The following is a 60,948-nucleotide window of genomic DNA, read 5'->3' on the forward strand; positions in this document are numbered from 1 at the left end:
TCTCTCATTCTGAGCTCTCTCTAGAGCTTTTGCACGATTAATCACCTCTTGTAACGAGGACAAATTCAATACTATCAGCATCTATTTCAATCTAGGGCGTAAGCCCTCCATAAACCATTCACAAGCATCTTTTTTTGTACGTACAAGCTCGGCTGCGAACCGACTCAGCTTGTTGAACTCGCACTCATACTCATATATAAAGCGGTTCATCTGTTTCAAATTCAAAAACTCATGCTTTATCTGTCGAATGAACTGATCTCCAATGTACTTGTTTTTAAATTCATCTAAGAACAAAGACCAATTCAACTGGTCATTGGACATCCTCATGGTGATGTTCGTTCACCATATCCTCGCCTGACCCCTTAGAAAGAGACAGCTCCATCTAACTTCTCCACTTCAGAACAGTGGAGACAGTCCAATATGATTTTCAAATCATTTAGCCAAAAATCCGCCGCAACCGGACCTTCCTCGGCTTCTCCCTTAAATTCGGGAGCTCCTAAACCTCTCAACTCTTTTGCTACATTCATTCTTTGAGTTGGTGGAGATGGAGGTTGAAGATGCGTCAGAATAGCGTCCAACGTCCTGAAGAAAGTATCTTGGTCTTATACAGGCACTCCCTGAGATGCATGTCCTTCACCTTACCTGGCCAGGGCAGGTGAATTACTGCTTTCAGTAGGCCTATCTTCTCCCGATTCACTTCGGGAGCTATTATGTCCGGACATCTAATAAGAATAAACACATCATTCTATTAGCAAAACAACATACTCATACTATACCAGATCAGAAGTTCTCACTATATGTTGGCATGTATTCTATTTAAAGACTCTATAGACTCTGGTTTAGGCCTAGAATCGGCTAAACCATAGCTCTGATACCATTAAATGTAACACCCCCAACCCGTACCCGACCCGTGTACGAGTCTGAGATGTCACATTACCTTTTTAAAGCATTATTCTTAACAAAATAACAAAACATTTGAATTATATTAAGAAAATACGATAATCTACACACACACACACACACACACACACACACACACATATATATATATATATATATATATATATAAGTTTATACAAGGTTCACAAAATACTCAGAGCATACGTAACTTAACCTTCTATTACATGCCAACACTGATTTACATAACAAAATAACATACTATTAAGTTGCTTCTAATCTAATAGTTGCAGGAGTAATGTTGTCCAGCTACTTAACCTCGATCGTCAACTTTATCGAATCCTACGTGTGCAATACTCACACGCTAAGTCACCGACTTAGTGAGGTAATATAGTAATAATAACCATAAAATATAAAGAAATTACCTAAATGAGATGAGTTGTAATGATAATATGAATATAATCAATACAATAACCATAACCATATTCTTACACATAGACTTATCCAATTTCACATTCATAAGTTGACATTATTAAGTTCATTAGCCCATGATACCATACTGAGAACCTAAGGTATGTGAGTATTGTGAGGTTGTGCACTATGTTGTCACCACAGCTCGTATAATTGCACCGAAGTGCCACGTAGAATTGCACCGGAGTGCCACGTAGAATTGCACCAGAGTGCCGCGTAGAATTGCACCGTAGTGCCATATAATAATATCCATAAGGACCACATATCATTCCTTAAGAATCATATACATATACTAGGGATCAAGTATGTGTCACACAAGACTTCACACATGTTCCAAAGAATATATATATATATCCCGAAGGACCACGTAGACCCTCTACCCTTGGCATGCCAACTATACCTATAGTTCTCATCTACATAACATGGGCTTTCACAATTCACATAATTTGTATCACGTAGACATAGTATTGTCATACCTTTATCACATAGACATATCATTTCCTGCATATTCATGTCACATAATGCATATGGTATAAACTCATATCATGTTTCATAATATGGAATGTAATCATATATCATAATATTGAATCTAGACTTATCATAAGTCTAGAACTGATTATAATACTATATTCATGCTATGCATATGCACTCACCTAGATTTCTTTGTCTTTCCCTCGATCGATCCTACTTGTCGATTGTTCCAGAACTCGATTAGGCTCAATATCTACATAAGCAACATTTTCAAGATGATTTATCAGATGCCTAAGTCTTGAAATTAATCTCTAATAGCCTAACAATTTAAGGAATTGATAGTTTAGTTTCTCTCTCTTTTTTATGGGGGAATCGATTCCCCCCTGGGGGTATCGATTCCCCTTTAGCATTCTGGAAATTCATATTCGTTTGAGGGGGGATCGATTCCCCTAGCCCATAAATCCCATTTTGAGCTCGAGAATCACCTTATTTCAGCTCAAACCTTCCTATTTTACTCCCTTTAATATTCCTAACTTTAATACACATACTTAAACTCATTTATACTCCATAATCACTTCTTTAAACTCCAAATCTAGACATTCCTATATAATTGCAAAAATTATACTAGTTTTTCAACATATTCAAATTCCTATTCTAACACTTCCTATCCCTTAATTAACTTGATGACAAGTCAAATCTCACTTCCAATTCTTATTATGAACTCTAATCCAAGATTTTCACTTTTCTACTTCATTTCTTTAATTCTTCATATATTTCTCATCTTGAGGTTTTAAAACAAATGAAACTTCCTTTAAGCTTAATTATTGCCTAATGGTCATAAATCAACCATAAATTCATCAAGAAATTCACTAACAAGAGATCTTACCTTAGCTTGGGTCTCATATATAAAGAAAAAGAAAGAAGAAGAGGACTCTGGAAGCTTGTTTTGATTTTCTATACTTCCACGTGGTTAATATAATACTAACCCCAAATAATTATCTTTATATGAAAATACCATTTTGTCCTTCTAATTCTCCTTCTTTTTAATTTAATCCTACACAAAATAACTCAGATAAGTCATTAAACTTTTCCATCATTCTACTTTAATCCCCAAATTCTGAAACTTTACAATTTAATCACTAACCCGGTATTGAGGATGTTACAGTGGCCTCGGCGGCCGCCTGAGTTGTAGGGAACTTAAGGGTTGAGAGAGGAAAAAAAATAGGAGATGGGGAGAGAAGAGAGAAAAACGGTTGAACGAATTTGTGGTTGGCTAATAAAATGAATTAGGGTTAAATTATCACCCGTCTTAACATATTTATGTGGACATCAAAAATGATGTCGCTTTGAAACGTGACAAAACAATAACACTTTGAGGGCTGGGGGGTAACCTGTGTTTTAGGAAAGTGGGGTAATAACCCTTTTGGTCCATATTATCTTTGTAAGGTTCTGATTTTGTCATCAATGGAACATTTGCTTCTTTATATTTGGTTCGTTAATTTATTTAAGTTTATGTTTTACTCATTGTTTATTCTAATTATTGGTTTATTGTTTGATTTTACCCATGTGTAAATTATTGGTTTATTTGCATATAAGTCATTATTATTTTTGTTAACTACAATCTAAGCCTTGTTTAAATGATTAAATTTCTTTGTAAGTCATTAAACATTTCTAATTAAACTAGTTAGTCCTTAGACCTTTAAGATTAGGATTTTTAGGAAAAAAATACATAGAGATCTCTCAATTTAGGTTATTATTGCGCCCTGGTCATTTTTCTTTAGGGTTATTTTCTTTTTATGTCTTTTGATTTAACCATCACTTTTTTAAAACCATCGATTTTTAGTCTATTTTTTATTTTTATTTTTAAATGTAGGTTTTAAGTATTAATTTAATTTAATTTAATTTTTCTTATTAGATTTAATTATTTTTAATGAGTTTCAAGTTAGTCCCTAATAAGTTTTTTAAAATTAGGTATATTTCTATGTTGTGCATATTAATGAATTCATGTATGCAAGTATGAAAATGATTTATATATATAAGTCGCATGGCATATTTTTTATATGAATTGTATGTTAACCTCATATGCATAACTTGACTTATAAATACATAATTGGATTAAGGGCAATACCCTTTTAATTTAAAATTGTTTTATGATGCTTGTCTTAACTTATTAGAGAGTTGCTTTTGACGATTTTAAATTGAAAGTGTATCCCAACAGTGAAACCTAAAAATGATTTGTCACTTAAAATTTGGGAATGAAAGAAAAAAAATGTAACATCATCAATATCGGGGTTAGTGACCAAATGGTAAGATTTAAAAAATTCAGTGACCAAATTAGATAAATTGAAAAGTTCAATGATTTAATTGAAATATTTTGTGTAGGATAATTTAGCATATGAAGGAGGAATAAAGGGTAAAATGGGTCATTGAAAAAGGGAAAGAATTAAATATTATTTGAGGTTATCTTATAACCCACGTGGAACACAATTGTGGGAAACAAAGGTTTCCAAACTTCTCTTCTTCAACTTTATTCTTCTCCAAACGTGAAGCAATATAAGCCAAGTTAAGTTGGATTTCTTTTGGTAAAACCTTAAGATTCAGGTATGGTTTTGGTTAGTGAAGCCTTAGGAAAGATAATGGAGATAAAAAGGGTCATAGAAACTCAAAGAGTTGTAAGTTATGGAGAAATAAAGGCAAGAAGTGAATAAGTAAAATTTTGAATAAGGATGTATAAATGAATTTAGAAGTTGAATTTGACTTGTCATAGGTGTGAATAAGAAGTTATAAGTGTTAGAACAAAGTTTGAATTACATGGAAAATTTAGTGAGATTCTTAGTTTTAAGAATTTGGATGATATATGAAAGATAATAAGGTGTTGGAATGATAAAAGTTAGTTAAAGTGTTGATAGTTGAGTTTGGTGGTATGAAAGAAGCTTTATATATGAAAATTTAGTGAATTGTTGATGATTTTCTGGGTGAAACAACCTGTTATGGGCAAGGGGTACCGATACCTTATGAATGGGTACTGATACACTATGAATGGGTATCGATACCCTAAGACCAATTTTTGAAGTACATCTTCATGAGGTATCGATACCTAAAGGAGGGGTATCAATACCATAGGTACCAATACCATCAGTCAGGCATCGATACCTGTAAAAATTGAATTTAAATTGTGTACTGATACCCCAGTAGTGTATCGATACCCTTCTAAAGGGAAGTATTGGTACCATACATAGGGGTACCGATACCACTTAAAGAAAAGAATGGAAATATTGTTCATTAAATAGTTAAGAATCGAGTTATAATGTTTAGGCTTCTGATAATTGTCTTGGGAATTATATTTATGTAGATACTGAGCCTAAACAAGTTTCGGACCAATCACCGAGTTAAGATTTGATCAAAAGAAAGGAAATCGTTGAAGTGGATTTGGAAATTTAGTGAGGCCAATGTGAGTGCAACATATTGGTATAATTCAATGGAAATACGACTTGTGATAAGTCTATATCCTAGGTTAATTTCATAGTCTAATAGTTATAAGCATGCATACATTATGGTATTTATAAAAACATGCAAAAGTTATATATGTGTTTACATATGATTGGATACATGTTATGTGACTCTTGTTAACGTACTCAAATACTTATGTTACATGATATGAGATTGATGGTTACATGCACATGTGAAATATGATAGAAGAAAGATATTTGTGATTACAAGGAAAATTACATAAGTATATGCTTATATGAAGTATAACACTAATGCCCATGTTATGTGATATGAGAGCTCTAGGTATAGTTGACATGCCAAGAGTCGAGGGTATTCATAGATCCTTAGGGACATATTCATAGGTCATTGGACAAATTTCATATGCCACTCAATGGGACTTATATGAGTTGTGGTGACACCAGATGTGAATAACCTCTATGTACTCGAATACCTTAAGTTCTCAGTATATACATGGGCCTATAAAGAATATGAAAAGGGTGTGTATTGCATTATATGTTATCATATTAGTATTGGTTATAATGAATCATATGAAATGGAATGGAATCATGAATGATAGTAATTATTTTATCTGAATATTATGTTACATGATCATATTCATAAGAAAAACATTTATAATTTTATGCCTCACTAATTCTATGACTTAGCGTGTAAGTGTTTTACACGTAGGTATTGAGAAGCAGGAGGATCAAAATTAGGTTCGGCAGAGCAACCTATCTTCACTTGCAGATCATATCAGAAGTGAATTCACCATATGTATTTTATTGTCTAATAGATGTTGGCATATAGGGAAGTGTAAATCATATATGCTCTGATCAATGTTTGTACTATTTTGACAATACTTATGTAAATTATTAACTTTATTTTAATGAAAGTTGAATTTTCATAATTGTTATAAGTTTTAAATGTTTTGAATAGTAAATGTGACATCTCAAATTCGTATCCGGATCGAGTACGGGTTGGGATGTTACATTTAATGGTATCAGAGCTATGGTTGAGTTGATTCTAGACATAAACAGAAGTCTAGAGTGTCTTTATAGGTGTACATGCCAACATAAATATGGAAATTTCTGATCTGATAAGGGTAATATGTATGTTGTTTTGCTAATAGAACTATTTAGTTATACTTTATTAGATGTCCAGACAAGATAACTCCCAAAGTGAAGCGGGAGATGAGAGATTAGCTGAGAGTAGTAATTCACTTGCCCTGGCCAGGCAAGGTGAAGGACAGACGCATTCTGGAGTGCCTTTGCAAGACCAATATATCTTTTTCAGGACGTTGGATGCAATCTTAACGTGTTTCCAACCTCCTGCTTCCTCAATGCATAGGATGAATATTGCAAAGGGGCTGAAGAGATTAGGAGCTCTTGAGTTCAAAGGTGAAGCTGAGGAGGGTCCTGCTGCTGCAGACCTTTGGCTCAAGGTCGTGAAGATCATGCCATAGGGACTCTACTGTTCTGATGTGGAGAAGCTAGAAGGGGTAGTCTCATTGATTCGTGGGCAAGCGAGAATCTGATGGAAAAATATTACTTTGAGGATGAAGAATGATCAAGTAACATGATCTTTGTTTCTTGAAAAGTTTAGGCACAAGTACATAGGAGATCAATTCATAAAACAAATGAAGCAAGAATTTTTAAACCTGAAGCAAATAAACCACACATTGTATAAGTATGAGTTCAACAAATTAAGTCATTTTGTGGTTGAATTGGTACCTACAGAGAATGTCGCGTGCAAATGGTTCATGGAGGGCTTACGCCCGAGGTTGAAGGAAATGTTGATCGTACTAAACCTGTCCTCATTCCAAGAAGTAGTAAACCATACCAAAGCTCTAGAGAGAGCTTAGAATGAATGGTTTGGGGAGCAGAGAGCCCAACCATCCAAAAGAACTGGAGCTTCATCAAGTTCTGCACCACCTAAGAGAGGTAGAGATTCTGGTTTCCGGCTTTAGACGAGGTCAGAGTCAGTGGCATCCTCTACAAGAGAATCCAATCAGATGAGAGCGAGACAGACTCAATCTGTAGGGTCTGGTGATGGTCGAGCACAACAGAGTCAAGTGAGGCAGTGTCAAATTTGTAGAAGAAACCATAGCGGTATATGTATAGTCAAAATAGGAGCTTGTTTCCAATGTGGGGGAAATAGGACATTTCATGAGAGACTATCCCTTGAGGGCCGGAGACCCTGTTCCACCGGAGAGATCTGTTTCAATGTCCCAGAGGGGACGAGGTAGAGAAAGAGACAAAAGTCAACCCAAATCCTCTACTCAGCAGGAAGTTCGCTCCACTGCTTGAGTATATAACCTCAAATCAATAAAGACCGGGATGATCAAAAGATAATAGTAAGTACTTTTCTATTGTTTGATAAACGTGTTATGGTATTAACTGATCCGGGGTCTACATAATCATACATTAGTAATAAGTTAGTGAGAAAATTAAACATCCAATTATAAGCTACTAGCAATGAGGTGATAGTGATGAATCCATTAGGGTATAGTGTTTGTGTGAATTTGGTATGTCGGGGGTGTCCCATACAGGTTCAGGAAATTGAATTCCTTACTAATCTGATGGAATTACTCTTTGAAGAATTCGAAGTGATATTGGGAATTGACTGGTTATACCACTATCATGCGAATGTTGATTGTAGATTGAAGAGGGTAACACTAATCAGTTTAGATGGATTGGAAGTGATAGTGTTAAGTGAAAGATGGAATCCATTGGCAAACGTCATCTTGGTGATGTCAGCAAAGAAGCTATTATTGTAGGGATGCCAGGGTTTCATGGCTAATGTATTGGACACTAAAACTAAGAAAACGGGGTTAGAAGAAATCCCTATAGTTAAAGAGTTTCCTGATATTTTTCCAGCAGAATTATCGGGGTTACCTCCAGATAGAGAAGTAGAAGTTTCAAACAATTTATCTGAAGTTCGAAGTTTTCTGGGGCTTGCTGGTTAATACAGAAGGTTCGTTAAGAATTTTTCAATGATAGCCTTAACTTTAACAAAGTTGATGAGAAAATGTGTAACATTTTCTTGGACTCTTGAGTTTCATGAAAGCTTTGAAATGTTTAAGAAGATTTTGATAGAAGCTCCGGTATTGGTTCAACCTGAGTCCGGTAAGAACTATGTGGTGTATAGTGACGCGTCCCATAATGGCTTGGGATGTGTATTGATGCAAGAAGGTAAGGAGGTGGCTTATACATCGAGGCAATTGAAACCGAACGAGAAGAACTATCCAACGCACGATATCGAGTTGGTTGCAGTAGTGTTCGCTCTTAAATCTGGCGTTACTACTTGTATGGTGAATGATGCTACTTGTATACGGACCATAAGAGTTTGAAGTATCTGATGACTCAGAAGGAGTTGAATTTAAGGCAAAGAAGATGGGTGGAATTTCTGAAAGATTATGATGTGGTAATCGATTTCCATCATGGGAAAACAAATGTGGTGGCAGATGCTTTAAGCCGAAAGACGTTTGCAGCCTTACGAGCTTTGGATGCTAATTTTTCATTGCATGATGATTGTGCATTATGTGCGGAATTAACCCTTCGACCATCATGGATAGACAAAGTCAAGGAATTGCAAGCCAGAGATGAAAAGTGTTCAAAGAAATTACAGCAAGTAAAAATCAGAGAGCTTACTGATTATGAGATTAAAGTTGATGGGAATCTATACTATCGAGGGAGATTAGTAATTCCAGATAATTATGAGTTAAAGAATGACTTGTTAACGGAAGCTCAGTGTAGTCCATTGCCGATGTATCCTGGAGGAAACAAAATGTATATGGACCTCAAAAGCCGATATTGGTAGCCTATAATGAAGAGGAATATTACAAAATTCGTATCCAAGTGTTTGACTTGCCAGCAAGTCAAAGCTGAGTATCAGGTTCTGTCAAGACTGTTGTAACCAATGTATATTCCTCAGTGGAAATGGGAAAAATATAACAATGGATTTTGTGATGGGATTACCCTTGACCCCAAACAAAAGAGATTTAAGATGGGTAATTGTGGATAGATTGGCTAAGTCAGCCCATTTTATTCCGGTGCGAACCGATTTCTCCATGGATAAGTATGTCGAATTGTATGTTAGGGAAATTATCTGATTGCATGGTGTGCCGATTTCCATTGTTTCTGATAGATACCCTAGATTTACATCAAGGTTTTGAAAGTCCTTGCATAGAGCACTGGGAACTCGATTGAATTTTAACAAAGCGTTTCATCCTCAGACCAATCTAAACGAACTATACAAATCCTGGAGGATATGTTGAGATCCTGTGTGATAGAGTTCAAAGAATCATGGGAAAAATATTTGCCATTTGCCGAGTTTGCCTATAATAATAGTTATTAGTCAAGCATCAAAATGGATCCCCTACGAGGCTTTATATGGGAGGAAGTGGCATACACCTTTGAACTGGTACGAGCTCAATGATCAAGAAGTTCTTGGTCTTAAATTGATTCAGGAAGTAGAAGAGAAAGTTCATGTGATCCAGAAAAATCTAAAAGATGCAACAGATAGACAGAAATCATATGTGTATTTAAAGAGAAAAAAATAAATTTCAAGTTGGAGATAATGTGTTTTTAAAGGTGTCTCCATGGAAGAAGGTGTTGAGGTTTAGTCGGAAAGGGAAGCTGAGTCCTCGATTTATTGGACCCTATGAGATTGTAAAAAGAGTGGGACTAGTGTCATACCAGCTAGCTTTGCCACTTGAAATGGAGAAGATTCACAATGTATTCCACTTTTCGATGCTTCAGAGATATAGATATGATCCCTCCCATATCGTCACCCCATAAGAGATAGAGGTTCAGCCTGACCTGGCTTATGAGGAAGAACCGGTCCAAATATTAGCTTATGAGGTGAAACAACTAAGGAATAAGACTATTCCATTAGTTAAAGTATTGTGGAGAAATCACAAAGTAGAGGAAGCCACATGGGAACGTGAAGAGGATATGCAACATCAGTACCCTCATCTGTTCGTGCAATGAAAAGTCGAGGATGAATTTTCTTAAGGGGAGATTTGTAACATCCTCAATATCGGGTTAGTGACCAAATGATGAGATTTTAAAATTCAATGACCAAATTAGATAAATTGAAAGTTCAAGGATTTAATTAAAATATTTTGTGTAGGATAATTTAGCAAATGAAGGAGGAATAAAGGGGCAAATGGGTCATTGAATAAGGGAAAGAATTAAATATTATTTGAGGTTATCTTATAACCCACGTGGAACACAATTGTGGGAAACAAAGGTTTCCAAACTTCTCTTCTTCAACTTTCTTCTTCTCCAAACGTGAAGCATCATAAGCCAAGGTAAGTTGGATTTCTTTTAGTTAAACCTTAAGATTCAAGTATGGTTTTGGTTAATGAAGCCTTAGGAAAGATAATGGAGATAAAAAGCGTCATAGAAACTCAAAGAGTTGTAAGCTATAGAGAATTAAAGGCAAGAAGTGAATAAGTGAAATTTTGAATAAGGGTGTATAAATGAATTTAGAAGTTGAATTTCACTTGTCATAGGTGTGAATAAGAAGTTATAAGTGTTAGAACAAAGTTTGAATTACATGGAAAATTTAGTGAGATTCTTAGTTTTAAGAATTTGGATGATATATGGAAGATAATAAGGTGTTGGAATGATAAAAGTTAGTTAAAGTGTTGATAGTTGAGTTTGGTGGTATGAAAGAAGCTTTATATATGAAAATTTAGTGAAGTGTTGATGATTTTTCGGGTGAAACAGCCTATTTTGGGCAAGGGGTACCGATACCCTAGGACCAATTTTGAAGAACATCTTCATGAGGTATCGATACCTAAAGGAGGGGTTTCGATACCATAGATACCGATACCATCAGTCAGGTATTGATACCTGTAAACATCGAATTTAAATTGTGTACCGATACCCAGTAGTGTATCGATACCCTTCTAAAGGGAAGTATCGATACCATACATAGGGGTACCGATACCACTTAAAGAAAAGAATGAAAATATTGTTCATTAAATAGTTAAGAATCTAGTTAGAATGTTTAGGCTTCTGATAATTGTCTTGGGAATTATATTTGGGTCTGTTTGTTTGACTGTAATTGGTTTTCCGGAAAATGAATTACTAGAATTTGAATTACTGGAAAATGAATTACTGGAATTTGAATTCTGGAAAATGAATTACATTTCTGGAAAACGTTTTCCGGAAATATTTTCCGTAAAATGAATTACATTTTTCTGAAAAACATCTGGAAAATGTTTTAGGATGTTTGAAAGATGTTATTTAAACTTTTTTCCACTAGTTGAAGAGTTTTTTTTAAAATTATTTATTACAAATATTAAATACAATAAATAAAATTATTTATCATAAAACTTATTTATTACTAAAAATAATTTATTTATTATTATATAGTATTTTTATAATTTTATTAATAAAAATATTAATTTTTGTATATTTTAGTTAAATAAAAATATTATAAATTATATTAATTATTTATTAAAGTAATAGTATTATATTATATTTTAAAAATATTAATTAGTATATTTTAAATATCTTTATTAAAATATTATTTAAATATATAAATAATATTTTTCATTATTAAATATATAATTTTTTTATTATATATTATTAAAATAAAAATATAATATCTTATATTATTATAATATAATTCATTATTTTATATAATATTATAAATATTATATTATATTATTATAAATATTAATAAATAAATAAATAATATTTTGATGAAAATGATATTAAAATATTTTATTAATATTAAATTCATAAAATAAAATTATTTTGAGTATTTATTCTTTGAAGTGAAAAGTTCGGAAAATGATTTACGGAAAATGAATTCGTAAGTCATTTTCCAGAAAACACAAAGGAAATTTTGTTACTAGGAAAATGAATTACGTTCCGGAAAACCAATTACGTGAAACAAACACTGGAAAACATTTTTCGGAAAACGAATTACGTGAAACAAACACGGGAAAACATTTTCCGGAAAACGAATTACGTGAAACAAACACGGGAATTCGGGGAAAACCAATTCAGTAATTCCAATTACGGCAAAAAAACAGACCCTTTATGTAATTACCGAGCCTAAACAAGTTTCAGAACAATCACCGAGTTAAGATTTGATCGAAAGAAAGGAAATCGTTGAAGTGGATTTGAAAATTTAGTGAGGCCAAGGTGAGTTCATAATATTGGTATAATTAAATGGAAATAAGACTTGTGATAAGTCTATTTCCTAGTATAATTTCATAGTCTAATAGTTATAAACATGCATACATTATGGTGTTTATAAAAACATGCATAAGTTATATATATGTTTACATATGATTGGATACATGTTATGTGACTCCTGTTAATGTACTCAAATACTTATGTTACATGATATGAGATTGATGGTTACATGCACATATGAAATGTGATAGAAGAAAGATATATGTGATTACAAGGGAAATGACATAAGTATATGCTTATATGAAGTATAACACTAATGCCCATGTTATGTGATATGAGAGCTCTAGGTATTGTTGGCATGCCAAGAGTCGAGGGTATTCATAGGTCCTTCGGGACATATTCATAGGTCCTTAGGGACAAATTTCATATGCCACTCAGTGGGACTTATATGAGTTGTGGTGATAGCATATGTGCACAACCTTCATGTACTCGAATACCTTAAGTTCTCAGTATATACATGGGCCTATAAAGAATATGAATAGGGTGTGTATTGCATTATATGTTATCGTATTAATATTGGTTATAATGAATCAAATGAAATGGAATCATGAATGATAGTAATCATTTTGTTTGAATATTATGTTACATGCTCATATTCATAAGAAATGCATTATTAGAAGTTTATGCCTCACTAAGTCTATGACTTAGAGTGTAAGTGTTTTACACGTAGGTATTGAAAAGCAGGAGGATCAGACTTAGGTTCGACAGAGCAACATATCTTCACTTGCAGATCAGATCAAAAGTGAATTCACCGTATGTATTTTGTTGTATAATAGAAGATGACATATAGTGAAGTGTAATTCACATATGCTCTGATCAATGTTTGTACTATTTTGACAATACTTGTGTAAATTATTAACTTTATTTTAATGAAAGTTGAATTTTCATAATTGTTATAAGTTTTAAACGGTTTGAATAATAAATGTGACATCTCGAATTCGTATTCGGGTCGGGTACGAGTTGGGGGTGTTACAAAAAATATTTGATTATTTAAATTGTTCGAGAAAAGATTGTTAGAACTTGTCTAAGATTTGATCTCGATGATTTTAAATAATCGAATATTCTTCATCTTTCTAAAAAGGCTTGATAATTTTAATTTAATCTATTTTGGTGCATTTGAATATTATAATGGTATTATAATATTTCTTTATTTCGATTAGAGTAAGAATTGATTGCTTCAAGTTACGAGGGATTTGTTTCTTCTCGTTAGGAAATAATTTAATATTATTATATTTCACTGTAAAATTCATATTTTGTTGTGTTGATGGGATCATAAATCAACTTAAACTCGAATTTGTAAATTTCATTGCAAAAACATTAATTAATCGACTAGGTACCGAATTAGGGCGATGTGGGGGTGCTAATACTTCCCTACGCATAAACGACTCTCGAACTCGAATTTTGGTAATGCATACCTCAATTTGTTGTTTTAATTAAAATTATTTTTATTTAAATTGACAAAACGTTTTTGGGTACCAAATCACACCCTAATCAAAGATTGGTGGTAACTCCTTGAATCATATGTTTTTCTATTTTAAAGGGAATCCCAAATTTTTCGAAATGAGAAATTTTTTTAAATTGCATTTATTTTTTTTAATTAATTAAAAGAATTAAATTAAAAATGACGTGATTTTTAAAATGGTATTTAATTTTAAGATATTGAAATTCAATTTTCAACTTAAAATACTATTCCAATAAGTAATTGTATCAATTTCATGATTAGTTTGGATATGGTGTGATTTCTCGTTTTAAGCATGTACAATTTAATAAATATTTTAAAACACCTCAAATCTAAAGCAGACATTTAACATCAAAGTGGGAATTGATGCAAAGATCTAATTAAAATATTAGTTTAGTTTCAAAATCCAATTTTTTTCTTTTAAAAAATAGAAATCAATTTAAAATTTAATATGATGTAATTTTTTATTAAACTAAAGGTGATTGTAAAGTAATATCTGTTATAATTACTCTCATCTATTTGATAATAAACGCTCAGTCACCCTTGTAGTTATTAGTACTCGAACCCGTAACATCTTGGAATATCAACGATTCCTTTAACTACTGAAGTAAATTGATTCGTGCTAATATGATACAATTATATCATTAATTTATAAGATTAGTTTATGTTAGATTTAAAATCTTAGTCCATATTTTAACCATATAGTTTCATGTTTATGAAATGTTCCGTTTTAGCTTTATATATAGGAACTCATTAAGTGGTCTCATAAATTAAGTGGAGTGTTGTTCTTCTTATATGTCTTGGGTTTGAACAGATGCATCTACAGAATGTATGTATTCTCAATGATTAAATTTTTTTTTGAATAGATATTACATTATAATCATCCCATACTAATAAAAAAAAACTTTGTATGCATACTATAGAAGCTTATACCCAAAATTTTACACCCTTAAATTTCTAAAATTTATAATATGATTTTTTAAGTCTGCACTTTTAATATAAATTGTTGTGTGTCTGTATATAATTTGTGTAGGCTAGCTCATTCAGCAAAACATCAACTTCAACCCTTGAAAATACTTTGAAAAAATTATGGCAAGGGATATGAAGAAAAAACCACTTTACTTTTATTATGTTATTAATTTAAAATTCTAAAGGGTAAAGTACACGATGGTCCTTAGACTAAATGATATTGTTTTATTGAGTCACTTAACTATTAAAAGTTACAAAATAATCTTCCTACTATATGGAGTTGCTTTGTTGATTCTCTCGACTATTAAAAGCTACAAATAGTCATTTGACTATTCATCATGTTCTAAATTCATCATTTTTGTTAAAAATTTACGACCATCTAAGTTGGACGTTAACATATTAATTGAGATATAATAGCCGTTTGAGATTATGATATCATATTTTATCATATCTCAACCAACATGTTAGCATTCAGTTCAAACTGTCGTTAAACTTTTAACAGAAAATGACTAATTTGAAAAATAATGAATAGTCAGATGACCATTTTATAACTTTTAATAGTCGAGAAACTCAACAAAGAAACTTCCTATAATCTAGAGACCATTTTGTAATTTTTAATAGTCGGAGAACTCAACAAAATAGTATCATATAGTCAGAAAACTTAACAAAATAATATCTTATAGTCGGGAATCATTTGTGCACTTTATACAATTTTAAAATAGACATCTTTTCACTCCTATATATCACAATAAGTTACTGCATATCAAATAAATTAACACTGTAAATTCACCTTCGTATCAAATAAATTATATTATTTATCACTAAACTATCTTCGCACTCATATTTTGGTCATTAAAATTGAAAAATGCTCAATTTAATCATTAAACTTTCAAATTACTCTTATTTTAATCATTGATCGATGACATGAATCATTTTATTATTATTTTCAGTATAACATGACAAATTTATTATTAAATAAAAAATAAAAATCTATAATTTTAACCACTAAATTCTAACCCCCAACCCTCAATCCTTTGTAGTAAATAAATTAAAGAGAAAATAACCTCAGTGACCAAAAATCTCATATAATATACGATTTTAACCAATTTTTTCCGCATTTTCCAAAATGACCAACAAAATCGCAATGCGATCGCTAATTCGCAACGCGATCTCCATTATCGCAAATTCGCGTTGCATTTCGCGTTGCGATAGTTGGAAATCGTGTTTCGATGGTATACAATGTCGTTGCGATTTTCCCAATTCGCAATGCGAATAAGTAAATCGCAACGCGAATTGGGAAAATCGCAATGCGATACTGACTATCGCAATGCGATACTTACTATCGCAATGCGATAATACAAAATCGCAACGAGATACTGACTTTTGCAACGCGATTCTGACTTTCGCAACGCGATTTACATAGCGCCATTCGTATTAACGCGTATTTTTTTTTTCAAATTCCAAACACGAATTTTTTCTTAATAAATCGGAAACTGAACCGTCCACAATAATCGCAACTCATAACCTCAAACCCAAAAACACAACACTCAGTCCCATCTCCATCTCTCACTCTCTACGGCGAAATCCGTCCCCATCTCCGAAGATTTCCGTCCCCATCGCCGGCGAAATCCCTCACAACCATTCACAGTCAAAAATCCCTCACAATCATTCAGAAATAGAAAATCAACCTCTGAGGGTTAGTTTTTTTATTTTTATTTTGAAAATTTTGCATTATTTTAGGCTTTTCATATTGAGATTGATGATAGGTTTACTGGTAATTTCAATAATAGATTAACCATTTCACTTAGATTTCTTATTAAATTCATTCGATTGCTGCCAATACTGCTAAACTGTTTAGCCTGTGAAGTTAGTATTTGTCTTTGCTTTGTCTTTTGGTTGAAGTAATGCAGAAGAAGAATAGTTTCGAGAATGAAAATCGCAACGCGGAAATAACTATCGCAACGAGATAATCGCAACGCGAAACCAAAATCGCATTGCGATTTTCATTTCGCGTTGCGATTTTCATTTCGCGTTGCGATTTTTATTTCGCGGTTGCGATTTTCATTTCGCGTTGCGATTGTCTGGTCGCGATAGTCATTTCGCGTTGCGATTCTCTCGTTGCGATAGTCATTTTCGCGTTGCGATTCTCATTATCTCGTTGCGATTTTCATTTCAACCAAAAGACAAAAACAGTGTTGCAAATTTTAGTTTCAAGAATAAACTACTATTATGTTTATTGTTTGTTTTGGTATATCTTGACAGTGTAATTTTTGGTATATCTAACTTGGTATGTTTATTGTTTTTTTGTAGAAATTTTTTTCGGCTTCATTGACATTAAGGAATAAAGTTAGCCTAGCCACTACAATTGCTTCGAAGCTTTCACCTGCACAAAGAAAATTGTTTGAAGAAACCTGCTTCGGGCCATGGCTGAGAGTACAGCATCCGGGTGGAGATGCTAGTTTGACCCATTTGTGGCTTCAGACCATGACTAGCGATCTACCCGACAGTATACAACGTGGTGAGGAAGAGATATGGTTTCATTTTCCACCGGCGTATACTTGTTTTGGGCGGAAGGAGTTCTGCTTAATCACTGGTCTACGATTCGGACACGATGATGTAGGCCGGTACACTCGTCATATCACCCGCCCATCATGGTTATCCAGTGTTTTTCCTGATGAGTCAATAGAGAAGCCGAACTTACACGTCGACGACATAAAGAAATTGTTTAATAAGAAAGATGGTTTTACTCGGATGAATGACGTCGATGTTGTCCGAGTATGCCTTCTACTACTTTTGTATGCCAGCTTTTTAAGCAGAGAGGCCAGACAACCTATTCCTCAGGAGCTAATATTATTGGTAGAGGACCTAAATGCATGGAATCTGTTTCCGTGGGGTTCGTATATATGGAAAGCTACCTGGACTAAGTTGTCATCTGCCTTTGATGACCGCAAAAGTTTGCGGGGCGATGGGTCGAAATACACTTTGTCAGGCTTTGTTTGGGCCTTTAAGGTAAGAATTTCTATATAATGTTTTTAAAATTATAATTAATTATTTAACAATTACTAATGTTTGTTATTATATTGTTTGTAGATTTGGATATTCGAGGCTTTCCCCAGCATGCGGACATATGCATTAAAATCCTCAGATGATATTCCTAGGGCTATTTCCTGGAAGAGGAAACGTATGTTGGATTGGGAAGACTTAATACCATATGCGACAATAAATAATGTAAGTTAACACAAATACTATCATATATAAACAAGTTATTAATAGTAGACGTTTAACTTTGTTTTAGTTTTTATATTTTTAGGAGGCCAACACTCCATTAATGAGACTGACACCCACGGAGGCTGAGCTTGCCACTGATTGGTGGCAAGCTAGTCAGCGTTTTTTTGATGGCACGAATGATGAGCAGCCTCCACTTCCTCCACTTTGAGAGCCATCACCTGATCGACCCGACTATACACCTCTACAATGAGAGCCATCACCTATCCCGTCACATCATCGAGTCTCTTCTCCACCATCACCTCATGATAGGCGACCGAAAAAGATGCCACGACTTCTATCTCCCTGTTCTCCACCTCCACGGGATGAGTCAAGGGAGTTACGTGATGAGGTCAATGCCTTGCGTGAGGAGATCGGTACTCTACGCGATAACGATGGTGCATGGCGTGTGGAGGTGTCTACTTTACGTGGTAAGGTTGCTGCTCTACGTGAGATGGTAGTATCGTTGCAGAATGAGGTTCATACTCTACGCAACGAGGTAAGTTTAAGATTTTCCATATTTAACTTGATGATAAATTTACTCGTAATTTCACTTAAATTAACCATTTCACTTAGATTGCTTAGTAAATTTATTCGGTTGCTGCCAAAACTGCTAAACTTTTTACTTTAACACTGTGAAGTTAGTATTTGTCTTTGTTTTGTCTTTTGGTTGAAAGTTTGAAATATATTTATCTTGTTTTCACTGTTTAAATATCATGTCTGTTTATTTACTGATATTTGTATTTTTATTTAGCGGACCGATAAGGTGGATGCTTTACGTCGGGTTTTTCTTGCATGACAGAGTTCACGCATTAGACGGCGTGCACGTGCTATTAAGTCTCCGTATACCCCAATAGTGCGAAGACACCGCAAGAAGAAGCCCGACTCGCCTATCATCCCTCAAGAGTCCACTCCTATCGTTGAAGAGGCCCCTATCATTCCTCGAGAGTCCCCTCCCACCGTTCAAGAGGCCACTGTCATCGTTGAAGAGGTCCCTCCCACCATTCAAGAGCCCGATTCACATGGCGTCATATGTAGGATTCTTGAGAAACCCTCTGACGTGCCAAACATGATGGATTCAAGTTGGCTCTCGTATGAGTTACCGGCCAGTACCATACCGGTATCTGAAGAGGAGAGGAAACAACTACCGGACACAATTTTGGATAACACCCTTTGGGCTAAGACCGCAGTTGATTTTTATCTACATGAGCGAAGCCAGGGGTGTTTCACTGACATATGCAAGCTCAATGATGATATCTATTTGTTGCTTGATCGGTCTTGGTGGGGCGTATTATTAGGGGTCGAAGACAATGGCTATTTCGATGGAGGGGTAAGTCTTATATTTTTCTTATATTTTCATTTGATTATTTTTTTTGTAAATTTATGTAAGTTACTAATATATGTCTTTTTTTAAAACAGCATATCGATGCGTGGGTGTCACGTCTTCTAATAATTAGGAAACTTAAGGAAAATAAAAGAAATACACGGTATACAATTATGCCGACGTCTTTTAACGCCGTTCACTTGAAGAATCAACGAGATGAATCATTTGCGTTGGGCAATGGACAAGCTAAACTTTATCCTGCATGGTGGGAGGTCGATAAGGTTAGTGTTTATTTTAGATTGAGTTTAAAGGTATTCATAAATAAGTGCGCAAATGAATGAATTATTACTTATGATTGTATGTGTTTATCCCTGTTTTGGAACGTAACCATTGGCTTCTCGTCGAGCTTCAGATCCCATCCCTTAAGGCAATAGTATATGACAGCATGATAAATTACATATCATTGGCTGATTTAAGAGATATTATTAAGGGATGGAGCTCTTATTTGGCTAAATACTTGGATGCGATAAATTATTGGACTCGTTCTGGAAACAAGAAGCCAAAGAAGCTCAATATTACAGTTAGCAGAGACGAGACCGCACCACAACAAACGAAAGGACCCAGAGGGGATTGTGGTCCTCTCGTATGCTTGGCGTTGGACCGTTTGATCACAGGAAGTATAAAGTATCTACCTCCCACCGATATAGATAGAGCTGCAGTAGGCTTGTGGTTTCGACATTATATGGCTAGATCGATATATACGAGACGCTGCCTACCTGCATCCGCGTTATAAAAATGTCCATAAACAATTGGTATGTTTATAGGCTTGTGGTTTGAAAATGTTTGGTTAAGTACCTAGAATTCAATAATTTGCTGTTTGTAGGTTTTAGATGTGTAGAAAGTGTTGTTTGATCAAATGTTTGGTTTATGCAGGTTAATCTCAGAAGTGAGCTGCGTGAAAATGATGTATGGCTTCAAAAGTTGATTCAATAGTAGAAGTGTTATTTTCTCTAATAATTATTGCTTATTTTTTGATTGTTTAATTGATTTGTAAAAGGTGATTTGTAAAAGTTGATTTGTTTAATTGATGTTAGCATAATTCTTATTTGTGCTTGTTTAATTGATTGAAATGTAATGGTTGATTTTGTTGATTTCAATCTGCATTATGTTGAAGGCAAAAAGTACTATCGCAATGCGAAATGAAAATCGCAACGAGAGAATCGCAACGCGAAAATGAAAATCGCAACGCGAAATTAAATTTGCGTTGCGATTTTCATTTCGCATTGCGATTCCCTCGTTGCGATTTTCATTTCGCATTGCGAAATTAGCGTTGCGATTTTCATTTCGCATTGCGATTCTCTCGTTGCGATTTTCATTTCGCATTGCGATAGTAATTTCCGCGTTGCGATGGACATTAAGATGATTGCCTATTAAGTGATAACAACTGGAACAGATCATAGCAATTTTCAAACTCAAGTTACTAATACATGCCTAACTGAAAATGTTAAAAGTTCACACATAAAATCTACATAATACAACGTTTGCATTTAAAAATCACCTAAGTTAACAGTCCCAAAGGTGAAGCCAGTTGTGATTGGGATTTTAAAGATGATTGCGATTTTGATTGCCTTTTTCTTGACACCATATGAGCTTTGGATTTTGATGATGATCCATATTTTGGTAGAGGAAAAGATGATTGTGATGGCACTGGTGATCCACATGTCAACCTTGTATGACCACTTTCCTTGCACTGACTACATGTCGATCTCTTCTTCTCTTCACCCTTAGACGGTATACGATCGTGACTTTTTGGTCGGCCAGGTAGCCTTCTGTCCATGGCTGGTGGCAAAACTGTTTGTAAGTCATCTGGTATGTCCCACTCAGAAGGATGTGAAATAGGGTAGACAATCTCGGCATAAGTCTGTCGATATACTTCTGTAGTGTAGCAATCCATAGCGTATGTGCTTGAATCATCTTGGTTTAGATGAAGAGCAACTTTTATAACATGGCCACATGGATAACCAGATGTTTGCCATTTCATACAACTACACGTCCTTGCATTTAGATCGACAAGCCCATTTAAGTTATTATCCAGTACTTCAAACAAAGTGTTTGAACATGGTTCAACTCTCCATGACGTTGACTTCACAACACGTTTCGTTATCTTTTTTTCAGTCCATGGTGTAACACGATGTTCCAATGTTCCTGTAAATTTAAATAAATAATACTTAGTAAAATATATGATAAGTTACGAATTCAAAGAAATAATACATGCATGGTTTCTTTTCTTGTAGTACCACTGTTGAATAGAGGCTCTAAAAAACTCCATTAACATAGTAATGGGTAATTTTCGGGAATGACGACTTAGAGCGTTAATTGATTCTGCACTATTAGACGTCATAAAACCATATCTTGCTCCAAGTTGATGTACTCTTGACCATCTTTCAAACCCGACATCTTCTAGTGTTTGAGCACACTGAGGCAAAACACGTCTTAAACAGTTTATATGCTTATTAAAATCCACTTCCCGATAAGCCTTTACAGCCTTCCAGTATGTCCATTTGTGCTTTTTTATACCAGCAGACCTTGATTTTAGATTTCTATACAAATGAACACCACAAAGTCCATGAAAAGCATCTGGGAAACACCTTCTAACAGCGTTGTCAATTGAGTTTGCCCTATCGGATATGATTGTCAGATTGCTAATAGGACCTATGCAATCCCTAAGATGCCCCATAAACCATGTCCATGAATCAGAGGTTTCAGATTTGCCAACCCCGTAAGCTATTGGCAATATCCCATTGTTAGCATCCATGGCTACTGCTAATAAGTTTACTCCAAGGTATCGACCTTTCAAATGTGCTCCGTCAACTATAATAACTGGGCGCATGCAAGTAATAAACGAACGAATCTACAAAATAATATACACAAGAAATATAATCATTTAAATGTGAAATGCATGTAACTAACAGAAATGAGTCAATAGAATTATATTGATTTACTAACCGCAGCACCAATGGCGATAAACAGCAACTCAAAGCGTCCATCTCTATCTGTTTTGATATGAGTTACCGACCCAGGATTTTTCAGCTTTAAATTGTGACAATAAGCCGACAGTTGGGCAAACGATGCTTCTGGCGACCCCCTCAACAATTCCAAGGCATAACATTTGGCTCTCCAAGCTTGAGAATATGATATACTAATCTTGAACCGAGCATTCATGTCAGTCATAATTTCATGTCCCCGATATACCCTGCCATTCAAAAACATTAACTCAGCCAGAAAACCACCCAACACCTTTTTGTTTGCCTGTCTATGGTGAGGAAAGACTTGGGTTCTTGAACATGTATGTTTATCAATAAAAGTGCTAACTTGAAACATTGCGCAATCTTTTATCCTCTTTGCAATCATACGCCACGTACAGTTTTTGTCAATCGTACACCTTGTTTCGAAACGATCTTTGCTTGATTTGTTAACTTTTAGTTGATAGCCATCTTCCACACATTTCGTATACAAAGCTATCTTCAAGTCTTCCTTTGTATCAAAACAAACATCTTTCTTGATACGAATAACTTTTGTGTAACAATCAACTGCTTTCTTTGCCAACTCTTCTTCCGGTAACTGAAGTAATTCTGGCATATTCCAGTTATACTCCCGTGACATTTTCTTTTCTTCGGGGACTTTTTCTTCTTCTTTTTCTTCTTCAGGATTATATGAATTACAGAATGGATGTTCAACATGTTCATTCACAGTCGTAACTTCCTCCTCATTATCATCAACAACATCTTCCTCGGCAACGGGTGTTTCATCATCAAAATTCGGGTATTGACCAATATCAAAATCATTACACGCAGGGTCTGTTTCTTCTTCTGAAACATCATCAAAATCCGTGTATTGACCAATATCAAAGTCCGGGTATTGACCAAGATCAAATTTCGAATATTGACTAGTACTCACAATTTTTTCTCTTGGCTCATCGTCTAATTGGTCAATACGAAACCGGAATTTGGTGCTGAAAGTTGATTTGGATTTGGATTAGAGAAAGGCTGTGGGTTTTGAGACCCACTTAGTTGATTACTACCCGCTACTGACCCAACAATACTACTTCTAGGTTCAACATACAATGTAACATCATCACTTGAAACATTAATGTAAGCAATGAATCGTTCAACATCTTCATTGCCGGTTAACAAATAAACTTTACCATTTCTCTGATAAGATAGCCTAAATCCACTTAGGGGCTCTAAATTCAATTTCTTTGAAACACGTAACATTAGGGTTTCATAAGTTAACTTCTTTAATGACAGTTTTAGTTGAAGATTCATGGGTAAAGGCATATATTGTAAAACACCATGAACATTCTCCCATGACCCTCCAAAACACAAATCTATCCAAACATGATCAACATTAGATGATTTCATGGTTGTAACTAAACAAACGAGATGCGAAACTAAGACCTGTTGCCGGATGGGGAAGGATGTCGTTGGATATTGGAACGGATGTCGCCGGAGAGAGTGATAGATGGAGATGGAATGAGTTGCGATTTAGGGATTTAGGTTATGAGTTGTTGCTGCTGCGTATATATATACACAAAAAATTTGGCTTGCGAAACTAAAACCTGTTGCGAACTTTGAAACTCGCATTGCGATTCTGTATTATCTCGTTGCGAAAGTCAGAATCACGTTGCGAAAGGCAATCATTTGACCATCGCAATGCGAAATGCAAATCGCAACGATAGAATCGCAATGCGAAATGAAAAAGGCAACGAGGATTAACATGCATAAACTTTTAACAATTATTATTGAATTCTAGGTACTTAACCAAACATTTTCAAACCAAAAGGAGTATATATGTTAACAAAACTTGCATTATGTGTATTTTATGTGTGCACTTTTAACATTTTCAGTTAGGCATGTATTAGTAACTTGAGTTTGAACATTGCTATGATCTGTTCAGTTGTCATCACTTATTAGACATTCATTTGACTATCGCAACGCGAAAATGGCTATCGCAATGCGAAAATGGTTATCGCAACGAGAAAATCGCAATGCGAAATGAAAATCGCATTGCGATTTTCTCGTTGCGATTTTCATTTCGCATTGCGATTTTCTCGTTGCGATAGCCATTTCGTGTTGCGATAGTCTGTTTTGCCTTCAATATAAAGAAGATTGAAAATCAACAAATCAACTATTACATTTCAACACAAATTATGTACACATCAATTAAACAAATCAACATTTACAAATCATCTTTTACAAATCAATTAAACAATCAAAAAATAATAATAATTCTTATTTCTTCATCAATTATTGAATCAATGAATCAACAACTTTGTGACCCAGTACATCCATTTCACGCAGCTCACTTAAGGATTAACCTGCAGAAACCAAACATTTGCTCAAACAAGACTTCCTATACATCTAAAACCTACAAACAGCAAATTATTGAATTCTAGGTACTTAACCAAACATTTTCAAACCAAAAGGAGTATATATGTTAACAAAACTTGCATTTGACTTACCAATTAACAATGGACACTTTCATAACGCGGATGCAGGTAGGCAGCGTCTCGAATATATTGCTCTAGCCATATAATGCCGAAACCACAAGCCTACTGCAGCTCTATCTCTATCAGTGGGAGGTAAAAACTCTGTGCTTCCCGTCGTCAAACGCGCCAAGCAAAGGCATACGAGAGGACCACAATCCCCTCTGGCTCCCGGCGATTGCTGTGGCGCAGTCTCGTCTCTGACATCTGTGACATTGAACTTCTTTGGCTTCTTGTGTCCAGAATGACTCCAATACTTAATCCCATCCAAGAATTTAGCCAAATGAGAGCTCCATCCCTTGAAAATATCTCTCAAATCAGACAGTGATATGTAATTGATCATGCTGTCATACACTATTATCTTCAGGGATGGGAACTGAAGTTGGACGAGAAGCCAGTGACGATGTTCCAAAACATGGATAAACACCTGCGATAATAAGTAATAATTCATTTATTTGTGCACTTATTTATGAACACCTTTAAAAAATTTAAAAAATAAACACTAACCTTATCGACCTCCCACCATACAGGATAAAGTTTAGCTTGTCCATTGCCCAACAAAAATGATTCATCTCGTTGATTCTTCAAGTGAACTGCGTGAAAAGCCGTCGGCATTATTGTATATAGCGAATTTTTTTTTTTTCCTAAGCTTCCTTATTATTAGTAGACGTGACACCCACGCATCGATATGCTGTTTACAAAAAAATACATATATTAGTGAATTACATTAATTTTTAAACAAATTAATCAAAATCATATATAAGACAAATATAAGACTTACTTCCCCATCCAAATAGCCACTGTCTTCAACCCCTAATAGCACACCCCACCAAGACCTATCAAGCAACAAAAACATTTCATCGTTGAGTTTGCTGATGTCAGTGTAACACCCTTGGCTCCGCTCATGTAGATAAAAATCAACTACGGTCTTAGCCCAAAGGGTATTATCCACAATTGTTTCCGGTAGTTGTCTCCTCTCCACTTCAGATACCGGAAGGGTACTAGCCGATAACTCATACGAGAGCCAACTCTCATCCATCATGTCCGGAACCGGTGGGGGTTTCTCAATACTTCGATATATTACCCCATGTGAATCGGGCTCTGGAATGGTGGGAGGGACCTCTTCAACGATGACAGTGGCCTCTTGAACGGTTGGGGGGGAATCTTGAGGGAGAATAGGGGCCTCTTGAACGATTGGAGGGGACTCTTGAGGGATGATCGGTGAGTCGGGCTTCTTCTTGCGGAGTCTTCGCACCATTGGGGTGAACGGAGACGTAATAGCACGTCCACGCCGTCTGATGCGTGAACTCCGTCGTGAAAGGAAAACCCGACGTAAAGCATCCACCTTATCGGGCCGCTAAAAAAAATTAATACATAAATCAGTAAATAAACAGACATGATATTAAACAAAGACAAATATGTTTCAAACTAGCATTGTATTCACCCAAATCATTATTCTATCATAGTTCACAAAATGCTCAGATAACATTCCAGAAGTAAGCACTTATATAAACATTTAAAAAGACAACATATATAAACATTCCAGAAGAATAATAGTTTACTTTCGCAACACGAAACTTAAAATCGCAACGCGAAATGACTATCGCAACACGGAAATGGCTATCGCAATGCGAAATGAAAATCGCAACGACAAAATCGCAACGCGAAATGAAATCGCAACGAAAAAATCGCAACGCGAAACACAAATCGCATTGCGATTTTCATTTCGCGTTGCGATTTCATTTCGCATTGCGATTTTGTCGTTGCGATTTTCATTTCGCATTGCGATAGCCATTTCCGCGTTGCGATAGTCATTTTCGTGTTGTGAAAGTAAACTATTCTTCTTCTGCAAATTGAAACTTGAATGGATTGCATTACTTCAACCAAAAGACAAAAACAAAACCAAAAACAAATACTAACAAAAATAGTTTAGCAGTATTGGCAGCAACCGAATGAATTACGAGTATGAAAAATCTTAAACTTACCTCGTTGCGTAGAGTATGAACCTCATTCTGCAACGATGCTACCATCTCACGTAGAGCGGCTACCTCACCGCGTAATGTAGACACCACAACACGCCATGCACCATCGTCTTTGCGTAAAGTACCGACCTCCTCACGCAAGGCATTGACCTCATCACGTAACTCCCCTAACTCATCCCGTTGAGGTGGAGGTGGAGAACATGGAGATAAACGTCGTGGCATCTTTGCCGGTCGCCTATCTTGCGGTGATGATGGAGAAGAGGCTCGATGATGTGACAGAATAGGTGATGGCTGTCGTTGTGGAGGTGTATAGCCGGGTCGATCAGATGATGGCTCTGGGTGAGGTGATAGCTCTGGGCGAGGTGATGGCTCCCGAAGTGGAGGCTGCTCATCAACCGTTCCATCAAAAAAACGCTTACTAGCTTGCCACCAATCAGTGGCAAGCTCAGCTTCCGTGGGTGTCAGCCTCTATAGAGGAGTGTTGGCCTCCTAACAATATAAAAGCTCAAACAAAGTTAAACGTGTACTAGTAATAACTTGTTTATAAACATATGGTAGTATTTATGTTAACTTACATTATTTATTGTCGTATACCGTAGTAAATCTTCCCATTGCAAGGTCCGTTTCCTCTTCCAGGAAATAGCCCTGGGAATATCATTTGAAGTTTTTATTGCATATGTCTTCATGGCGGGAAAGGCCTCAATATCCAAATCTACAAACAATATAATAACAAACATTAGTAATTGTTAAATAATTACTTATAATTTTGGAAACATCATATAAAAATTCTTACCTTAAAGGCCCAAATAAAGCCTGTCAAAGTGTATTTGGAACCATCGCCATGCAAACTTTTTCGATCATCCAAGGCAGACGATAACTTATTCCATGTAGCTTTCCATAAATACGAGCCCCACGGAAACAGGTTTCACGCATTTAGGTCTTCTACCAATTTGATTAGATCATTTGGAATAGGTTGTCTGGCCTCTCTGCCTAAAAAGCCGGCATGCAAAAGAATTAGAAGGCATACTCGGACAACGTCGACGTCATCCATCCGAGTAAAACCATCTTTATTATTCAAAAATCTTGTCAGGTCTTCTACGTGTAGACTCGGCCTCTCCAGCTCAGGAAAACCCGGGATAGCCATGATGGGCGGGTAATGTGTCTAGTGTACCGACCTACATCATCGTGTCCGAAGCGTAGACCGGTGATTAAGCAAAACTCCTCCCGCCCAAAACACGTATACGCCGGTGGAAAATCAAACCATATCTCTTCATCACGACGTTGTATAGTCTCTGGTAGATCGCTAGTCATGGTTTGAAGAAACAGGTGTGTCAACATCGCATCTCCAACGGGATGTTGTACTTTCAGCCATGGCCCGAAGCATGTATCCTCAAACATTTTTCTTTGTGCAGGTGAAAGCTTCGACGCAATTGTTTTGGCCAGGCTGACTTTATTTCTCAAGGTCAATTGAGCCGAATAAAAGTTCTACAAAAACAATAAACATACTAAATTAGATATACCAAAAACTACACTGTGAAGATATACCAAAAACAATAATAAACATAAATAGTAGTAGTTTATTCTTCAAACTTAAATATGCAACACTGTGAATTTCGTATTTGTCTTTGTTTTTTGGTTGAAGTAATGCAATTCATTCAAGTTTCAATTTGCAGAAGAAGAATAGTTTCTGAAAATGAAAATCGCAACACGAAAATGACTATCGCAACGAGAGAATCGCAACGCGAAACTAAAATCGCGTTGCGATTTGCATTTCGCGTTGCGATTCTTGGTTGATTTAATAAGCAATCTAAGTGAAATGGTTAATCTATTATTGAAATTACCAGTAAACTTATCATCAATTTCAATATGAAAAACTTAATAATAATGCAAAAATTTCAAAAAGAAAATAATTAAAAAAACTAACCCTCGTTGGTTGATTTGGTTGATTTTCCATTTCTGATTGTGAGGGTGGCTCTGAGAGATGGAGATAGACGGATTTCGCCGGAGATGGGGACGGATTTCGTCGAAGATGGGTGAGAGAGTGAGAGATGGAGATGGGACTGAGTTGTGATTTTAGGTTTTAGGTTATGAGTTGCGATTTCGGGATATACTGTGGACAGTTCAGTATTCCAATATATTAATATTCATGTTTGGAATTTAAAAATAAAATACTTGGCCAGGATACTAATGGCGCTTTGAAAATCGCATTGCGATTATGTATTATCGCGTTGCAAAAGTCAGTATCGCGTTGCGAAAGTAAGTATCTCGTTGCGATTTTTTATTATCGCATTGCGATAGTCAGTATCGCATTGCGATTTTCCCAATTCGCGTTGCGATTTACTTATTCGCATTGCGATTTTCCCAATTCGCGTTGCGATTTACTTATTCGCATTGCGAATTGGGAAAATCGCAACGATACTGTAGACCATCGCAACGCGATTTTCAACTATCGTATTGCGAAAATACATCGCGAATTTGCGATAATGGAGATCACGTTGCGAATTAGCGATCGTATTGCGATTTTGTTGGTCATTTTGATAAATCCAGAAAAAATTGATTAAAATCGTATATTATATGGGATTTTTGATCACTGACTGTAAATTAAATGGGTAATGAAAACTAAAAGCTTTTTGTATTTTGCAATTAAAGCGTGAAAAATAAAGGCAGTAACAAGCTGACAGATACAAAGATGGACAGTCTTAGCAGTTACAATTTACCATGCTTTCCTTTCAACCCAAGCCATGATCTATTAAAGTGATGAAATTTTGCCGTTTCTTTCTACTTTCTTCTTCTTCTTCCTTGAATCCACACCGATTTCTCTTCAATGGGCAACAAAAACAAAGAAGTCATCCGATTAGAGCGTGAATCCGTCATTCCCATTCTCAAGCCCAGGCTCATCATGACTTTGGCCAACCTAATTGGTAACCCATTTCTCCACTTCCTCTTTTTTGGGGGTTTCTGTCCTTTTTTACTCGTCTTACTGTTTTTATGTGTTACAGAGCATAGTTCTGATCGGGCGGAGTTCTTGAAGTTCTGCAAGCGAGTGGAGTACACAATACGAGCTTGGTATCTTCTCCAGTTTGAGGATTTAATGGTATATTGCAAACATAATCCTTCAACTTTTCTGTTCCTATTTTCCTTCCTTTTGTTCTAATTTTAGTTGAATTTATGTTTACAGCAATTGTACTCCCTCTTTGACCCTGTACATGGGGCTGAGAAATTGCAGCAACAGAATTTATCTTCTGAAGAAGTAGACGTACTTGAACAGAATTTCTTGACATATTTATTTCAGGTATTCTTCTTTATAAAAAGCATCCACAATGTTTAAGCAACTGTTATTGATATGACTGGAATTTCATGTCTGATAAGTCTGTCTCTTATGTTTTGCCCTAAATAGACTAAAATGGAATCCAACAACACAATATATTGGAATTTGAGATTCCCTTTGGTGTACAGGTGATGGAGAAGAGTAATTTTAAGATTACAACAGATGAGGAGATTGATGTTGCACTTGCAGGGCAATATCTTCTTAATCTTCCCATAGTAGTTGATGAATCTAAGGTCATCTTCAACTTCTTATGTTTTTTATATTATCTTGTCCCATTATTAAATCTTTATTTGAATATGTTGTGAGGATTATTCTGTGTTATTTAAAATTTTTACTGACTACAGATTGACAAGACACTTCTGAAGAGATATTTTTCAGAGCACCCCCAACCAAACCTTCCGGATTTTGCTGATAAGGTTGTTATTACAATTTAGCGTCGAAGGTGCATTATTGTTTGTGCTGCTTTAGATAATCACTAGTAGGACGAAGGTTCTCTTTTACCGAGTTTGACTTATAGCAAACTCAATAATGATGAAACCTAAAGGGTTTAGATATTTAACTTATTATTTAGCCTTTAGTTCGCACTAGTTTGTCTTTTCTCTTAGTATTTTTCATGTGGTGTTTGCCGTGTATCTGCATATGCCTATATAGCCCAGAGTCCAGAGATTTACTTTGGTTAATGACATTTTATGCTTGAGACATATAATATGATTTTCTCAATTATTTTGCACATGCCATCCTATTCATTTAAAGATATTATGTATTCATAAAAAATATTATAAGTGCAGCATCTAAGAAATTTTCGATAATGCTTGCTTGTGTGTATTAGATTCAGGTGTACTAGTTGATTTCTCTCTCTCTCTCAAGCCAAGTATACTTCTTTTTTGTCTTCAGTACATTATCTTCAGACGTGGAATAGGATTGGATTGTACAACTGATTACTTTTTCATGGAAAAGGTGGACATGATCATTGCACGTCTTTGGGCATTTCTTTTAAGGCTAACTCGGTGAGTGTGTTTAAGGAAATTATTACCTTAATGGTTTGTTATGGTATATTATTGTTTTTAAGCTCCTTTAGATACATTTGCTAGAAGTAATTAGAAAATTTCATATGGTTAACCAATGGAATGTAATTCAACAAAATTTCTGACTCAAAATATATTAGAATTAGTATGATTGGCAGGTTGAGGACCTTGACCATTCTGCGGCTAAGGGTCCTAAATTGTTAATTTACTGCACAAAATATAGAGTTGGACATGACATGCTTTTAGTATCGATCTTCGCTTCCTCATAAACTTGATTACTTCATACATTATTTTCTTCTTTTTAATGCTTTCCAAAAATATTATCCTTGCAGTTTGGAAAAACTTTTGAGCAGAAGATCAAGAGGGCGACATAATAAAGAGCCAAAGAAGGATGACGAGATTAACCCTGATGCAGACAATGAAGATTTGTATGTTGAACGGATCCGCCTTGAAAATATGGACCTAAGGTCATGAAGTACCATCTTCTTATTTGTTAATTTGAGGATAGTATTTATTGTTGAATATATATACCATATATCATATAACGGCTTTCTAAGCAGCTTGAGGATGCTTTCCATACCATGGACGTCAAATTCTGAATTAGTCCAGAAAATTAACGAATTTGATGCCAGTTATTTGTTGGCTTTATGTTTAAGTTTTAGTATTAATATTTGGGTATGTCTTTCCTCTTAAATTGTAATGTGCTTTTATTATTAACATCATGTCTGTCATGAATTTCTGGTGGCGTCGTTACTCAATAACTTGCTTATTCTGTATTAAGCAGCATCAAGAACTTGGTGAGCAAGACTACAATCCAAGAGCCTACTTTTGATAGGATAATTGTTGTTTACAGGTATCGCATGTTGCATCTTAGCATAGAATTTTCCAGTTGAGATAAATTAGAAAATAGAAATTGTCAATGATGTCTTTCTTAGTTCATTGATATGGATATATTAGAAATTCAGTTTGTTGGTCTATTTTATTGAGGTTGAACATATTGATTGGTGGAACAGTATTCTGAAAGTACCTCCGTTTTTAATTCCCTCGGCCTTGAGAGAATGATCCTGTTTGGAAAGAAAAAAGAAAGGAAAAGGGCATCAAATCAAATTTCTATGGACGGCGAATCTTAAATTCTTTAGGGAAAAAAGGCTAAACTACCCTTGGATCTGGTGTCTTCCTAAATTAGTTTAATAGAACTTTTGAAGAGCTATGCATATATATCTAAGAAGTTAAGTGAACTTCCAGGAAAGCAAGTGCAAAATCAAATATGGAACGAGGAATATATGTAAAACATTTCAAAAATATTCCAATGGCGGATCTGGAAATAGTCCTTGTGAGTCACTCTTAGCTCTTTTCTCAAAGCTTTTATATGACATTTGATCATGTGTATGATATTCTTTTTGTTTCTTCTCAACAGCCTGAAAAGAAAAATCCAGGATTAACTCCTATGGACTGGGTCAAGTTCCTTGTCTCGGCTTTTGTGGGGCTGGTCAGTTAAGCAATGATGTTTCTGTCACCTGTTATTGTCTTTCCCCCATTTTTTTCTTCTCTGCTTGGTATTCATATTGATTGATTGCAGTATTATTGTGCCTTCATTCACAGGTTACTTTGTTTAGCTCTCTTCAAATGCCTAAAGCTGATCTCTGGGTCATTTTTGCCATTTTGTCAACTGTGATCGGTTACTGTGCAAAGACATATTTCACGTATGGTTTCCTCCATCTTTGATTAATATATGTAATATGTCTTATGCACTTTTCTATTGAATGTGAAACCCCATTACTGTGGGACTTGGTGTTGATGGATGCATTCAGAAATATAAGCTGGTTAAGGGATGTCCTCTTAATTATGTACTATGTTCTCCCCCGTGCCTCTGGTTGGTTGTCTAGGCTGTGATATACTGGTGTCTGTTGCTTTATGTGTTTCAACTTGTTTGGCCGATTGATTTGTGTTATCATTTTCTTATTGCCATTTAGGTTTGAATCAAACATGGCTGCATATCAGAATTTAATAACACAGTCCATGTATGACAAACAACTCGATAGTGGAAAGGGTACTTTGCTTCACTTGTGTGATGATGTGATTCAACAGGAAGTAAGTTGCATTTTCTTTTTAATTTCTATATTCCTCTCTTTATCTGTCTCGTGTCAGAATTTTAGTTCATTTTCCTGCAGAAAGCAATGAAACTATAGTATCTATTGATTACATATTAAAAGCAAGAGAAGCTGTATAACCTTCACCATTTGGGCCTTAATGCTAGGTTACATGGTTGCCAAGCTTTGATGTGTTGTGCATATAGGATATGATGTCAAACACAGAGTCTATCTTTTAAATGAACTTTGCTTCGGTTCCACATATTTCCTTTGTTTTTTTGAACAATAATATTGTCTGCAGGTGAAAGAGGTAATCATATCATTCTTTATACTGATGGAGCAAGGTAAAGCTACCATGGAGGTATGCATCATCATTTTTTTGTCACTCCTTGCTTTATATATATGCTTCAATTTGACTAGTTTTTATGTGGGTCCATTTTAGTAGTGCATAATCTTTTAATAATTCGATATAGGATTTGGATCTAAGGTGTGAGGAACTAATTAAAGAGGAATTTAACGAGAGCTGTAACTTTGATGTGGATGATGCAGTTGAAAAGCTAGAGAAGTTGAAAATTGTTTCTCGGGTTCTTATTTTCCACCTCAACAAACTTATTCACAGTTTTAAAATATATTTCATTTGTGCAAGTCAATGAATAGATTTCCTGTGGACAAATTTGTTTGTGGATGTTTTTGAATTCAGGATACCATTGGACGATATTATTGTGTTGGACTGAAACGTGCAAATGAGATTATAGGTGTAACCACCGAGGAACTCGTGCTTAAGGCAAGACAGGGTTCTATTTCAGCTTAATGCTGTTGCCTTGGTAAGGTGGGGCACTTTCATCCACACTCGCACACATTTATATTTCAACGTTATTTTTTTTTTTGATAGAAGTTGGAGGTCTCATTAAAAACTCCCTTCGTATTCGTTCACATACTAAAAGTATGTTAACGAACATTGGAAGGAAGAAAAGAGTACCTCAGATTTTATTAATATAATACCCGATACAAAAGACACCACGGAATATCCTCTCATGGTGATGTACACCATTACAACAAAAACCTTAACCTCATAAAACCTCATCCAAAGCCACAGTCAAATCACCTTACTACTAATTACACCACCAACAGTAGTAATAAAACAACGCGACAGAACATAATACAAAATGAAAGCAACACCTACAACCATATAGACTAAAATAAAACCACAAATGAAGAGACGAGATCTAATGAGACTTGTATTCTTCAGGAGCCCAAGAGTTTGGTTTGAATGAAGGTTCTATCTCATGCACCATGACCTTGAAGAAATTGTCACCAACCTTCAATTCAACCATCGAATCAATTCTCGCATCAGCCTTTGTTAAGACTTGAATTTTAGCCCGATCAAAGGATGATGGAGATTGACAACTTTCGTCGATAGCCAATAAAAGACCCCACTTATCAGCAATGTTCTTGAAAGTATTCCAATTCCATGCGTGAAAAGGAACACCCTCGCAAACTAGCCATACTCGACGACACTCCATTACCAAACTCTCTGACCAAGCTTCGACTATGGAGAACCACTCTGCGAGAATCTTTGATTTGTCGTTCTTTACACTTCTCAATGAAGCATTGTTTACGAAAATCATTAAAATCGCATTACCAGCAGCTCTCATTAATGTGAAGCCAGTGAGACCCTTCGATTGCATTTGTCTAGCGAGATGACCAATTTTAACAAAGTCCTTGCACCACCCCACTAGACAATTGCTCAACACCTGGAGTTGTTCTTCATCTATAACACCTTCAACTTTATAATGATTCTTACTCGAAACATCTTCCATCCCGGACTTGCGAAGAATACTTGTCGATGACTTTCTCCAATATGAATGACGAGGTTTGAATTTAGCGAAAGAAACACCAATTTTGCTGCCGTCGATACGAGAACCATTCATTTTAGAGATCGTTCTCCTTGCTTCTTCGAATGATGCGAAGCGAATAAAACCAAAACGAACTCCTTTTGAATTCCTTTTATTTGGAATAAAAGCATCAAGTACCCGGCCATGAGAGCAAAATAAAGATCCAAACCTCTTCCAATGGATCTTCTCTGGTAAATTATCAATAAATAACGTGAAGCATCCAGACTTGTCATTGATGCAACCCTTTGTGGTGGACTCCCCGGATCTATCTTGGACAGCAACTGCGGTAGACTTTTCAACATAACACCCAGATTTATCATGCACATGAATACTTGGAGACGCTCGAGCTGGATTTGGCACAGGCAAAACCGGAGGAACAAGATGACAACTATAAATGTGCACTGCAACAGAATCAGTACCCATTCCTTTTTTAACAACCAGATTTTTCTTTGCCATCTCAATGTGCAAAAGAGACTTCAACTTGGCATCAAAAACCATCTCCTGAAGGGTATATTTGGCAGCAACAGCAAATTTTGCAGTAGAGAATAGAGCGAAACCCTTGGGCTCTTTTCCCTTGAAGCTCACTTGCGAGGCTTCAAAACCTGGAAGCCATCTCAGCAAGTTTTGCAGCTCTCTCTCTTTGACATCTATAGGCAGACCCGAAATGAAGATGGTACGAACCTTGTCATGATGAGAATGATGAGTAGGCGAAGAAGGCGAGGCTGCAGAGGACGGAGGAGCTATGACCGGAGGTCTCTTCTGGTTACACGGGAGGATTCCTTCACCCGACATTAGAGGAAATCTCAGTGACTTAACGTAAAATCCCTGTCGCGCGCCCGGCGATGGAGAATGTTTGACTGGCCGGCGAAGAAGAGAAGGATGGTAGGGATAAAGAGAGTCGGACAGGAAGGTCCTGAGCCTTCGAAAAGGAGGAACAACGTAAACTTCCTTCTACCAAACCCTCAGACTAAACGGGGATCGTGAAAATCAGATATTGCCTTCAACAAAACTCTCAGACGTGGATTAGATCGGGGGAATCGCTTAGCAGAACCTTGGCTTGTTCTGATAAGTCGAACCGGTCAAAGGCAGACTCACGGGGAATGGCAGCAAGACTGAACGCCAGGACAGAAAAGGAAAAGATCGCAAGTGAAAGACGAGCCCGAAGGTCATACGATGAACTGACGACGGCCGACGGCAAAAACGGTAAATAACGGCGATCAGATCTGCGTCGAAAGAAAGACTTTCTCGAAAATCCAAACTCAAAAAAGAAAACAGAGTGAGGAGACGATCTTCCTGATGAAAAATGGCGGCGAACGGATGACAGAAAGTGGCGGCGGACGGCGGATGTCGGACGGCAGACGGAGGACAATGATGAAAGACGTGGGTGAGCGGCGATGGAAAAAGATGAGATGAAAAGATGGATGAAAAATAAAAGACGCCTTGAACCAAGAGAGAAGCGGGAGCTTCTCTCACTAGGTTTGAAATTCAAAAAAGTTTTATTGATCCATTTCAACGTTATTTTTAACAGAACTAATTTGAGGGATTGGTTATTTTTCTTGATCATCTTAGTAAAAACGGCCTATTGTTTGCAGTACACTAACAGCTGAGCTTATGCTCCTTAAAAGGAGGGGGAATGGACTAACTTTTCTAACACTTGTAAGTGTTATGGTCTTAAGCTTTTAATTATGAATTTATGGTGCTTTCTTTCTTCTTCACTAACTTGGTAATTGAATTTAGAGTCAGGATGGTGAGTGGAGCATGCACATATTTGAATATAAAGCCTGCTATGAGCTACTGTGGTTATTGGAACCCTAAAATCCTTCATAGTGTGATATGGGAACCGGAATGTGGGACGGGAAGACGCGGTCCGACCGGCAGCAGCTAAGGATATATTTATATTCCCTGTCTCAATTTGAGGGTTTCATTTTCTCGTATCTCTGTGTGATGTACATTATATTTTCGAGTATGTGGCACGTTGCAGCTTTTATGGAATTGCTAATTTATTACGTTATGTATCGAGTTTTTGGTTGGACGAACATATATATATATATATGTAGAATGTTTGAAGAACAAGTTGAGAAGAGTTTGGCTTTGTCATGAGGGTTAGCTGCTTTGTATATGACATTGCTTAAATTCTAATCTCTAGATAACTATCGCACATCATCTCCAACATCCATCACTTGAACCTCATCCATCATAACCAGGAGACGGCTGTCCTTTTTCCATCGTCCCTCATCCTCGGTGAACATGAAACACAACCAAACCGATCCATTCCTTGAGCGTCATCTCGATTGGCCCTAACTGACTCCTCCGTTTACCATCGACCCTCACCCCCAGTGAACTCGAAACACAACCAAACCGAACCTTCCCTTGAACCTCATCTCGATCGGCCCTAACTGACTCGTATTTCGACGTCAACTTAAATTAAGAATATTTGACGGTGGGAGTCCGAGGAACTAAGAAGATTGTTTTCAGATTTATTTTTGTAAGTCAACTATTTGTAGAAAAAAGGAAGCCCAAATTTGGGCTTAGGATGAAAAAGGGAGAAGTTTTATTTTTCTTGTTAGTGACAATCCTTCCAAAAAGCTTCAAATGGAAAAGACATTAAAGAAATAAAAAAATAGAGGTTAGATTGTAACAAAATCAAAATACTCAAAAGTTTCAAAATCATAATTTTAACAATATTTTTATAATTTTAAAATGAATTATGATTCTATATAATTTTTTTAAAATCTATTTTTTTCTAAATTATTAAAAAAATATTAAAATAAAATTTTAATTACAATTGAGGGATCAAACAGATATTAACCATTAATGTTAAGAGAAAGTGTGCCTATTTCATAATAAAATTTAAAATCTATTTTATAATTTAAAAAAATAATACTAAAACTCATTTTTAAAAAATTTGATGACCATATTTGAAAATTTCCCTAAAAAATCTGCGTGGCCACAAAATGGACATGATAAACGATCCACTTTGGTAAAAGCCCTCTTTAAACCTCCAATTGTTTATCCCCTCTTCTATAGTACACATCTTGTTTACTCTCTTCCCCCCAAAAAATGCCCAATCTCTCTTCTTTTCTCTGAACATTCATTTCTTCTTCTTCTTCAACAATGGCCTCCCTCCTTCCTGTACCACAAGTGTCCACGCCTCTGCTTCTCCAACTCGGCTCTTCTTCTTCTTCTTCTTCTATATGGTCCCTTTTCGCTGTCAACCGCCCTTTCCTCTACAATCAGAAACTTAACATTCAACCTCCATATTCATTATTAACTACCATGACTGTCCACACTCAAGGGCGTCTCCCCATCTCTAGTTTCAAAACCCACAATCTGGTTCCGAAAAGAGAAAAGACGGAGCCTGAGACTGATGCCATCTCCATTCTCAACGAAAGGATACGCCGTGACCACAGCAAGAGAGAGTCCACAAGGCCTGTTATGGACTCACAGGAGGCAGACATGTACATCCAGCTGGTGAAAGAGCAGCAGCAGAGGGGATTGCAGAAGCTGAAAGGGGATAGGGAGTGTAAGGAAGGAGGTGTCTTCAGCTACAAAGTTGATCCTTACACTCTACGTTCTGGGGACTATGTTGTTCACAAGAAAGTGGGTGTTGGCAGATTTGTTGGGATTAAGTTTGATGTTCCTAAGAGTTCTACTGAACCCATCGAGTATGTCTTTATCGAGTACGCTGATGGAATGGCTATAAGCTTCCTGTTAATCAGGCTGCTCGCATGCTCTATCGATATAATCTGTATGTTTTTCTGCCTCCTTTTTCCTCTTTCTGGATTAATTTTGCTTCAATATCTGCTCCTGTTACCATTTTATAGTTGAAATGTGAAATCGATTTTCAATTGCGTCTTTTAAGGCATGTTTTGCTGGTATTTCCAGCCCAAATGAAACAAAAAAGCCTAGGACTTTGAGTAAGTTGAGTGATACCAGTGCATGGGAGAGGAGAAAGACCAAAGGAAAGGTTGCAATTCAAAGGATGGTTGTTGATTTAATGGAGCTCTATTTACATAGACTCAAACAAAAAAGACCTCCTTACCCGAGGAGTCCTGCCATGGCCGAATTCTCAGCTCAATTTCCTTATGAACCCACACCAGATCAAAAGCAAGTACCGCTTTCAAAATTATTACATTTTTGTCTTAGTGAGCCCTTTCGTTGGTTTTATTGCGCTTTGAGGAATCAAATTATAGTTTGTCCCCTTTGGCATATCAAAGATTACTACTGCTTTTTCAACAGTTACAGTAAGGTTCAGTGATCTCCCTTGATGAATAAGATGTTTTTCCTTCGCTAACAAAAGCGGTTCCCTTGTCACAGGCTTTTATTGATGTAGAGAAAGACTTAACAGAGAGAGAAACTCCAATGGATCGATTAATATGCGGAGATGTTGGGTTTGGTAAAACAGAAGTTGCATTACGTGCCATCTTTTGTGTGGTGTCAGCAGGGAAGCAAGCTATGGTGTTGGCACCCACAATTGTTCTAGCCAAGCAACATTTTGATGTCATTTCAGAAAGGTTTTCCAAGTATCCTACTATCAAAGTTGGACTTCTTAGTCGGTTTCAGGTACAAGAAGTTTATTCATTGGATTCACCTCATTATCTGACTAAAAATTGGTATGAAAAGGTTTAATATCTTACTTAAACTTGAGGAGAAGTGCTGGACTGGGGGTGGGAAGTGTCTGGTTGACATACTTTCTAATCAAGATCTTAAATGTTCCTTCTTGCCTAAGAAACTGATAATGGCTACAGACTTGTGTTATTAAATTTTGTTGATGGGGTTTACCTAAAAGTTTAAAGAACTTTGCACTTTCATTCACGCTTCTGCTATATTATGGAAAAATATGTATTTGCTGGATCAGAATATTTCACGATGGGTACTGTTTGATACTAATATGGTCTATTCAACATGCAGGGTAAAGCAGAGAAAGAGGAGTATTTGAACATGATAAAAAAGGGTGATCTAGACATTATTGTAGGAACCCACTCACTTCTGGGAAACCGTGTTGTGTATAATAATCTAGGCCTGCTTGTAGTTGATGAGGAACAGGTTTGCCTCCAATACTTGTCAGTATCATCAAGTTCTTGACTGCATAAACATATTTTACATAAGGATTTCCAGCTTTTAGGTTTTTTATACATCAGTTCTTGTAGGATTTTGCTTTCTTTATGTAATTGATTAGAATTCATAATTTTGGTTTAACCTCCTCTATAATCTTTTAGTCAATAAAAAAAGTGACGAAAGCTTATCTTCATTTTGTAATTAGCACCATCATCATTTCATGGTTGTTGTTATTAAATGGTTTAGGAACACCATGTGGTTAGAATTTGTACCAACTTTATTCCTTGCAGTCATCTCTTGTCTTTTAGCTAATACATGTCATGCCCTTCTGGCAGATAGATGCTTGATTTTCTTGTTTGTATGTTTACATAGAGGTTTGGCGTCAAGCAGAAGGAGAAGATTGCTTCTTTTAAGACTTCAGTTGATGTTCTTACGCTCTCTGCAACACCTATACCCAGAACGCTTTATTTAGCTTTGACTGGTTTCCGAGATGCCAGGTATCAAAAATTTAAATCAAAACTTTTTTGATGATGGATTTAATCCTGGATTCAGATTTACAGTTCAGTATGTTCAGTGTGATGCCTTGGTGAAAAAGGGGTTCATTATTAACCATGTCAGTGATGTGTATAAGCTCAGACGACAAGATTTAGCTGAAAAGTAGTAATACCTTTTACATGCAATGTAGATGTTATGAGTGCCTAGTCTTACCTTGAACATTTTTGTATAAACATGAATCAATTCATTTGGTGGAAGGAAATCGGAACTTCGTCATTATTGTAGAACAATTTTGATTGGTCAACTATTTTGCACTTTTAGGGGCCATATCATCTTTACTATGCTTTTAGATGAGTGGTGGGATATTTTTTGAGTAGGTTTCTTGAAGCTGTCCCAAGCAATGTAGATGTTGATGTGCTTATTAGAATCATATTTCATACTAGATGAACCTATTCAGAGGCCATTTAATTTGTATTTGTTTTGAGCCTTGAACAAATTACCTGTAAGCAATGAAACCATCACTAAGTAACATAGGGGAATTTCCTTAAACTTTAATTTTAGATTACTAGTCCTATAAAATCATAGTGTGTGCATACTATCCTTCTTTCCTTCACTCTTTCAGTTTAATTTCAACACCACCTCCAGAAAGGGTTCCTATCAAAACCCGTCTTTCAGCATTTGGTAAGGAAAAAGTCATTGCAGCAATTCAGTATGAGCTGGATCGTGGTGGTCAAGTTTTCTATGTCTTACCTCGAATTAAAGGTAGCGCCTTAATCCAAAGTTTCATACTTGTACTTATAGATATTCTTACTATCATGCCTTTATTTACATGGTTTAATAATATTTTGTGCTAGTACATTTCTGATGTAAATATGTATTTTCAGCTTGCTGCTCTTTTAAAATGGTAATATCGATAAACTTATCTATATATTGTCTATGTATTTGTCGAAAAATAAGTTTTGTTTAATGACTTGAATCACAGAGCTAATAAGATGAATTAAGATGTCCTACTTACTCGCTAGAAAAGAAGAGAAAGGGGGGGGGGTCTCACCATTCTTAATTACTGTGTGTGTGTTCTCCCCCAGATTTATTCTATGTTCAAGTGCCACCTGGATATAATCCAATTTTCAGTCTGATTGGTCTTTGTACTAATGTGATTCTAGTTATGGTTATTCGGACTTGTGTTATTTGTAATTGTATCTGTAAACTTCAAAAAAGAAAAACATGTAGAGGGGGGTGTGTATAAGTTTAGGAGAAGAAAAAAATAAACAATTCCAACTTCAGCAAACTCTTTGCTATCCTACCATTAAAACTAATCTTATTTTCGTTTCTCTTTTTTGTCTTGACAATAACACTTCTATTGAATTTTTCCCCTTTTCTTATCTTGTGAAAGATCTGATTACAGGGGCGCCACTGCTTAACGAATAAAATAGAGTCAAACTATACGAATGGTCGTTGGGCAGTATCTCTACTACACCAAAATGCAATGTTGCTGTCCTATATCACCTGTGGCACTGGCATTGATGCTTGGGTCACCCCCATCATCATACTCTCAATAAAACTTTACATCTGCTTTCCAGTCCGGTTTTGATTCTCAAAATCAATTTATTTGTCACTCTTGTCAATCTAATAAAAGCCACATGCAACCTTTCTCCAAAAGTTCCTTATAAAGTGAAAATGGATTATCATATGCATTTAAAAAACCTAAGTAACTACTAATGGGGGTTGGTTCAATTGTAAGCTGCTTGATATCACCTAAGCAGATGTCGAGTTCGAGGTCTTGTATATGCAGAAAATCCTTGCTGGGAGACTCACCCACCAAAGCTAGGTCCGAATTAATCTGGGCAAAGCCTTGGGGGAACCGGGAGGGCAACCCAAAAAAAAATAACAAAATTTTATTTTCAGTTAACTGAATTTTTTCAACAGTTTATCAAATAGGGTCTTAGTATTATATACATTGTGTAGATGATTTCAGAGTATATGTACATCTGTGTTGTTTTAACTCTTTCGGTTTGTTAGTATTGATTATACTCTTATGTGACAGGATTGGAAGAAGTGATGGATTTTCTTAAACAATCATTTCCAGATGTTGATATAGCTATTGCTCATGGGAAGGTACTTCATGATTTTTATATTTGAATTAAGTTTTAATGAGCTACTGTCCGCTAGAAAATAATGAGCTTGAGTGTTATTGCGATTGTTTTCTGAGAATTGAATTGTGTATTGTGAGGTATATCATGCTTTCATTTTCAGAATCCTTAAACTATTTTACAGAAGTTAAACTTTTCTGTATTTATCAATTGATATTATTTTGGTTCTTACATGTTCCTCTTGCAGCAATATTCCAAGCAACTTGAGGAAACCATGGAGAAATTTGCGCAGGGTGAAATTAAGATTCTTATATGCACAAATATAGTTGAAAGTGGGCTTGACATTCAAAACACAAACACTGTCATAATCCAGGATGTTCAGCAATTTGGCCTGGCACAATTGTATCAGGTCCAGCACTTTCAGATTCTTCTAACTCACTAGTTTATATGAATTGTCAAAAGATGCGCTGAAGAGCACTATCAATTTTTTTTTATCAGGATCATAATTTAAAGGGCATATAAACTAATTTCTTGGCATATTTTGAATCTTTTCCTTTTCGGTTTTATCTGGAAAAATGATGTGTGATTAAAGATCTTTCTATGACGTATGTGACTCTTTATGTGCGTTTATGTTATCTTTTATCTTCTACCATGAGAGAATTTTTGTTAGTTTTCTTGTTAAGAAGATTTATACACAATTTTACTTGCTACAACAGAACAGAGAAAATGAAATACTTTACTGTAGTTTTATATATCCTGTTTTTCCTTTTTTAATGTTGCTATAATTCTTTCGATTCCAATAGCTGCGTGGAAGGGTTGGACGGGCGGATAGAGAAGCTTATGCATACTTATTTTACCCTGATAAGTCCTTGCTATCTGACCAAGCATTGGTATGTGTTCTATGTTTTGCCTTCAATTTCTTGTCAAATATGCTGAAATAAAACTGTAGAAATGACCTGGCATTGCCAAGGTTGTACCTCAGGAGAGGCTTGCTGCTCTTGAAGATTGCCGTGAGCTTGGCCAAGGTTTCCAACTTGCAGAGAAAGACATGGGTATCAGAGGCTTTGGTACTATCTTTGGTGAGCAACAGACTGGGGATATTGGAAATGTTGGCATTGATTTTTTCTTTGAGATGCTTTTTGAGAGTTTGTCCAAGGTATGTTCTGGAGCCACTTCTTTTGTGTAGTTGATTAATGGAATTAGCTATTCCGAAATCTAGATGTCTACCTGGATGCTTTGTCATTTCTACCCCTCTCATCTTTTATATTCATCCAGCTAGTTAATTATAAGATCTGATACAATTTCAAAGCTTTTCTCTATAAATAAAGCGGAAATTACCAAGCTGATAGTTGATATTTACTAATTTCTTTAAGCTTTCGAGATTTCTAGCTGCTGGTTTCAATTTTTTTGCTTGCAATTTCCGACTTCTACTCACTCCTTTTCCAGGTTGAAGAAAACCGTGTAGTTTCAGTTCCTTATCAGTCAGTGCAGGTATTTTACTTCCTTTAGAATTTGTATCTTCGGAAAATATAATATTATGCTATTAACATTAAGAGATAACAACACTATGCCTTCTTAAGATTTTGTTCTTGTTGTCTAACCCATTCATATGAAATGCTGTATTAAGAGTAGGGATGGCAACTCAACCCGAATCCGACGGGTTCCGACCCGATCCAACCCGATCGGGTCGGATTTTTTTAAAAAAAATTCGGGTTCGGGTCGGGTCGGGTTTTTTTTTTAATGTACTGTTCGGGTCGGGTCGGGTCGGGTTTAGGGTGAAAAAAATCCGACCCGACCGACCCGAAAAATATATATAATTTTTCCTATATTTAGGGATAATTACAATAATGTCCCTCCATATATAATTTTTTTCAATTAAGTCACTGTTTTCATTGAATAAAATTTTTTTTATTATTATTTCGGGTCGGGTCGGGTCGGGTTTCTAAGTCATATATTCGGGTCGGGTCGGGTCGGGTGAAACCTTAATTTCGTCGGGTCGGGTCGGGTCACGGGTGAAAAACCCTTTCTTCTCGGGTCGGGTCGGGTGGCCCAAAAACCCGACCCGACCCGACCCATTGCCATCCCTAATTAAGAGTTGTCTCTTCAATGAGTTTGAATGCTAATTCTCTTAGTTTTTCAAATCAACTACGGCTTAGAAACATGGGATTCGGTTCTGACTTAGAAAATTTATTGGTACATGAAAATCAATCTATTGGAAGCATTTTAGTTAAATGAAGGGGACACATTCTATTAGTTTTTAGACACATGAGGTTTGGTTTTGCAACTTTTGTTACAACTTTTATTTCACTTTATGGCATAATCTTTTTCTCTTGATTGCTGCATGTTATTCCTCCCTTTTAGTTATTGTCATGATTAAAACCTGTCTATGGTTTAGAAGCATCTTTGAGGATATCACCAATTTGATTTCAGTACTGATTTATGAATTCTAACATGTTTTTTTTTTTTGAGATTTTCTGTTTGCTAGATTGATATTAATATAAACCCTCATCTCCCATCTGAGTACATAAATTATTTGGAGAACCCCATGGAAATCATTAATGAAGCTGAGAAAGCAGCTGAGAAAGATATCTGGAGTTTGATTCAATTTACGGAGAATCTTCGCCGCCAATATGGAAAAGAGCCTTATTCCATGGAAATTCTTTTGAAGAAGCTTTATGTAAGGCGAATGGCAGCAGATCTTGGGGTAAGCAGAATCTATGCTTCAGGAAAAATGGTTGGCATGAAAACCAATACGAGTAAGAGAGTTTTCAAGCTGATGACAGAATCCATGATATCTGATGTGCACCGGAATTCTTTGATTTTCGAGGGTGACCAAATAAGGGTAATTATTATTTTTATTTCTTATGGTTTTTGTGGCTGTGAATAGAAGCACAAAGGGTCAGTACTTTCCTTTTCACATGAACATTATACATGTCGAGAGAGGTGATAATAGCTGGCATCCTTGCTTGTTTTAAGATGGTTAGGAAATAAATAGGTTTGAACCTTAATAACATCATGGATTACCGACTAGCACTACCACACTGGAATCGGTATCTGAATTCCTCTTTTTGATTTCTATCTTGCAGGCAGAACTATTTCTCGAGCTGCCACAAGAGCAATTGCTAAATTGGATCTCAGTGCTTGGCAGAACTTCATTCTTCACTTCCTGCTCTCATTAAATATTAGATATGCTTGTAGAGAATGGCATATTTCACTTGCTGCTGGTTGCTTCATTTACCATGAAGATTAAGATTGCATTGTTGCACTGAAGCACTCTGAACTTTTTCGAAATGAAGCACATAATCTCAATGCTCCACTGCATTTTGGTCCCTTGTATAAACCACATGAGAAAACTAGGGACAATAAAAGAGAAGATGCCAACAGCATTTCATGAATACATGGAAATATAGCATCGGAGGCGGTAGGATCCGATCAGGATCGCATTGCTTTTTCGAGTCAAAAAAAGAAAAACGAGAAGTTCCCAATTTGTCATTGTAATTATTGTAGCTTTTGGTTAGCTCTCCTTATGAAGGTTAAATACAGATAAAAGAGTAAGCAAGCTGACTTCTTCGTGCTTACGCGTTAGTGCTCGAAAGGTTGTATTTCTTCTGATCTGCTTACATATGCTTACCATCAAAGGATGAATACTTGCTGAAGTTAGGAAGAAAACATTTAGAGGTTCATCATTCATGCTGCTCGTAATATTTACTTTGAAGCAGGAAGTGGTATGCATAATTTTTGCTCTGTATTCTTTTGAAACTGAACATTTACAGGTGTGAACTTTCGAGAAAAAAATGACAGGTGATCATCAGCAAATGCTAATTCTATTATTCTTTTGTTCAGCTTTTATGAATCTCAATTGTATTTTTTTCCTTCTATTTTTCTGATAAATTCTATAATAATAATAGTAACTAAGAACTACCATCAAGTCTTCCATATATATATATATATATATTTGGATTAATTCAGGCTAAATACAAGGTAGTCTATTCAAAGATAACTATTCAAAGATAACTTTTAATCATTTGACATTGAAGTTCATATCCTTAGCTTAGTGTTCAAACTTGAGATCTTAAGAAATAATAATTCTTTTATCACCTAGATCGCTCGATAATTAGTCTTTGTATCCTATTGAGAACCGTAATGCATGGTCAGCAGCTACATGCTGTGTTTGTGTGCCACTCACTGCATCATGAATCAAGGGATAAATTGTAATTTGGGGTTGCCTCATCATTCATGCACATACCCTCATTTCTAAAAAGGTGCAGAAAATTAGCAATTAAGCATGGATAAACTAATATTAGACACTAGCATGATCATAAACTACTCGTAGTTTCCTAAATATTACTTCTTTTCGGTTTATCAAAACGTAAAGCAAGCATATGTGGCCGGTTGATCAAGTTGTTTATCTTTTGACCCTTAACGTTTCATTTTGAGGTAAAAATATTCATTCGTAAATGGAAATTGTTAATCAACAAATGATCAATGTTCTAAAATGAGTCTTTTTGGACGTAAAATGAAATGATGAGAGCTAAAATGCTTCAAAAGGAATAAGGACTAAAATGATTATTTAATCAAATATCATGGACTAAAATGTTTCAAAAAATAGATATCAAAATGATTATTTAATCAAATTATTTTATATTAAGTTTTGTGCAAAACAATACAAGAGTTTCGAAACCCAAGTTTTGGGGAATGTCTAAGGAAATGTAGACTAATATAAGGCTAAGTAACGACGTGACCGAAAATTAAATAAGATACTTAACAAATTCAGTAAAGCACTACTGAAAATGTTGACATGCACATAATGTTGTATGTGGAAAACATGAAGAACTATTAAAAAATTTGATAATCGGTAAACTTTGGTTATAGGTAGATATCGATACATATATATAAGTATACATACTTCAATGTGGAAAACATTAATTTAAGGTTACCTTTTGAGTGAGTTTTAAGATATTAATTTAGTAATTATAAGCGTCTAATACTTATTTTTATCTTATTGTATATATTATTATTAAATTAAAAAATAAACATAGATATTACATATTTATTATTATCTTTAGTTAAAATTGTTAAATTTATATTCTAAATAATAGAGATAATAAGGTCTAAATAATGAAATAATATTTTTTGTGTAAATGAAATTATTAAATTAATGTTGTAGGTGGAAACATGAAGAACTATTAAAAAGTTTTGAAACATAAATTGCATAGCTTCTGTATCCATACTTACTCTAAAAGTATAGATATTATTTCAACATTAAACTATGTCCAACTATTGTCCTGAAAAAGTATCTATACATATACTGTATGTATCGATACTTATATTTAAAACTTAACATGTTAAAATAAAATAGGTGATACCTATTATGTTAAACTACCTACTGGTTTGTTTGAGTGTTACTAATAATGTAAATGGTAAAAAAGATAGGCGCTACCTATTACGTTAAAATACTTACTGGTTTGATTAAAGGTTACTAATAATGTAAACGGTAAAATAAAATAGGCACTACCTATTACGTTAAACTACCTACCGGTTTGTTTAAATGTTACTAATAATGTAAACGGTAAAATAAAATAGGCGCTACCTATTACGTTAAACTAGCTACCGGTTTTTTAGATACATGTTTTTGCCCGGGTTATTATATATTATAATATTATTATTATTATTATCATTAGTTAAGTTTCATTTCTTCCTCTACAGACCCAATTACAAAACCAACCGGGCCACCACCCCAGTGCCCGAGGCCCAGTAGGAATAAACCCAATTCAAACAACATGTACTCGACCCAACAAGCAACCCGGTCCAAACCTGGATTATGCTAACCCCCATACCCTGCTCCATCAGACCTAGTTGAAGCCTCCATACCCTACCATTCCCACGTGAAGCAGCAACACTCCCCACCATGCTTGCTCAGTTGCTGCTAGGCCCCAGAAGATATCACACACGCTACCCCCTGCAATAGCCATCACTCCATCAATCAAGAAAAGGCATAACAATTTTAAAAAAAGGATTATACCTACTGTAAAATGGGTATAAAACTCGATTCAACCTACTGTGAAAAGGGGGGACCTCGGGGATTCAACCAATGTAAAATCTATCTAGACTCTTGTCGATTTTCCAAGAAAAAGCAATAATATCAAAAGAATTTGAGGTATTTTTGTCATAACCATTTTTTTAACAAACAATTAAGTTTTAAAAAATAATTATGACTTTATTTGAAAATTTAGGGATTAAGAGTTGAGTTGAATTAAATTGAAAGGGAGTCGCCATCAACCTTTGGATTAGGTAAGTCGAATACCTAAAATCGTCTTTTAAAACAATTTTAAGAAAAAATCGTTTCGGAAGACAAAAATTGGTATGCGCTTACCAGAAATCGGATTTAACGGGTCCAGAAGTCGATTACGCGTAGGGAAGGATTAAAAGCCCCATAGCGCCCAAAATTGATACTTAATCGCTTACACGTTCTCGTAATGGCGGAAATTATGAATTCACATCAATAATTAAAATTATGATCCATTTACTAAAGTTAATTAATTTTCTTTGAATTAATTAATTAAATAAAATTCTTTGACTTGATAAGAAATCTCGTAATTTGCAATCCTCCGTCGGGAAAGTTATCTCAACTATTTCTCATTCGTAAAAGAAGTTTCTTTCCTCATTGATATTAAACAACATGAATCAAATATAAATGGAAAATCGACATTTGCGTAAAATAAATTACCACGTAAAAACGCATTGGATCATATAAAAGAGATTTAATTAGTAAAATGAACTAGATTTATTTCAAGTTCCCATTTCATTCGAGCATCGTATAGGACTGTACCACTTCGATCAAGTGATACTTTCCACGCCTGTTCTACAAAATATGGTTCTTGAAAATATTCGAGTAAAATTGATAGATAAAGAAAAATGATGAAAACAAATACAATTTGAAATCTATAAAAATAAAATATCTACAACACATAAAACTAATAATGTATATCTAAAATAATACAGAGAGTCGTAATATATAAACTATACATATACATGAAATACTAGAACAAAATAAAATAAAAATTACAGCTCTAAACACAAATAACATAAATAATCACATTGATGATTTTTAGGGACCAAAATAGTATTAATAGAAATATAAGAGACTGAACAACAAATACAAACAAACTAGAGCCAAGATAATTTTTTTAAATAATATAGGTACTGGAAATGAAAATAGCCCATAAATAATATTAAGGACTGAAATAAAATAAACCAGAAACATAAAAGAGTAAATGATAATTAAACCATATGCAAAGCAGTGACTAAAATGAAATAATTACAAACACCATGACCAAAGTCAAATATAAAAAAAAATAATATAACATATAAGAAGATGACAAACACAAATATTGAAATATAAGAGCTCGAAAGAAAATAAAGTAAAAGTTCATTAAATGGCTAAAAGGTGAGATTACAAAGGAGCAGGGAGCTAAAAAACTTTACCCTTTCTCAAAACACGGTGAAACCCCCATATACGATGTCATTTTACATTTAAAATATATATATTATCTAAGGAAAAAAAAAGGTCATTCCTTCATTTTCTCAGCCTCCTCAACCGAGGGAAGAGAGAGATTTTCCCAAATTCTTTCAACTTCGCCTCGTCGGAGAGAGGGAATCGTCTCTCATCGACGGAAGTCATGGTGGCTCACGACGGAGCTCACAGTGGAGCTCACGGTGGCTAGAGGGAGCAAAAGATCCCAAAAGGCCCCTATCGTCCTCCCTAACCAAAATCTTAGCCCCCTTAGCCTAAAACAGACCCTATAGTCTAGATATAGGGAAAAACATTCGAAATCTACCTTCCTCCAACATAAAAACCACTGTCCAATGTGCTTTCCAGTCACGAGGTTGATCTTCTCTCAACGTGGACCTTTGGTTTGAAGGCTAAAAGGTAAGATTTTGTTTGGGTTTTCTTTCAATGTTTTTTTTCTCTTCGAATCCTCTTTTTTTTTTGGGGTTTTTTCTTTTTGCTCTGAATCCCCTTCTATCCTTTCTGTCCCCGAATATATAGTTGCATGTTGATATCTCTTTGATTTTTACTGCCATCGAGGAGATAGGGTCGTGGTAGAACTAGATCTGCCTTGGGATAACATTTAGATTTCTTTTCATTTTTATTGGGTTTTTGATGGACTGATTTGCTTTTTCTCTGACTGATTTGGTGACTTTATGTCACTGTTCAATGGATGGGTTCTGATCAGCTCCGACGGTGGCAACGGTAAGAGTGAAGCTCAGCTTGAGCAGCGACTGGTGTTAGGGTTTCAAAAACCCTAAATATAATTGATCTGGACCATTGGATGGGTCCAGATCATGCGACTGAGGGATTTACGGCGCATGGATTGAGATGGAAAAAAACCCTAGCGGGTTCGGCGGGTTCAAACCAGCTGATTGGGCCTGGTTTGGGTCATCCGAGTTTGATCTTGGGCCGGGTAGACTTTTCTGGTGGGTTATGCCCTGGGTGTTGGGCTTGGTCTTGTATTTGGGTCTCAATTTTGGGCCTACAAAAATAAATGTAAATATATAATAATAATAATAATATAATAATAATAATAATAATAATAATAATAATAAATAACGTAGAACTCGGACAAAAACGGGTGTCTACTACCCCTCTTTGCACATTCTTGTGTTAACAAGAATAGGACAAACACAACAAGACATCAAGTTTTTGTCCGGTTCTCCCTTTAGATTTTAAATTTGATATTAGAGATGACACTGCTCATCCGCGATAAAGAGTTCTGGTCGTTTTTAGGTATATTTGGAGATAACACGATTCCTACGTGATGAGGAAATCTGGTTATCTAAGGGTGACACTGCTCCTAAATGATGAGGAGATCTGGTCGGTGGATGACACGGTTCATACGTGACGAGGATGGTTGGCCAACTTTAGGGATGATGATAACATGATTCGTACATGATGAGGACGACTGGTTATCTAAGGGTGACACGACTCTTACGTGATGAGGAGATCTGATCAGTGGATGACACGGTTCCTACATGTTGAGGATGGATGGCCATCTTTAGGGATGATGATAACACAGTTCCTACGTGATGAGGACGGCTGGTTATCTAAGGTTGACGCAACTCCTAAGTGATGAGGAGATATGGTAGGTGGATGACACGACTCCTACGCGATGAGGACGACTGGACATCTTTAGGGATAATTTGTTTCAAGAAACTGTCTTAAGAGAGACAACACATTTTTCAAGGGAAACAAACTCAAAGATTTTTGTTCCAAGAGAAACTGTATCAAGAGAGACAAAACTTTGTTTCAAGGGAAACAAACTCAAAGATTTTTTTTTTTGTTTCAAGAGAAAATGTCTCAAGAGAGACAAAACATTGTTTCAATGGAAACAGACTCAAAGATTTTTTTTTGTTTCAAGAGAAACTGTCTCAAGAGAGACAAAACTTTGTTTCAAGGGAAATAGACTCAAGATTTGTTTTGTTTCAAGAGAAACTGTCTCAAGAGAGACAAAACTTTGTTTTAAGAGAAACAATCTCAAAGATTTTTTAGGAAAAACTATCTCAAACAAGACGAATCGGTTTTGAAAGAAACAATCTCAAGCGAGATTAATTTTGTTTCAAGTAAAACAACTTTGAAATTTGTGTTCCGAAGAAATTATCTTAAGCGAGATAAAATTTGCTTTGAGTAAAAAAACAATATCAAATGTTCGTGTCTTAAGGAAAACTATCTCAAGTTAGACAAAGTTTGTTTTGGGAAAACAATCTCGAGTAAGATCATCTTCGTTTCAAGTGAAACAAATTCAAAATTTTCATCTCAAAGGAAAAATGTCTCAAGCGAGACGAAATTTGTTTTGAGAGAAATTGTATCAAGCGAGTCAAAATTTGTTTTTAGAGAAAACTGTTTCAAGTGAGACGAAGTTTGTTTTTAAAAAAACTGTCTCAAGTGAGACAAAATTTGTTTTTAGAGAAAACTGTCTCAAAGCAAGACAAAATTTATTTTTGGAGAAAATTGTCTCAAGCGAGACAAAATTGGTTTTTAAGAAAATTTATCTCTAGAGAGACGACACTTTGTTTCAAGAGAAACAATCTCAAAGGCGACAGACACTATGCTTGTTCTTGCATTTTGGGAAAATGCCTTCAGAATATATGATCATTCACTTTAGGATGTTGAATCTTTCTGACTCATTGATGTCCACTCCATTCAATGATTTGTACTCCTAGATGATATGAGCCTCTAAAAATGCCCCAACATCCATCATTTCTTGCTTCAACATTGATTCTAAGCATGAGCTTTGTGTCTGAGAGCCACGTGTCAACTACCAAGATCCACTCCATAGAGATTGTCTTGTTTGAAAATGTTTTTCTTCTTTTATTTTCAAAATTTTGAAAAATATCAATTAAAAGAATTTTGAAAAATGTTTAATCAACAATTTGAAAAATATTTTCCCTTTCTAGGTTTCACAATTGAAACAAATCATAAAATAAGAGTTCATTGGATATAAAAGAATTAATTACACTTTTAATCCTTCAAAATAAATTATAGATATTTGACAAGTGTCAAGATTAATGTTATTTTTGAGGTAGAGTTAAGTAAGGAAAGAATAAGGTGTCTCGGGATGTTGTCTTTGGTCAAAGGTTTGGTATTCTCGTTTCTTTGATGTTCACTGATCTGGTGGAATGGCTTCTATGCTTGTCTACTGGAAGTTTTCTCCGATTCTCAGCTCTCCTGAGAACATTCGGGTTGTGCGATTCCTTATCAAGTGATTTGTGATATCACCTTCCATACAACAGCTGCACGGTCTTTATATTTGAGCCGCCTTTTCAGGTTTTTAACTTGAATCCTCTTTTTGTTTCAAGACGTTATTCAAAATTTACGTCTTGAACCCCATTAGTTATTTTTTATATCATGCATTAAAGATTTTAGAAAATATTTTGTAAATTAAAGATTAATCTTGATGTATGGGATGAGATATGAAGATAGTCTCTTCTGTTTTAGAAATCCATGTATGATTATAAGAGACTTTTTAGGCACGTAATGTATGCTATTGTTCATGGTTATGAAAGAAAGGGATAAATAGAGCTAAACAAATGTTTAAGGGTAATTGAACCAAAGATCAATTCATTTTGATACCTTCAACTTTGTCTTGCTCGATTTGAGTCTACTCGTATGTCTTTTATTTTCTTGATGTTCCATGATCTTCTGGTGAACTGATTCTGGAATGATTGTGCTTGATCAATCTTATGGTTTGAAGCTCGATGTGTCATTTGACTCGAGAGACTCTTTTCATGTGCTTCTTGTCTTTTTCTTTCTTTCTTTTTCTTTTTTATTTGATTTTTTTCTTTGATTTTTTCTTTGTTTTTATCTTCGCCTTGATTTGATCTTTGCACTTTGCATTTGGTTCACCTTACGTAATCTTATGTGGATTGATGGTCTTCACTCAAGTGAGTAGATTTTCTTTGCCTTACCCCCAGTGTGGAGGGTGGTCCTTGGTTAGGGTTGAATCGGAAGATAATATAATTTAGGCTCAAATGGGGACACACGGGATATATATTTTCTCCATTTATGAAGGGATAATGATGAAAGAAAGTCGGTCATCATTTCATACATAGAAGTCCTTGAAAAAGAGGTATCCCCAAGGGAATAGATTTTCTGGATTAATTTTATTCACATGAAAACCATATAATTAACGCATAATAGAATTTTTTTGAATTATTTCCCCCTTTCTTTTTTTGCTTCTTGTTTCTAGCATGTCTTAATTGTTCAGGCTTATCTTTAGGAAATTGATTCGAGGTGAACATCTTGTACTCAATGCCTTCAAGTTTTATTGGTAGAAAAAATGTCAGTTTTGCGTCTAAGAAAATAATGGTGTAATTTTTTGGTTCAACGAAAGGTAAGGGTATGACTTTTGTGTAAGGTATCATTTCAATGTCTCAAAGAGAAATGATGTCAAAATTTAGTCTTTTGGTAGTGACCACAAATTATTCTGGGTAAAGAATTGGAAGATTTTATTTTTGGTTTTAGACTGGATAAGAAAGGTCTAATCTTGACATATGTCAAAAACCTATAATTCTTGAAGAATTAAAAGAATACTTAATTCATTCGATATTCGAAGAACTACAAGATTATAACTCGTTCAATTATTCAACCTTAGAAGGTAGCATAAATTTAATCATTAAAAGGTTAAAAAAATTTAAGCAAATATTAAAGAAAGAACAAAAACGAGTTCAAACAAAACAATGCTCTTAATGCAATTGCAAAAAAGCTTCCTGGTAGATGTTAAGATCCCTTATTGATTAGCATCAGAATTCCCCGTTATCCATTAAATGTCAATGCCCCTGAATCAATCAGATTATGGATATTGCGCTTTAGTGCCTTACATTTCTCACTAGGAATGTCCTCAGCTTCCTCTGTGATAGCTACATATGGCATCACCATCGTAGCCCTCTGGATATTGGGACTCTTTTCTCGAATCATCCTAGAAGGCTCAGCCCTACAACCAGCTGAATAGGCTCCCACTATACTGATTTTAGCTTCTTCCTTCAATTGTTCAAATCTTGCTTCTATTCTCAACGTGGTGTCAAGTGATCAGGACCACTTCCATTGTATTCTCTATGAATTAATCCCCATGTGTTCATGAATGATGCATGTGAAAATTCTTAAAAAATTGAAATGCATATGCAAAATGCAAAGATGCAAATACAGAAGCAAAAATATTGATCCCAACGATGAATACCGTAGAATAAGTTTCACCAGAGATAAAAGCCTTCACATTACAAGATAGTCCATTTTACAGACATGCTTTTGCTTAGATGTTGATTCTGAAATAGGTCGGTGCTTCATCTTAGATCTTCATCCTTGAAAATAATGCCCCTCAAATGCTCTGTAACCTAACTCAATTAATGCCCCGTGCGATGCTGAAGTCAGTGCGTCGCTCCTTGATGACTAGATATGAAATGATCGTAGGTGAAACTCTATTGTTGGATTAATCCTTGGATCAGTGAATCATCATTTCAGTCTCGAATACCGCACAATCTTCGAGCAAGTCTCATTCTTATACTCTGAACTTCTTTTAGCTTCTTGGTGCATGTTTGTGTATGCGAATGCTTGATTGAAAACTTTTACCTCTTCTTGTGAAATGTTTCTCTCGAATATTGCCTTGCGGATCAACATTTTCTCATTATGTCATGTTGATGAAATATAATGCAAAAAAAGATAAAAATGACAAAAAAGAAGAAGAAAAGAAATAAGTTAATACTAGCAAGATAATCAATAAAATTAAAAGATGCTATTTAAAGATAAATATAACACATACCCAATCATGATATCTACCTGGGCATGATTTTATTAAACAACAATCCTACCCGGACATACTTTCTACCTAAAATGATTTATTTTCATGAAATTAATCCTAACCACATGGTATCTAGTTCGCATGCTTTTATTCAACAAAATTTAAAGCAAAAGGAAAGGTTCAGAAACACTCCTCATTTTGTACACTTATTTTGGGTACCTACTGACGGACAAAGGTTCGGTATGACTATACCTAGGGTGACCGTTCTACGGTTCACTATATGCATAGTTTCGGCTCTAACAGGAAAATGTACTTGAATTGTCCTTGATGTCTATGCCGCCTTGGGCTGTCAAACCCTCGATCCTCACACACTACAGGTTTCAAACTGAACGAGTTCAATTCGAGGGGATTCACTTCCTTATACCCATACGAGGAATAAATCCCTACGAAGATATAAGGTGTATGTACCCTAGAGGTTATTTGCTAAAACTCATACGAAAAATAAATTCTTACAAGAGTAAAGCGTTCACCCCACTTACTTGGAACGAAGCTCGGGTCTAGAGCTTATGTAATGCAAATGCACATGATGTCTGTGAGGAGAAACGTACAAACCTTTGACTCAAAAGGAAAACGAAAAAACTTGACAAAAACCTTGACAAAGTTGAAAACATAAATTAAAAAATTAGTATGATAATTCAGAAAATAAAGAAATTAGAAAAGATTCAATAAATTGGTTATAAGCTAACTATAGACTCAAACCCATAATTTCCACCACAACGACAATGTGTAAGTGACTTACAACCTGACTCTCTAGAAAAATTCTCCAACAGAGTCGCCAAGCTGTCATAACCATTTTTTAACAAACAATTAAGTTTTAAAAAACAATTATGACTTTATTTGAAAATTTGGGGATTAAGAGTTGAATTGAATTAAATTGAAAGGGAGTCGCCATCGAACTTTGGGTTAAGTAGGTCGAATACCTAAAAACATCTTTTAAAATAATGCTCTGAATTAATTAATTAATTAAAGAAAATTCTTTGACTTGATAAGAAATCTCGAAATTTGCAATCCTTCGTCGGAAAAGCTATCTCAACTATTTCTCATCCGTAAAAGAAGATTATTTCCTCATTTTTTTTAAAAACACGAATCGAATATAAATAGTAAATCGACATTTGCGTAAAATAAATTATCATGTAAACATTGGATCATATAAAATAGTTTTAATTAGTAAAATAAACTAGATTTATTTCAAGTTCCCATTTCGTTCGAACGTCGTATAGGATTGTACCACTTCGATCATGTAACACCCCCAACCCGTAACCGACCCGGATACGAGTCCGAAGTGTCACATTAAGTTTTCAAAAAGTTTATTTTCAAAATAATTGATAATTCAAATTGCCAATAAAACTAAATACTTTATATTGAATATCATCATATACTTTTACAAAACTGATCAGAGTGTAATCTAATAAATCTTTATTTACATGCCAACTACAATCAATACGATAAAATACATATGATTCAATTCTTTTCTGATCTAATTCTTGGAAAGGATAAGCTGACATGTCTTGCCTGTCTTCGATCACTTTTCATCCTCTTGGAACCTACGTGTGAAACACTCACATGCTAAGTCATTGACTTAGTGAGGCATAATAAAATATATAATGAAACTCTAATTAATTAACAATATATGAAAATTTCATATAAATGATATCACACAAAATAATATCACATTTACATATAATCAATTGTATACATCTACATACCTTATCAGTATCATCATTAACCTCATTTTGTTATCATTATTATATTCATTCATATTTCTTAGACATATATTCTTGTACTTAACATTCTTAACTATCATATTATTCATTAAATCAAACTATACACACCACTTCACATGATTCACATAATACCTTTCATATAATAACAACATATACATCATATAATAAACATATCATTTCACAAGGAAACACATAACCTCATACCAAGTTTATTTATATTATCTCTTTATTAGCCCATGTATATTTCTGAGAACTTAAGGTATGTGACTTTGAGGTTGTGCACATATGTTGTCACCACAGCTCGTATAAGGATCCACTGAGTGGCATGTGAAATCTATGTCCCGAAGGACCTATGCATATGTCCTGAAGGCCCTATGTAACCCTCAACTCTTGGCATGCTCTCCCATCACATAACATGGGCATTATCATTTAAGTTTATCACATATACACATGTAGTCTCATAACTTCTTATACATAGATCATATAGCATTCTTGTATATTCTCATAGCTCAGTGTTATATATTGCATATCACATATAATTATTTTCACATAGTTCAATGCCATCGAACTTATTTCACTTTCTTATGTTATCACATAGACATATCATCTCATATGTCTTATCAATACCATATAAGCTTACACATGTACTCGTGTATACTCTTTCATATAATTCGCATAGTCATACCGTATACTTATATCACATAATAATTACACCTAACTATATCTTAGATTCATTTCCATTACTAAATCATATTACACCTTAGTCTTCCTCATAGAGTTTATACTACATGTAAATACTATTTATCTTGTCTAACTTTTCAATTTACCCACATAAATCATTTATACCAGTTCACATGGTTTATTACACTAACCTAAATTTATATATATCATGTAATCTATACTATAACACATAACTTACATCACTTATCTCACATTATGTATATTCTAAGTTAATCTATTTATTCTATTCATTTTCACATGACTTTTATAACCTTCTCATAGAGTTTTATAGTTCTTTACTCCATAACTCCAATATCATAGTTCCCTTTAAGTATAAATCTTCCCTATATTGCTTATCTTATAGATTCGTATCATCATTTATGTTCATGTCCCCTAATGTATATCTATATTATTCTCATAATTCATTATCATATAGTTTATATTTTATTCTCTTATGTCTTCTCATAGACGTATATTTACATGGCTCATCACTTATACGTAACTTATATTACATTTTCATGTATCATATATATATATCTTGTCACATGACTTATCTCTTATGATCGTATAATTACATAACTTATTTTATATTCTCTCATTATTACATAATAGTCTTTTTACATAAATTCTATAACACATACAAAAACATATCAACACATATAGGCATGCATACATACAAATCATGTCATTCATATACTTATATTCATGCATTATAATTATGTGAAATAGACTTATCACAAGTCCAATTTCTATATAATCTTATATCAAAATAAGATGCACTCACCTGGCCTCACTAGTCAATACCGATCTCTTATCTCTTTCTCGATTACTACTACTTGGTCGACTTGTCCGGACTTTGCTCTCGATCGATATCTACATAAATACACAATCTAATAATTATCGGGATTCAAATTACTCAAAAATATTATTACGAATATAACTAATCAAAGTATTACTTTCTTAATCCCAACTTAAGTAGTATCGGTACTACTGTTACAGTACTGATACCTTCATGTTTATAGTTTCGATACCCTTCCACGATATCGATACCCAATTTCGATTTTGTGCTTTTATATCAAGAATGGTACCGATACCTCCACATGGGTATCGATACCCCTTCAACCAGTATCGATACCACCCCTTTAGGTATTGATACTTCTTAAAAAATTCATTCATTTATATCATATGGTATCGATACTGTTCCTTCAGTATCGATACGCTAAGCTCAATTTATACTCCTTTAGCTTTGAAGTATCGGTACTGGATGAATAGTACCGATACCCCATGCCCATAACTCACTTGTTTCACCCGAAAATTTTCCATAACTTATCTAACTTCCACTCTACTAACTTATTTTGATTCATTAAACTCAAATATACCTACTCAAACCATCTTATATCACTTTAGCTCATCCAATTATCTAATATCTCATTAGAACCCTTGAATTTAAAAATCTTGCCAATTAGTCAACATGCTCTTAATTCGCTTCTATTACTTCTAACTTCTTAATTAGATCCTTGACAAGTCAAATTTGACTTAAAAATCCATTTACTCCTTCTATTTCAACAATTTACTTAAAAACTCATTTTACTTAATCTCTCATAACTTGTTCATCTTTGAGTTTTAAGCCACTATAAGCTTCCCTTAAGCTTTCTTATCACTCTAAGGATAAAAAGAAACTTAAAAAAGAAAGAAAATCTTAACTTGAGACCAACTTACCTTATTCACGGTGACACGAGAAGAAGAAGAAGATAACTCATCTAAGTCTCCAGACTTTTCTTTCATTTCCCTCATTCTCCACGTGTTTCATGTCTTTATAAAGGAATAATAAAAATCCTTCCTTTGAAAAGACTAATTTACCCTAACTTCATTAAATATCTACTAAACAATCCTTCACAAAATATTCCCAATTAAGTCCCTGAACTTTTTAATTTTTCAAAATCAGACCTCAATGTTTCAAATTTTCCATTTTAATCACTAACCCTAATTTTGGGATATTACAAATCAAGTGATACTTTTCACGCCTGTTCTGCAAAATACGATTCCTGAAAATATTCGAGTAAAATTGATAGATAAAGAA

General features: G+C 35.0%; 2 protein-coding genes across 4 annotated transcripts; both read left to right on the plus strand.

Annotated features, from left to right (window-relative positions):
* Positions 1-29,868: 29,868 nt before the first annotated feature.
* On the plus strand, positions 29,869-37,461 carry LOC120163614. Of its 3 annotated transcripts, none has more exons than XM_039173505.1 (16): positions 29,869-30,012; positions 30,091-30,185; positions 30,270-30,383; positions 30,548-30,652; positions 30,764-30,835; positions 31,314-31,426; positions 31,777-31,911; positions 32,229-32,297; positions 32,690-32,777; positions 32,862-32,933; positions 33,047-33,147; positions 33,418-33,535; positions 33,836-33,895; positions 34,008-34,118; positions 34,235-34,363; positions 37,169-37,461. In XM_039173505.1, the coding sequence occupies exons 1-15, from the start codon at positions 29,916-29,918 to the stop codon at positions 34,343-34,345; spliced, it is 1,461 nt and encodes a 486-aa protein (XP_039029436.1). In that variant the 5' UTR covers positions 29,869-29,915; the 3' UTR covers positions 34,346-34,363; positions 37,169-37,461. The 3 variants fall into 3 exon arrangements, with proteins under 3 accessions (XP_039029436.1, XP_039029437.1, XP_039029438.1); XM_039173506.1 differs by having other exon boundaries at positions 37,173-37,461; XM_039173507.1 differs by having other exon boundaries at positions 34,235-34,358.
* Positions 37,462-38,416: 955 nt separating this feature from the next.
* On the plus strand, positions 38,417-46,285 carry LOC120163612 (ATP-dependent DNA helicase At3g02060, chloroplastic-like). The gene is given in 15 exon segments (XM_039173504.1): positions 38,417-39,128; positions 39,131-39,177; positions 39,315-39,540; positions 39,747-39,992; positions 40,341-40,475; positions 40,860-40,984; positions 41,605-41,744; positions 43,027-43,097; positions 43,320-43,481; positions 43,876-43,962; positions 44,055-44,228; positions 44,519-44,563; positions 45,558-45,914; positions 46,159-46,205; positions 46,207-46,285. Coding segments are annotated over 15 exon segments (2,499 nt in total). The 5' UTR covers positions 38,417-38,543; the 3' UTR covers positions 46,259-46,285.
* The last annotated feature ends 14,663 nt before the right edge of the window (positions 46,286-60,948 follow it).

This window comes from Hibiscus syriacus, unplaced genomic scaffold (genome assembly GCF_006381635.1).
Source record: "Hibiscus syriacus cultivar Baekdansim isolate YM2019G1 unplaced genomic scaffold, ASM638163v2 tig00111467_pilon, whole genome shotgun sequence".
Lineage (NCBI taxonomy): Eukaryota > Viridiplantae > Streptophyta > Magnoliopsida > Malvales > Malvaceae > Hibiscus > Hibiscus syriacus.

What these genes read in the sequence shown, in the direction of transcription:
- LOC120163614 (XM_039173505.1), top strand. Translation starts at nt 29,916, where the DNA reads ATGGGCAACAAAAACAAAGAAGTCATCCGATTAGAGCGTGAATCCGTC. An exon ending in AGGATAATTGTTGTTTACAG is followed by an intron (nt 32,298 to 32,689) that starts GTATCGCATGTT and finishes GTGAACTTCCAG; the next exon opens with GAAAGCAAGTGCAAAATCAA. An exon ending in CGGATCTGGAAATAGTCCTT is followed by an intron (nt 32,778 to 32,861) that starts GTGAGTCACTCT and finishes TCTTCTCAACAG; the next exon opens with CCTGAAAAGAAAAATCCAGG.